General features: G+C 38.8%; 1 long non-coding RNA gene and 1 pseudogene across 1 annotated transcript; one reads left to right on the plus strand and one right to left on the minus strand.

Annotated features, from left to right (window-relative positions):
* Positions 1–32954: 32954 nt before the first annotated feature.
* On the minus strand, positions 32955–50907 carry LOC138816498 (uncharacterized). Its single transcript, XR_011368674.1, has 2 exons — positions 50582–50907; positions 32955–35761 (listed from the first exon to the last, which is right to left on the minus strand). It is a non-coding gene; the product is annotated as an uncharacterized lncRNA (long non-coding RNA).
* LOC138816757 (C-terminal-binding protein 2-like) lies at positions 43560–46468 on the plus strand (annotated as a pseudogene).
* Positions 50908–51874: the final 967 nt, after the last annotated feature.

Consider the following 51874-nt stretch of genomic DNA (forward strand, 5'->3'; position numbering starts at 1 on the left):
GAACAAATAGCTCAATGAATAAATGGGAAGATGAGTTGGCACCAATGAATTACAGATCCTAAATACTCAGGAGGCTGAGACCTGAGGATCAAATTGGAAGCAAGTCTGGACAGGAAATTACATGAGACATTCATTTCTAATTAACCACCAAAAAAGAAGTTGGAAGCAGAACTGGGGCTCAAGTGGTAGAGCACTAGCCTTGAACACAAAAGCTCAGGAAATGTGCCCAGACATGCCAAGTCCTAGGATAGACACAAAAAAGAAGGGGTAGATGAATTAACAGTGTTCTCAAAAGTACAAATTGCTAATAAGTACATGAAGAAATAGTCTACACAATTAGCCATGATGAAAATGCAAATAAAAATTACACCAAAGAGCTTCATAGCCTTTTTGTTTTTCTTTCTGTGCTGTTGTATCAGATGTCATCTCTTGGCTACAGAATAGTTCAGCCTCCATTACTCTGACTTTCATTGACATTTTGACCCAAATGACAGGTGTGTAGGCTCCAAATGCCAGGAGTAGGTTTCCTTGTGTTTCTCAGGCCTTAAATTTATCATTCTTCTACCTCACCTGCCTAATTGCTAGCATAACAGGAGTCTGTGAGCTTTGAGGATGTAGCTGTGAAGTTCATCCAGAGAGGGTTTTGCTGGATCATTCCCAGGAATTAAACAGAGATATGGTGTTAGAAACCTGATGTTAGAATCTAGATGGTACAGGGCTGGGAAGATGGCTCGGTGGTAGAGTGCTTGCCTTGCATGCATGAGGCCCTGGGTTCTATTCTTCAGCACCACATAAGCAAGAAGAAAAAAAAGCCAGAAGTGGCGCTGTGGCTCAAGTGGTTGAGCACTAGCCTTGAGCTGAAGAGCTGTGGGACTGCGCCCAGGCCCAGAGTTCAGGCCCACGACTGGACCCCCCCCAAAAAATAAAGAACCTAGATGGTACAGCAAGAGCACAGTATATCCAGAACATTGAAAATGACTATAAAAATTCCAGCAGAAACATCATCAAATGGTCAAGAGAATGCATGAACATATATGAGGTAGTCAATGTGGAAAATTCTTCAGCTAGATTCCAGATCCTCTTGTGAATAAGAAAATTCCTCTTAAAACCATGTGAATGTCAGGTGTGTGGAGATATCCTTATTAGTCATTCATCTCTAAATGTATCTGTCACTGTTTGTGGTAGAAATAAACATTGTTAATATCAGAAAAATAGGAAAAAAAACCTAAATAAATGTATGGGATATGGGAAAAATCTTATGTATCCTAAATACTTTCTGAAGCATGAGTGAAGATAAGCCATATGAATAAAAAATAATGTGAAAATGCCTCCAGAAGTCACAGTGACACTGAAATACATCTGTAAATTGACAAAGAAAGAAAACCTACATGTTTAAGTAATGTGGGGTGGGAAACCTTCACTTTTCCCAGTGTTTCTCAGTCATGAAAGGATTTACCCTGGAGGGAAACCCTATGTATATAAGCAATGTGGGAAAGCCTTTTATTACTTATTATTAATTTATTGAGTAAAATCAGACATAGATATGTGTTCTGTGGAGAGAAACTTTATTAGTGAAAGCTTTCAGTTAATTTACTAATTTTCATTAATATAAACACATTGGGGAGAAACTATTTTATTTGGCCTGATCATTTATTGAGCAATTATTAAGATTAAGATACCAGTAAATCCATGGGCTTTCTATTGATCTTGCTAGCTATGTCCTTTGCCATGCAGAAGCTCTGCAACTTTATGCAATCCCATTTATCCAACCTTTCTTTGATTTGTTGTGTTTCCGGGTCTCTATTCAAAAAATTTCGGCCTGAGCCAAGGAGACCTAGGGTTTCTCCTATTCCATCCTGTAATGTTTTCAGAGTGTCTGCTTTGACTTCAAGGTCTTTGATCCATTTGGAGTTGATTCTGGTGCAGGGTGATATATAAGGATCTAGCTTTAGTTTTCTACATGTAGTTAACCAATTTTGCCAGCACCATTTACTGAAGAGGCTGTCTTTCTTCCATTCTATTGTTTTAGCTCCCTTATCGAAGATTAGATGGCTATAGGTCTGTAGGTTCATTTCTGGGTTTTCAATTCTATTCCATTGGTCCTGAGGTCTATTCTTATGCCAGTTTTGATTACTATGGCTTTAAAGTAGAGTTTGAAATTTGGTATTGATATTCCTCCATTAGTGTTCTTTCGTTGACGAGCGTTTTTGCTATTCGGGGTCTTTTATTGTTCCATATCAATTTTTGGATTGCCTCTTCTATTTCCTTGAAGAATGAGGTTGGAATTTTGATAGGTATCGCACTGAATTTGTAGATAGCCTTGGGAAGTATTGCCATTTTCACGATGTTAATCTTTCCAATCCAGAAGCATGGGAGTTTTTGCCATTTTCTAAGTTCTGTTTTGATTTCCTTTTTCAAGATTTTAAAGTTTTCATCATAGAGGTCCTTCACTTCTTTGGTTAAGTTAATTCCTAAGTATTTTATTTTTTGTGGGGCTATTACAAATGGAGTTGCTTTCCTAATTTCAGCCACACTTTCCTCATTGTTGGCATACAGAAAAGCCATTGATTTTGGGGGGTTAATTTTATACCCTGCTACTGCCCATGGATTGGGAGAAGATCTTCACTAGCCATACAATGGACAAGGGTCTCATATCTAAAATATACCTGGAACTCAAAAAATTAAATCCCCCCAACAAGAAATCCTCAAAGAAACAACTGCCCGATAAATAAGTGGGTTAAAGACTTAAAGAGAAACTTCTCTGAAGAGGAAAGAAGGATGGCCAATAGACACATGAAGAAATGCTCAACATCCTTAGCCATAAAAGAAATGAAAATCAAAACAACATTGAGATACCACCTCACCCTAGTTAGAATGGCAAAAATCAAGAACTCCAACAACAACAGATGCTGGAGGGGATGTGGCCAGAAGGGAACCCTACTTCATTGTTGGTGGGAATGTAAACTTGTTCAACCACTTTGGAAAGCAGTATGGAGGTTCCTCAAAAGACTTCACATAGAGCTGACCCAGCAATCCCACTTTTGGGCATTTACCCAAATGTTTACAAACAAGACCACACTAAAGTTACCAGCACAACTATGTTTATTGCAGCATTATTTACCATAGCTAAGATATGGAACCAACCCAGATGCCCCTCAGTAGATGAATGGATCAAGAAAATATGGTATATATACACAATGGAATTCTCTGCCTCCATCAGAAAGAATGACATTGCCCCATTTGTTAGGAAATGGAAAGACTTGGAAAAAATTATATGAAGTGAAGTAAGCCAAGCCCAAAGAAACATAGGTCCCATGGTTTCCCTTATTTGCACTATCTAGTATATGTATGAGTCAAGCAGAAAAGGTCAGATAGTGTGATGTTAGGAAAATGAACCCTTAGATGTGTATTTTAATGTTTTTTTCTTTCATGCATTTGTTTCTAATGCATTTATAAAATTATTTCTTTGTTGCTTTGTATGTCCCTCCCCCACAGTATAACCCCTGCTTTCACTATATTTGATGTCAGCATAATTTGTGGAGATGGGAAAAAACAAGTCGTTTAAGGATACAGGTGGACCCGTTGCAACAATGAGAAGTACAAGTTGTCATGTCGAAAGCGAACTTTACAACTTGGGGGGGGGAGGATTGGGGGGGGCGAGGGGAGGCTGGGATGTGAAGGGTAAACAAAGGAGGAGGCTGCAATGCTTGATAAGAAATGTACTCATTGGGAGTTCCAGGAAGATGGCGGAGGAGAAGCTGGAATCTGAACAAGCTCTCGCATAGAAAGTAGTTTTAGAATTCCAGTGAACAGTCCTAAGCCAGAGAATCACACCAAGTGTGCCACCACAGGACAGAGAGTTAGACAAGAGAGGGGAAGCCAAGGAAACGCATCAGCTGCCGCTCCGGCGGCGGGGTCGCGGCGGCGACCACCGCCGCGGAGTCATACCTGAGACACAGAGAGTCGGGGACGAAGGAGCCAGACGCAGAGGACGAGCGGATTCTACTCAACACCAACAAGAACCGACAAGGAGCGGACATCTTCATCCTGCTGTTTGCAGACCAGAGACAACCCAGGATCCAAGACTCGGCGTGAGTACAAGCCCGACATCCTCACTCCTCAGGGAGCAGAGGAGGGAAGGCCACCCCTCCCCCCCCAGCACCGGTGATCTCCATCTTGGATACCGACAAAGCTTGGAGGAGCTGCTAGCTCCAGCTCAGGCCTTGGAATAAAATGAGGCATTTAGCAGGTCACAAGAACTTAACGCGAAGTGACCTGCCAGACTCAGCTCTATCCAGGGAAAAGTCACCCAGCTCAGGCGCCAGCCATCGGAGTGCCTTGCCTCACTGGGTAACCAGAGCCAGAGGCTGCCCCTCCCTCTAGCAGCCACCACAATCAATTGAAAAACAGAAACCCTGAGAATGGCTCCAGGCTGGGCGCTGTGAGCTTTATCACAAAATAGCCCCAGGGAAAAGCTACTGTTTGTTGAAAGGCCTCAAATCTACCCAGAACCTAGCCTCATCACCACATCCCCCTCTTTTGTGACTCTCAAAGCAGACCACCCTCCCAGAAAACTAACCTGGGAGGGGGATCTCAAAATCTTGGGTAAAGCAGAGCATTTTTCTGCCTCTTCCAACCAACCGACTTAAGAAACCAATCAAGCCACAGGACCTCAAGCTGACCAGAGACTCCAACAAGAGACTGGTTGCAGACAAAAGGGAGATACAGGATTCTTCCCACTCCTCCCCCCCCCAAAAAAAAAATCAAAAGCCTTTTTTTTCTTTTTTTTCTTTTTTTTTTTCTTCTTCTTCTTTTCTTTTTTTTTGCTTGTTTTTTGGTTTTTGTTACCTTATATATATATATATATATATATATATATATATAAATTTTTTTCCCTTCTAAAACTTTTATTAATCTTTAATTTTTGCCTCTTCTGAAAAAATAATTGTTTTCCAGTAACTTTTTTTTTCTCATCTTATAATTTTTATTTTAGGAATACATGAATGAGAGTTTTCCTTTCTTTTCTTGTCTTCTTTCTCTTTTTCTTTCTTTCTTAATTATCTTTTTGTTTTTTATCTAGCTCTACTGAACTTCTGATCTTTTCTTCTCCCTTTCCCATCCTTAAAGATTTTCACATCTCCTCTATGTCCCTCCCCTTCTCTGAACATATTCACATTCCTCTCTAAATAGACGGTCTTTTAACCTCTATAATAACATTAATTTTTACATTTCTATTCTTTTTCTGGTCTCTCTTTATTCCCCTTTCCGTCTCTTCTTTTTCTCTCTCTCTCTCTACTTGCATCCTACCCAACCCATTTCCTGCACTGTGATTAGGACATAGTTAAATCTCCCTGTGCCTCCCCACACCAATCTATTCCCATTTTTTACCCACATCTCTCCCTAATCCTAATAATTTCTGGTTTTCCAAATTCTTTTCTGCGGTTCGAAGTCCTTTAACATATAGTCGTTTGATGTTGAATAGATGTATCTGTTGAACTAGATTGTATCTGTAGACTATTGACGGTACAAATGCAAACTTTGGTTGATGGTTGCCTTAAGATAGTGTTCTAGCACAAAACTGGTGCAATCTTTATCTCAAATGGGCCGAGTAAGCCGGAAAAACACAAGAAAAATGGCAAATTCGGGTATCTCAATTCCCAACCTTGATAATCAGGGATTAGAACAGATAAAGAATAATCCAGAGGAGAGTTCCCAAATAGCTCTACAAACACTAATAGCAAACATGATAAATGAGAAGTTTGACAATGTACAAAGGACTCTGTATGAGCGTGATAGGGAGAGAGAGGAGGCATCCCAGAAGTTTATACAGGAATATCATAAGCGTGAGGAAGCTTCTCAAAAACTGATACAGGATTTGCGTGAACAACTTGAGAATACTCAAAGAGAAAGGGAGGAATGGCATGAGCAGGCAGAGAACACTCAAAGAGAACTGCAGGAATCCCACAGAAGGGAGGAAACTAATCAAAGAGTAATTCACGAATTAAGAGACCAGGTAGAGAATACACAAAGATCACTAAAGGCATTCATAGAATCCATTAACAAAGAGCTGAAGGAAGTCAGGGAGACCACAAAGGGAATGCTGAATGGAACCCAACAGAAGGAATGGGAGTCCAAAGAAACCATAACCAATCAACTAAGTGATTTGAGAACAAACACTGAACACCAAATTAAGGAAGTAAAGAAATTCATACAAGACCTAAAACAGAGCTTCAACAAAGAACTTGAAGCCATCAAAGCTGACCAATTAGAAGGAAAAGAGATAAAAAACAAAGTAGAGAGTCTTGACAGCAGGTTAGACCATGCAGAAGATCGAATCTCAGGGATTGAAGACAGCCTAGATATTATAGAGAAAGAACATACAACCATCCAAGACAAGTCTATCCAACACCTGGAAGACACCATCAGAAGGCCCAATCTAAGGATAATGGGTGTAGAGGAGCACCTAGAAACAGAAGTTAATGGTCTAGGAAATTTGTTTAACAGGATCCTAGCAGAGAACTTCCCAAATATACAAAAAGATAGGCCTATTCAGATACAAGAAGCTTTTAGAACCCCAAATAGACCAGACCAGAATAGGACATCCCACCGTCACATTATAATCCACACAGGATCAACCCAGACCAAGGAAAAGATCCTTAAAGCTGTCAAGGAGAAAAGGTTAATTACCTATAAAGGGAAACCAATTAGAATTACCTCAGATTTCTCAGCAGAGACAATCAAAGCAAGAAGAGCCTGGAATGACGTATGCCATGCCCTAAAAACAAACAACTATCAACCAAGAATACTGTACCCAGCTAAACTCTCCTTCATAACTGAAGGCCAAATAAAAACCTTCCATAGCAAAGAAAAATTGAAACAATACATCTCCACCAAACCAGCCCTACAAAAGATTCTTAAAGATGTCCTACACATAGAAAACCAACAAGAACGCAACAAAGGCCAAGAAACTGCACCCAAACTGAGAATCCAAGAACCTTAGGAAGAACCCAGCTTTCACAGCCCCCAAGAAGGTGGATAACATGGCAGGAACTCCCAAATACCTCTCAGTCCTATCTCTTAACGTTAACGGACTGAACTCTCCAATTAAGCGACATAGACTGTCTAATTGGATTAAAAAACAAGACCCTTCTATCTGCTGCCTGCAGGAGTCACATCTTGCCTGTAAAAACAAACATATTTTCAAGGTTAAAGGCTGGAACAAAATCTACCAAGCAAACGGCCCTCATAAACAGGCGGGAGTTGCAATCCTAATATCAGATAAAATAGACTTCAAATTAAAATTCGTGAGAAGAGATAAAGAAGGTCGCTACATACTAATTAAAGGATCTCTCCTTCAGGAGGATATTACAATTCTAAATATCTATTCACCAAACAATGGAGCACCCAAATTTATCAAAGAAACACTACTTTCCCTCAAATCCCATATAGATCCAAAGACATTAATTGTTGGGGATTTTAACACACCACTCTCCCCACTAGATAGATCAACTCGGCAAAAACTCAACAGAGAAACCGCAGATCTAAACAGCTGCATAGATCAACTAGACTTAACAGACATTTACCGAACATTTCACCCAGCAGCATCAGAATACACGTTCTTCTCAGCAGCACATGGAACGTTTTCTAAAATAGATCACATTTTAGGCCACAAAGCAAACTTGTCTAAATTCAGAAACATTGAAGTTATACCTTGCATTCTCTCTGACCACAAGGGAATAAAATTAGAACTCAACACCAAAAGCCACCAAAGAAAGTCCGGTATCACATGGAGGCTGAACAACACACTGCTGAATCATGAGTGGGTCATGGAAGAGATTAGAAAGGAAATTCAAATGTTCATGCTATTCAACAAAAATGAACACACAAATTACCAGCTCCTCTGGGACACAGCAAAGGCAGTACTCAGAGGCAAGTTTATAGCTCTGAGCTCCCACATCAACAAATTGGAGAGATCGGAAACTAGCAATTTAATGACACATCTAAACCTCCTTGAAAAAGAGCAGCAAGATAAACCCCAATCCAGTAGACGGAAAGAAATAATCAAAATTAAATCAGAATTAAATGAATTAGAATCCAAAAAAACTATAGAAAGAATCAACAAAACAAAGAGTTGGTTCTTCGAAAAACTTAACAAAATTGACAGACCCTTAGCAAATCTTATCAGAAAAAGAAGAGAACACAACCAAATTAATAAAGTCAGAGATGAAAATGGAAACATCACCACGGAAACAACCAAGATTCAAAACATTATTAGGGAATACTTCTCAAAACTTTATGCTAATAAGTTTGAGAACTTGACAGAAATGGACCTTTTCCTAGCAAATATTGACATGCCAAAACTAAACCAAGATGAGTTAAACCAGCTTAACAGGCCCATATCAAGCATTGAAATAGAAACAGCAATAAGAGACCTCCCAGCTAAGAAAAGTCCAGGACCAGATGGTTTTACAGCGGAATTTTACAAGGCCTTCAAAGCAGAGCTCACACCAATACTCCTCCAACTCTTCAATGAAATTGAAAGAGAAAGCTCACTACCGAACACATTCTATGAAGCCATCATAACCCTCATCCCAAAACCAGGCAGGGACTCATCAAAGAAAGAGAACTATAGACCCATTTCTTTGATGAACATTGATGCAAAACTTCTCAACAAAATTTTGGCCAATCGACTTCAACAATTCATCCAAAAAATCATACACCATGATCAAACAGGATTCATTTCAGGGATGCAAAGCTGGTTCAATATACGCAAATCAATTAATATTATTCATCACATCAACAGGAGCAAGAACAAGAACCACATGGTTATCTCAATAGATGCAGAAAAAGCATTTGACAAGATCCAACACCCCTTTATGTTGAAGGTTCTGGAAAAATTAGGAATCCATGGAACATTCCTCAATACAATAAAGGCTGTATATGACAAACCTACAGCCAGCATTATACTCAATGGTGAAAAACTAAAGCCATTCCCTCTTAACTCAGGAACAAGACAAGGATGTCCACTCTCTCCACTTCTCTTCAATCTAGTATTAGAATGCCTAGCTACAGCAATAAGACAAGATGCAGACATAAAGGGGATCCAAATAGGGAAAGAAGAAATAAAACTCTCCCTCTTTGCAGATGACATGATCTTGTATTTAAAGAATCCCATAGACTCCACTCCCAAATTACTCAAGCTGATTCAAAACTTTGGCAAAGTAGCTGGTTATAAAATTAACCCCCAAAAATCAATGGCTTTTCTATATGCCAACAATGAGAAAAGTGTGGCTGAAATTAGGAAAGCAACTCCATTTGTAATAGCCCCACAAAAAATAAAATACCTAGGAATTAACTTAACCAAAGAAGTGAAGGACCTCTATGATGAAAACTTTAAAATCTTGAAAAAGGAAATCAACACAGAACTTAAAAATGGCAAAACCTCCCATGCTCCTGGATTGGCAAGATTAACATCGTGAAAATGGCAATACTTCCCAAGGCTATCTACAAATTCAACGCGATACCTATCAAAATTCCACCCTCATTCTTCAAGGAAATAGAGGAGGCAATCCAAAAATTCATATGGAACAATAAAAGACCCCGAATAGCAAAAACGCTCCTCAACGGAAAGAACACTGATGGAGGAATATCAATACCAAATTTCAAACTCTACTATAAAGCCATAGTAATCAAAACAGCTTGGTATTGGCATAAGAACAGACCTCAGGACCAATGGAATAGAATTGAAAACCCAGAAATGAACCTACAGACCTATAGCCATCTAATCTTCGATAAGGAAGCTAAAACAATAGAATGGAAGAAAGACAGCCTCTTCAGTAAATGGTGCTGGCAAAATTGGTTAACTACATGTAGAAAACTAAAGCTAGATCCTTATATATCACCCTGCACCAGAATCAACTCCAAATGGATCAAAGACCTTGAACTCAAAGCAAACACTCTGAAAACATTACAGGATGGAATAGGAGAAACCCTAGGTCTCCTTGGCTCAGGTCGAAATTTTCTGAATAGAGACCCGGAAGCACAACAAATCAAAGAAAGGTTGGACAAATGGGATTGCATAAGATTGCAGAGCTTCTGCAGGGCAAATGACATAGCTGGCAAGATCAATAGAAAGCCCACCGATTGGGAGAAGATCTTTACTAGCCATACAACGGACAAGGGTCTCATATCTAAAATATACTTGGAACTCAAAAAATTCAACCACCCAACAACAAATCCTCAAAGAAACAACTGCCCAATAAATAAGTGGGCGAAAGACTTAAAGAGAAGCTTCTCTGAAGAAGAAAGAAGGATGGCCAATAGACACATGAAGAAATGTTCAACATCCCTAGCCATAAAAGAAATGCAAATCAAAACAACATTGAGATATCACCTCACTCCAGTTAGAACAGCAAAAATCAAGAACTCTAACAACAACAGATGCTGGAGGGGATGTGGACAGAAAGGAACCTTACTTCATTGTTGGTGGGAATGTAAACTTGTTCAACCACTTTGGAAAGCAGTATGGAGGTTCCTCAAAAGACTTCACATAGATCTCCCCTATGATCCAGCAATCCCACTTTTGGGCATTTACCCAAATGTTTACAAACAAGACCACACTAAAGCTACCAGCACAACTATGTTTATTGCAGCATTATTTACCATAGCTAAGATATGGAACCAACCCAGATGCCCCTCAGTAGATGAATGGATCAAGAAAATGTGGTATATATACACAATGGAATTCTATGCCTCCATCAGAAAGAATGACATTGCCCCATTTGTTAGGAAATGGAAAGGTTTGGAAAAAATTATATTAAGTGAAGTAAGCCAGGCCCAAAGAAGCATAGGTCCCATGGTTTCCCTTATTTGCAATATCTAGTATAGGTATGAGTCAAGCAGAAAAGGTCAGATAATGTGATGTTAGGAAAATGAACCCTTAAATATGTATTTTAATGTTTTCGTTTCTTTCATGTATGTGTTTCTAACGCATTTATAAGATTATTTCTTTGTTGCTTTGTATGTCCCTCCCCCACAGTGTAACCCCCGCTTTCACTATATTTGATGTCAGTATAACATGTGGAGGAGATGGGGACAAACAAGTCGTTTAAGGATTCAGGTGGACCTGTTGCAACAATGAGAAGTACAAAATGTCATGTCAAAACCAGCTTTACAATGTCGGTGTGGGGGGGGAGGGGGGTATAATTGGGTGGGGGGAGGGGGGAGGCAGGGAAGGGAAGTGAAGGGTAAACAAAGGAGGAGGCTGCAATGCTTGGTAAGAAATGTATGCATTATCCTGCCCATGTAATTGTAGCCCCTCTGTACAGTATGTTCTCAAATAAAATAAAATACAATTAAAAAAAAAAAGAAATGTACTCATTATCTTGCCCATGTAATTGTAACCCCTCTGTACAGTATGTTCACAAAAAATAAAAATAAAAAAAGACGAGGGCTGGGAAGGTGGCTCAGTGGTAGATCACTTGCCTTGCTTGCCTGAGGCCCTGGGTTCGATTCCCCAGCACCACATAAGCAAAAAGAAAAAAAAGCCAGAAGTGGTGCAGTGGCTCAAGTGGTAGAGCGCTAGTCTTCAGCTGAAGAGCTGAGGGACAGTGCCCATGCCCAGAGTTCAGGCCCCATGACCGGACCCCCCCCCAAAAAAAGACACCAATAAAATTGGGGTGGGAGGGGGAGATGGGAAGGGGAAACAAAGGAGGAGGTAACAATGCTTGGTAAGAAATGTATTCATTACCTTGCTCATGTAATTGTAACTCCTCTGTACGGTACTTTCACAATAAAAAATACAAAAAAGATACCAGTAAAATATGAGTATGAGATACAAAAATATCTCAACTTTACAAAAATACTATCATTAAGTAGTAGTATAAAGAAGTTGCCACTGAATAAAATAATTATGAATACATTATATCTTGATCAATGTCACCACATTCAACATTCTCACTCATCCCTTTCCCCAGTCTTCTTAATTTTGTTGGAAATTTTATACATGTAAGCTATGTATTTTTCAGGGCAGAAAAAGAAGACTCATTACATAGTGTAGACATAGTATGGAAAGAAAGCAGTTAAGTAAATATGAATTAGGTTTAATTAAGTAGAGGAAAATTGAGACAGGGGAGAAAAACATGGTTAAATATTTCCAGTTAGCTGGGCACTAGTGGCTCACACCTGTAATCCTGGATACTCAGGAGACTGAAATCTGAGAATCCCAGTTTGAAGCTAGCTCAGGCAGGAAAGTCTGTGAAACTCTAATAAACTACTGAGAAAAGAGCAGAAGTGGTGCTGTGGGTCAAGTGGTAGCCCTGAGCCAGAGAAGCTCAGGTCCTGAGTTCAAGACCCAGGACTGGCACAAACAAACAACAACAACAAAAAAAAAACATTTGCAGTTAGAGGTGTGTCCTGATTGGGCATTATCATAGTTCTGGAACTTCGAGTTCTAGAGAAGTTATTATCTCTTTTATCACTTGAGGGTAAGATGAGCCCTTCTGCTCCAACATCCCCTCATGATTATAGGTAAATACCTCACTAAAGGGGGTGGTCTTTCCTTCAAGGCTCTAATTTTCCTTTGACATAAAGATGATATTGATCAGGCCTGTTTTTCCTGGAACTCAAAGAGATTGTAAAGTGACTAAAGTGAGATGAAGACACATAAAAACTGGAGCCAGGGTTTTCAAGTTTTACTATTGCTTTTTTAAACCATTAAAATTTGTCTTAAAAGGGGGTCATGGGAGATAAAAGCAATAGAGTGGGTGAATTTGATCAGACGTCATTATATAAATGTGTGGAAAATTCCTTTATACAATATGTGCTAATAAAAAATAAATCACAAAAGACACAAAGGAAAAAATGGAAAAATGAAAAACACAATAGTCACAAAACATAATAAAATGAAAATACAAAGAAACATAGGTCCCATGGTTTCCCTTATTTGTAATATCTAATATATGTATGAGTCAAGCGGAAAAGGTCAGATAATGTGATGTCAGGAAAATGAACCCTTAGATGTGTATTTTAATGTTTTTTTCTTTCGTGCATGTGTTTCTAACGCATTTATAAGATTATCTCTTTGTTGCTTTGTATGTCCCTCCCCCACAGTATAACCCCTGCTTTCACTATATTTGATGTCAGTATAACTTGTGGAGGAGATGGGGAAAAACCAGTTGTTTAAGGATACAGGTGGACCTGTTGCAACAATGAGAAGTACAAGTTGTCATGTCCAAAACGAGCTTTACAACGTCGGTGTGGGTGGGGGGGGGGAAGGAGAAGGATTGGGATTGGGGGGGAGGGGGGAGGCTGGGAAGGGATGTGAAGGGTAAACAAAGGAGGAGGCTGCAATGCTTGGTAAGAAATGTATGCATTATCCTGCCCATGTAATTGTAACTCCTCTGTACAGTATGTTCACAAATAAAATAAAATTCAATTAAAAAAATAAAATGAAAATAATGAAATTTTACCTATCAATAATTACTTTAAAAGTAAATGAATCATCTAGGGATAAATGGCTCATACCTAGCTCTTCAGGAGGCTGAGATCTGAGAATTGTGTTTCAAAGCCAGCCCAGGCAGGAAAGTCTCTGAGACATTTATCTCCAATAACCAGCAAAAGCCAGAAGTGGAAGACTACACTTGAGTAAAAATGTTTAGAGACAGTGCCCAGGCTCTAAGTTCAAGCACCAGGACCCCAAATGCACACATTCGCGCGTGTGTGTGCGCGCGCACACACACACACATAAATGAATCTCTTGGGCAGTGTTGGTTCATACCTATAACCTAATCTACTCAGGAGGCTGAAAGTATAACTTTCATGGTTTTAAGCCAGCCAGGGAGAAAACTTTGAAGAGTTAACTTCAAAAATACCCAACAGCTGGGTGCCAATGGTTCACACCTGTAATCCTAGCTACTGAAGAGGCTGAGATCTGAGGATCGTGGTTCGAAACCAGCCTGGGCAGGAAAGTCCATGAGATTCTTATCTCAAGTAAATTACTCCGAAAAAGCCAGAAGTGGTGCTGTGGCTCAAGTGGTAGAGCACTACCCTTGAGCAAAAGAAGCACAGGGACAGCACCCAGGCCCAGAGTTCAAGCCCCGGAACAAGCACAAAATAAAATAATAAAAAGGAGGGCAGGAAGTATGGCTTAAGTGGCAGAGTATCAGTTTAACATATTCCAGACACAATCCAAGGACTTCCAAAAAAAAATGAAAAAGACAATAATCAGGCACCAGTGGCTTACATCTATAATCCTAACTACTCAGGAGACTGAGATCTGAGGATTGTGGTTCAAAGCCAACCCAGGCAAGAAAGTCAGTGAGACGCTTTTCTCTAATAAACTACTCAGAAAAAGCCAGTGGTAGAGCACTAGCCTTGAGCAAAAATAAGCTCAAAAAGACAGTTCAAGCTTCAGGACTGGCACAGAAAAAAAACACACAAAAACAATAAAACTAAACAAAAACACAAAGAGACACAAAAAGTACAGCTATCAAAGCAGAAGCATTTGTTTGGGGGAAATGGTAAAACTTTAAGAGGTAAGACCTTGTTGGAGGACATTAGTTGAGTTGGTGGAGTAGGCCTTTGAGGTTATCTTTCCATGTCTCTTCTTTTAATCCCCATGTGTTTCCCGAATACCATGAAGTGCCTTTGTTCTGTCATACCCTTCCACCAGGATGATCTGCCTTACTGTAGCACAGAAAGAATGGAGCCTGCTAACAGAAAGTCTGAAACCTTGGAAAACATAATTTTTAAAAATTCCTTCTCTTTTAAATTATTTCAAGTATTTTTTGTCAAAGCACAAGTACTAACATCCCTGAATACTGAAAATTATAAACGATTGATAAAAGACTGTATACAAATAAATGGAAAAAACATACCATGTTTATGGATTAGAAGAATTAAATCACTGAAATATCCATACTACCTAAAATAATCTACAAATACAACACAATTACAAGCAGAATGGCAATAACATTCTTTTTTTTTTTTTTTTTTTTTTTTTTTTGTCGGTCGTGGGGCTTGAACTCTGGGCCTGGGTGCTGTCCCTCAGCTCTTCAGCTCAAGGCGAGCGCTCTACCACTTGAGCTACAGCGCCACTTCCGGTTTTCTTGTGGTTTATTGGAGATAGGAGTCTCACGGTCTCTCCTGCCCGGGCTGGCTTTGAACCGCGATCCTCAGATCTCAGCCTCCTGAGTAGCTAGGATTACAGGCGTGAGCCACCAGCGCCCGGCGGCAATAACATTCTTGACAAACATGAAAAAAAAAAATTTCACATGGGACCACAAAAGACCCTGAATAACCAAAACCATCTTGAGAACTAAAACAAAGTTGGAAGATTGCACTTGCTGATTATAAATTATTATAAATGAAGAGTGACAGTGTGGTACTTATGAAAAATAGATACATCAAGAACTAGAACAGAACAGAGAATCATAAGCCCAGGAATACATGGCAATTCATTTTGGGCAAGGACAATATACAGACACCAAGAATAGAGGAGAGTCTTACATTCTTGTTGTGTTTGGATGTTTCCTTTCTGATATGCTCCACCTACCATCAGCCTCTTTCGGATATCTCAATAAACCTCAGTTGGATAAGAGTTTCCATATATGAGATATGTAGGAGATGAATCTTCCTTTAGGAAGAAGTGAAACAGAAACAATTCTATATGCCAATATCCAGCAGTACTTACAATGCAAACACACTGTGAAGAGGTTTACTTTTGGGGGGGGGTTGTTCAGCTGTCCCTCAGCTCTTCAGTTCAAGGCTAGTGCTCTACCACTTGAGCTACAGCACCACTTCCGGTTTTCTGATGGTTTATTGGAGATAAGACTAAGGACTTTCCTGTCCTGGCTGGCTTTGAACTGCAATCCTCAGCTCTCAGCCTCCTGAGGAGCTAGGATTACAGGCCTGAGTCACAGATGCCCAGCAGTTTACTTTTCTTGAGTGACTGGATAATGTGCTTGTTCCAGGGGTGTGAGAATCCTATAATTCTGCTAGGAATCCCTCACACCATGCGATTTTTTTTTTGCCATCAGATCTTATGTTCATAATTTCTTCCCTTTGGATAATTTAAGTTTTTGCTCTTGTTTTTCTAGGACCTTGAACTGAACCATCAGTTTGTTTGATAGGTATGTGTTTTTTAAAATGTAAACACAAACAAATGTAAACTTCCTTCTTGGAACTATCTTTGCAGAATGACATCTATTCTGGTGAAATGTATGTACTTTTCCATTTGATTCCATAATTTTTTAATTCTCCTAGTTCGTTCAATGAGAAGTATATTTGCCAATGTGTTCATATATAGTGTCTCTTGCTTTGAACTTTTAGTGTTATTTCATTATGATCTCATAAGATACAAGAAATTATTTGACTTTTTTCATTTTATTAAGATTTTATTTGTGAACTAAAATGTGTTACATTTGGAAAAAGTTCTATGAGCTTAAGAGAAGAACGTTTATTTCAAAACTCTTTGATGGACATTTTAGTATACTTGATCTATGGTAAGTTTAACTGAAGTTTCTTTGTTAAACTGTTGCCTGGATAATCTCCTGATAAGAATGTGGTACTTGTCCCTTGTCCTGCCTTTTAACATCCAGAAATATTTGTTTTAGGTAATTGGGCCACCAACATTTTGTGAATATATAGCTACAATAATCATATACACTTGATAAATTGTTGTCTTTTATTAGTATATAGTGTCTTGTTTTATCTCTTGTGGCTACAATAGGCTTAAAGTCTGCTTTATGAGCAAATTCCATTTGCTTACTTTATTGCATCCATCCTTCTAATTTTCAATCTGTATGTGTCTTTGCACACAGTCATATGCATTTCTTGCAGATAAACAGTTGGACCTTGTTTAACTAATGCAATAATCTAGTCTGTATTAAATATCTACTCTGATTACAAAGACCATTAATATTTAGGGTTATTATTCTGAAGTATGTGCTATTCTTAAATTTTTGATGATTCTCTCCTCCCACCAAGTTGACTTGAGTACTCTCTGCTGTTTTCTTTTTCCTCTTTATTCATGTTTATTCATTATGCTGGTTACCTGGGTTAACTATATTTGATTTTTTTCTAAATTGTATTGGTTCACTATTTATCTTATAAGCTCTCCTTTTGTGACCTTTTTCCTCATCTCTGTGTAGTAGTCCTTTAAATACCTTCTGAATTATTTGTGGTCATGAATTGTCTTATCTATGCTTAGAAGGTCTTGATTTCTTCACCAGTTGTGAAAGAGAATTTTGTAAGATACAGTAATCTTGGCTGGCAATTACATACCCTTCAGGAATTGAGGTACATACTCCATATTTTCCTGACTTCTAAGGTTTGTGCTAAGATGTCTGATATAATTCTGGGAAATTTGCCTTTGTAATTTGACACATTTTTCTGACAGCTTTCAATATTTTTCTATACTTTGGGCATTTTAAATAAAATATTACATGGAGATATTCTTTTCAGTCATATATATTTGAAGGTTTGTAATGCCTCCTATATATGGATATCCACAGTTCCTCCTAGATTTTGGAAATATTTCTGCTATTTTCACCAAATAGTTTCTCCATGGCTTCAGTTTGTAGGTAAGGTCCTTCTTATAAAACAAATGTTCTTATCATTTAACTAGATCTTGAATATTAGGGTCATGTTTGTTTCTTGCTTGCTTGCTCTATCACATTCCCTTGATTTGACCTCAGTCTCTGATATTCTTTCTTCTGATTGGTTTAGACCATTGATAATGCTTTCAATTGTGTTTTAACATTAAAATTTTTATTACCAAGGTTTTGATTTTTAAGTTTTTATATAATCTCACCTTCTTCGCTGAATTTCTCATCCAACTTAGTGAATTTCAAATCCAGGTATTGAACTGACTTCCTTATCTATTTGTATGTACTATCCTGAAGTTATTGATATTTTTTTAAAAACTAGACTTTTGAGTACTTTTTGCAGTATCCAAACCATTTCAGTATCTACTTTGGGGTCAGTTTTGGAGGAAGTATGAATTTTCATCGATGTCACTTAACCCTTTTTTGTATTTCTTATTTCTTGTTTCTACTATGTGGCTTAATGATCTTTTGAAATGGATACTTCTTTCACTTTTAAATTGTATTTTTATTATGTTTAAGTACTTGTGCAAAGAACTTACCATTCAATATGTCAGTTTATGAATACATTGCATCTCAATCAATGTCACTTGTTTCATGCCTCCCCACAGCACCCATCCCCTCAGTTTTCTTAGTTTCATAGGATATACACTAAATAGTATGACTCTGTTATCCCCATTCCTCTCTTCATTTATCTACTCCTTTGCCTTCACTGTACACACACACACACCACACACACACACACACACACACACACCTCAAGTACTAGCCTGATATTCATTTTGGTGAGTTGCTTGCTATAAGGAATTACACCATTTGAATTCTCCTTTGCATATATGATACATGACTTAATACATTTGTGTGCATGTGCATATGATCCCATATGTGTTTATTTGTATATTTATACATTATACCTACCTTCCCCACAAGAGAGAAAGAATGCATCATTCACATAAAATGGTTTTTCCAGGTCCACTCATTTCTTTGCAAATGATGTAATATCATCTTTCCTAATGAATTAGTAAAATCCATTATGTGTGCATACCATGTTTTGTTGAAGGACATCTGGGTTATTTGCATATGTAGGCTATGATGAATACTGCAGTAATGATCGTATTTGTGCAAGTGGTTTAACTATCCTGTAGCCTTTGTATGCTACCCATCTCTCCCCAAAGCCACATACCTGATTTTGTTTCAGAGTTGTGAAGACACAGTACAGTTCTGGGTGTGTTTGACACAAAATCTTTCTGTTACCAAAAACAAAATAAAAAACAAACAAACAGGAAGTGGCGCTGTGGCTCAAGTGGTAGAGTGCTCTCCTTAAGCTGAAGAGCTGAGGGACAGCGCCCAGGCGCAGAGTTCAAGTCCCACGACCAAAAAAACAAAAACAAAAACAAACAAACAAACAAACTTACAGAAACGCTTGAATGGAATATTCTTCCTATTATTTCTGGTGCTATTCAGAAATTTGTGAGCCATACCTGTATCTTTTTTCTTGTCTTTGGCAAGATTCTTTTTTTATTGTCAAGGTGATATACAGAGGGGTTAGAGTTACATAAGTAAGGTAGTAAGTACATTTCTTGTCAAACTTATTTTTCTTATTGTTCTCCTACTTTCTCTCCCCCTCACCCCCAGCTTGTACAGATCATTTCCAATATATTGTCTTGTGTAGATCACTATTGCATTGGTTCCCCCCTTGTCCTTTGTCTCACTATTCTGTTGTTCCCCTTCCCTTCCCTAATTCAAATAAATGTATATACAATGCCAGGGTACCAAAATCAAATACAGTGACAACAAGGGATATACTGGGGGAAGAACATAAAAGAGAAGTAAAAAAATCACATAGTACATTTGAAAACAACAATAAAGAAAACCCTTTTCTGTCCCTGTCTTGGAGTTCATTTTGCTAGGGTGATCTTATATGGCTATATGTACATAGCTATTGAGCTATTCTGCTCATCTGCTAAGATTATCCTAGATGTATACTAATTATTCCAAATGAGGGAAAACATGGGACCTATATTTCTTTGGATCGGGCTTACTACACTTAAAATAATTTTTCCAAGTGTTTCCATTTCCTAATAAATGGGGTGGTGCCAATCTTTCTGATGGAAGCATAGAATTCCATTGAGGGTGTATAAATATGTGTGTATATATATATATATATATATATATATATATATATATATATATATATATATATATATCTCACATTTTCTTGATCCATTCATCTACTGAGGGGCATCTGGGTGGGTTCCATATCTTAGCTATGGTGAATAATGCTGCAAAAAATATAGTTGGGCATCTGGGTTGGTTCCACATCTTACCTATGGTGAATAATGCTGCAATAAACACACCTTTTTTAGTTTTTTTTTTACATTTTTATTAAGAAAATACTGTACAGAGGGGTTACAATTACATGAGCAAGGTAATGAGTACATTTCTTATCAAGCATTGTTGCCTCCTCATTTGTTTCCCCTTCCCAATTCCCCCTCCAACCCCCACCCCCCATTCCCACCCCCTCGCCAAAGTTGTAAATTTTGTTTTGTAACATAACATCTTGGATATCTCATTGTTGCAATGGGTCCATCTGTATCCCTATTTAAACATTTTGTTTTTTCCCTTCCCCTCCACAAAGTATACCAACATCAAAAACAGTGAAAACGGGTTATACCGTGGGGAAGGGACATACAAGGCAACAATGAAATCATCTTATAAATATGTTAGAAACAATAGCAAGAAAGAAAAACCATTTGGATCCTTATCTTGGTGTTCATTTCACCTTACATCAACTTATCTGACCATTTCTGCTTGTCTCAGACATATACTAGTTATTGCAAATAAGGGAAACCATGGGACCTATGTTTCTTTAGGCCTGGCTTACTTCACTTAATATAATTTTTTCCAAGTCTTTCCATTTCCTAACGAATGGGGCAATGCCATTCTTTCTGTTGGAGGCATAGAATTCCATTCTGTATATATACCACATTTTCTTGATCCATTCATCTACTGAGGGGCATCTAGGTTGGTTCCATATCTTAGCTATGGTAAATAATGCTGCAATAAACATAGTTGTGCTGGTAGCTTTAGTATGGTCTTGTTTGTGATCATTCGGGTAAATGCCCAAAAGTGGGATTGCTGGATCATAGGGGAGCTTTATGTGGAGTCTTTTGAGCAACCTCCATACTACTTTCCAAAGTGCTTGAACAAGTTTACACTTCCACCAACAATGCAGTAAGGTTCCCTTCTGTCCACATCCCCTCCAGCATCTGTTGTTGTTAGAGTTCTTGATTATAGCCATTCTAACTGGGATGAGGTGGAATCTCAATGTTGTTTTGATTTGCATTTCTTTTATGGCTAGGAAGGTTCAGCATTTCTTCATGTGTCTATTGGCCATCCTTCTTTCCTCTTCAGAGAAGTTTCTCTGTAAATCTTTAGCTTACTTATTTATTGGGCAGTTGTTTCTTTGAGGATGTGCTTTTGAGGGATTTAAGTTTTTGAGTTCCAGGTGTATTAGATATGAGACCTTTGTCCGTTGTATGGCTAGTGAAGATCTTCTCCCAATATGTGGGCTTTCTATTGATCTTTGCCATGCAGAAGCTCTGCAATTTCACGCAATCCCATTTGGCAAACCTTTCTTTAATTTGTTGTGTTTCTGGGTCTCTCTTAAGAAAATTTCGCCTTGTGCCAAGGAGCCCTAGAGTTTTTCCTATTCCTTCCTGTAATGTTTTCAGGGTGTCTGCTTTTACTTTGAGGTCTTTGATCCATTTGGAGTTGATTCTGGTACATGGTGATATATAAGGATCTACCTTTAGTTTTCTATAAGTGGTTAACCAATTTTGCCAGCACAATTTACTGAAGAGGCTGTCTTTCTTCCATTCTATTTTTTTAGTTCCCTTATCAAAGATTAGATGGCTATAGGTCTGTGGGTTCATTTCTGGGTTTTCAATTCTATTCCATTGGTCCTGAGGTCTGTTCTTGTGCCAGTACCAAGCTGTTTTAATTACTATGGCTTTGTAGTAGAGTTTGATATTTGGTATTGATATTCCTCCAGCACTGTTCTTTCTTTTAAGGATTGTTTTGCTATTCAGGGTCTTTTATTGTTCCATATGAATTTTTGGATTGCCTCTTCTATTTCCTTGAAGAATGAGGCTGGAATATTGATAGATATCGCATTGAATTTGTAGATAGCCTTGGGAACTATTGCCATTTTCATGATGTTGATCCTTCCAATCCAGGAGCATGAGAGGTTTTTCCACTTTCTAAGTTCTGTTTTGATTTCCTTTTTCAGGTTTTTAAAGTTTTCATCATAGAGGTCCTTCACTTCTTTGGTTAGGTTAATTCCTAGGTATTTTATTTTTTGTGTGGCTATTACAAAAGGAGTTGCTTTCCTGATTTCAGCTGTGCTCTTCTCTTTATTGCCATACACAAAAGCCACTGATTTTTAAGGGTTTTTTACACTCTGCTAATTTGCCAAAGTTTCACATCAGCTTGAGTAACTTGAGGTGAAGTCCATGGGGTTCTTACATACAAGATCATGTCATCTGCAAAGAGGGAGAGTTTTACTTCAACTTTCCCTATTTGGATCTCCTTTATGTTTGCATCTTGTCTTATTGCTCTGGGTAGGCATTCAAATACTAAATTGAAGAGGACTACAGAGAGTGAACATCCTTGTCTTATTCCTGAGTTTAGATATGATTTTAGCTTTTCGCCATCAAGTGTAATGCTGGCTGTAGATTTGTGATACACAGTCTTTATTATATTGAGGAATGTTTCATGGATTCCTAGTTTTTCTAGAGCTTTCATCATCAAGGGGTGTTGGAACTTGTCAAATGCTTTTTCTGAATCTATTGAGATAATCATGTGGTTCTTATCCTTGTTCTTGTTGATGTGATGAATTACATTAATTGATTTGTGTATATTGAACCAGATTTGCATCCCTGAAATGAATCCTGTTTTATCATGGTGTGTGATTTTTTTTTGGTGAGTTGTTGAAGTCAATTGGCCAAAATTTTGTTAAGAAGGTTTGCATTGAAGTTCATCAAAGAAAAGGGTCTTTAGTTCTCTTTATTTGATTGGTCCCTGTCTGCTTTTGGGATGAGGGCTATGATGGCTTCATAGAAAGAGTTGGGTAGTGAACTTTCAATTTCATTTAAGAGTTGGAGGAGTATTGGTGTGAGTTCTGTTTTGAAGGCCTTGTAGAATTCTGTTCTGAACCTATCTGGTCCTGGGATTTTCTTGGGTAGGAGGTCTCTATTGCTGTTTCTACTTTGATGCTAGATATGGGTTTGTTAAGTTGATTTCAATCATTATGGTCTAGTTTGGGCATATCAATATTTGCTAGAAATTCATCCATTTCTTCCAGATTCTCAAACTTATTAGCACAAAGTTTGAGAAGCATTGTCTTACAATGTCTGAATCTTGGTTGTTTCTGTGGTGATGTTCCCTTCTCATGTCTGAGTTTGTTTATTTGGGTGTGTTCTATTCTTTTTCTGATAAGATTTGCTAAAGGCCTGTCAATTTTGTTAATTTTTTTGAAGAATCAATTCTTTGTTTTGCTGATTCTTCTATGGATTTTTTTGAACTCTCATTCATCTAATTCTGATTTAATTTTAATTATTTGTTTCCATCTACTGGATTGGGATTGGCTTACTGCTCTTTTTCTAAATTTTTGGCTTCGGATCTCTCCAATTTGTTGATGTAGGGACTGAGAATTATAAATTTTCCTGAGTACTGTCTTTGCTGTGTCCCACAGGAGATGATAATTTTTATATTCACTTTTTTGTAAATATCACAAAAATTTGAATTTCCTTTCTAATCTCTTCCATGACCCACTTGTGGTTCAACAGTGTGTTGTTCAGCCTCCATGTGTTACAGGGATTTCTTTGGTGGCTTTTGGTGTTGAATTTCTAATTTTATTCCCTTGTGGTCTGAGAAAATGCAGGGCATAATTTCAGTATTTCTGAATTTGTACAAATTTGCTTTGTGACCTAAAATGTGGTCGTTTTTGGAGAATGTTTTGTGTGTTGCTGAGAAGAATGTGTATTCTGATGCTGCTGGGTGAAATATTTTGTAGATATTTGTTATGTCTGGTTGGTCTATGCAATTGTTTTGATCCGAGGTTTCTCTGTTGTGTTTTTGCTGGATTAATCTATGTAATGGGGCTAGTGGTGTGTTAAAGTCCCCAACAATTAATGTCTTTGGATCTATGTGTGATTATAGGAAAAGTAGTGTTTCTTGGATAAATCTCGGTGTTCCAGTATTTGGGGAATAGTTGTTTAGAATTGTTACATCCTGAAGTAGAGTTCCTTCTATTAGTATGCAATGACCTTCTGTATCTCTTCTCACTAATTTTAATTTGAAGTCTATTTTATCTGCTATTAGGATTGCAACTCTGGCCTGTTTATGGGGGCCATTTGCTTTGTAGATTTTATTCCAGAATATGTTCACTTTGGGGGTCAAGTTGTGTCTCCTGAAGGCAGTAGATAGAAAGATGTTGCTTTGTTGTTGCTGTTGTTGTTGTTGTTGTTTTGTCAGTCATGGGGCTTGAACTCCGAGCCTGGGTGCGGTCCCTGAGCTCTTCAGCTCAAGGCTAATGCTCTATCACTTGCACCACAGTGCCACTTCCGGCTTTTTCTGTTTATGTGGTGCTGAGAAATCGAACCCAGGGCCTCATGCATGTGAGGCAAGAACTCTGTCACCAACCCACCTTCCCAGCCCAGATCTTGCTTTTTGATCCAACTAAACAAGCTATGTCACTTAATTGGAGAGTTAATTCCATTAATATTGAGAATTAGGACTGACGGGTCTTTGGTAGTTCCTGCTATGTTATCTACCTTCTTGGGGGCTGTGCCCACTGGGTTCTTCCTAAGATTCTTGGATTCTCTGTTTGGGGGCCGTTTCTTGGCCTTTATTGTGCTCTTGTTGGTTTTCTATGTCTAGGACATCTTTAAGTATCTTTTGTAGGGCTGGTTTGGTGGATATACAGTGTTTCAATTTTTCTCTGCTGTGGAAGGTTTTTATATGTCCTTCCCTTATGAAGGAGTGTTTATCTGTGTATAGTATTCTTGATTGATAGTTGTTTGTCTTTAGAGCATGACATACACCATTCCTGTCTCTTCTTGCTTTTATTGTCTCTGCCGAGAAATCTGAAGTTTTCCTGATTGGTTTCCCTTTATGGGTAATTGACTTTTTCTCTCTGACAGCTTTAAGGATCCTTTCCTTGGTCTGAATTGATTTTGCAAGGATTGCAATGTGACAGTGGGATGTCCTGTTGTGGTCTGGTCTATTTGGGGTTCTAAAGGCTTCTTGTATCTGAATGGGCCTATCTTTTTGTATGTTTGGGAAGTTCTCTGCTAGGAGTCTGGTAAATAAATTTCCTAGACCTTTTGTTTCTGTCTGTAGGCACTCCTCTACACTCATTAGTCTTAAACAAGGCCTTCTGCTGGTATCTTCTATCTGTTGAATAGATCTATCATATTTCTTGGACTTGTATTGAATACTTGTCTGCTCTTTCTCTATAATGCCTAGGCTATCTTCAATCCCAGAGATTTGATCTTCTTCATGAACTAACCTACTGTCAAGACTTTCTACTTTTTTATTTCCTTTCCTTCTAATTTGTCAGATCTGATGGCTTCAAATTCTTCGTTGGACTTTTGTTTTAGATCTTGTATGGGTTTTTTTTTAACCTCCTTGATTTGGTTTTCAGTGTTCATTCTCAAATACCTTAGTTGATTGGCTGTGTCATTGGACTCCCTTACTTTCTGTTGGGTTTCATTCAGCATTCCCATTTTAGCCTCCATGGATTCCTCCAGCTTTCTGTTTGTGGATTCCGTGAATCCCTCTATTAATCTTTGTTTATTCTCATCCCGCTCACGCAATTCCTCTATTAATCTTTGATTAGCCTCACCTCAGTCATGGAATTCCTCTATTAATCTATTAATCTTTGGTTAGCTTCATCATGCTCATGCATTGTCCTATCATGTTCACACAAAGCCCTTTGCAGGCTTTCAATCTTTTCATTCACCATGTTTACCAGGAGTGTTTGTAGAACATTTTGGGACTTTCCTCTGGATTATTCATTGCCAGCCCTGTTGCCTGATGATCATGAGTGGGAGATGAGGTTGCTTGACTTGCCATTTTTCTTGTCTCTACAGCTTGTTTTGCCCATTTGGATATGAAAACAAAACCAATTCTGTTTTAAGGCAAGCATCAACCAGAACCCTGTAGTTTTATACATTTTTTGATAGTGAAACTGAGTACAGATATAACCTAGTTCAACAACAAACTACTAGGGATCAATGGACTAAGAAAACCAAAGGAGTCAGGAGACCAGAAATTAATTGGTACAGGGAGAACTGTGAGGAGAAAATAACATTAGAGCAATGAAAGGAGAGAGAGAAAGAGAGGGAGGATAACTAAGACCTAAATTCACAGAGCAGAAAAAGAGAGAAGGAAAGGAGAACAAAAGAAAAAGTAAAAATGAAAAATAAAAAAATTTAAATGAGAAACTTTCAAAACTATATAAGTTAATCAAATTAAAAAACTATGTAAGTATAATGAAATAGTATTACAATGAAAGGAACTAAGGTTGGGAAATTGTGAATTAAGTAATCTATCTAATCTAAATTAAGTTTGCACACAATGAAGGATAAAGTCTAATAATCAAAGATGGGTATGTATCTGAACAAAGCAGCAATTAAGTAGAGCAAAGAAAGAAAAAGGACCAAAAGGGAAAAGGGGAAAAAGAGGAAACAAAATGAAAAAAAAGCAAAAAATTAAAATTAAAAAATTAAGAAAAAAGAATTCTTTGACTTATTTGGTGGATCTTGTGTCGCCTCTGTGTCCATATTCTGTCTCTTGCTTGTATCTCTGATTTGCTTGTGGTGTCTGGTTTTCCTGTAGCTTAGTAGTTTCTTAAGTGTGTTTGAGCAGGCAGAACAAAGCTCTGCCTTAGTGGCCGCAAGTACTTTGTGACCCTCCTCCCAGACTAGTTCAGTGGGAGGATCACAAAAAAGGGAGATAGCTTGGAGTTGCTGTGAGGGAGCTTGAATGTGAGTGGGTTTGTGGTTTGTCAGCAATCAGTAGCTTTTCCCTGAGGGGCTAGCTTGTAACACACTCTTGTGGCCAAGCCTGGAGCCACTCTCAGGACTTATGCCATTTGCAGTTCCTAATTGTTTCTTTTACACTTCTGCAGCTGGGAGAGCTGCCTGTGCGGCAGAATGGCAGGGCATCCTCTAACTCTGTTTACCCAGTGAAGTCACCCTGCCCTGAGCAGAGCTCCCCAACCTGGGAAGGGCAACCTTTCCCTGGGTGGAGCTGAACCTGGTCAGGTTCTTTTGACCTGTTCAAAAATGGCTGGTCAGTGCATGCTTGTAAGACCTGAGTTATCTGCTAGCTTCTCTGACTTAGGCTTTACCAGTATCAAAGATGGCATTCTTCTGTAGTGGTAGGGGAGGGGGCTACCTTCCAAACACTCTTCTGTGAAAGAGTGAGGATGTCTTGTGGGGTAGTCATGCCTTTCCTTTGGTTTTAGGGCCATCCATCGTCTGTGTTGGTCTCTGGTCAGCAGGATGATTTCCACTCCTTGTTGGTTCATGCTGGAAGTAAGTAGAAGCTGCTGTCACTCTGTCTCTGGTGCCTTTGTCCCAGGCTCTGTTGATATGGCGGGAGCGGCACCTGCCACTGCTGCTGCTGCCCTGGCCCCCAGCGAGTGCTCAAATCTGTTTCCTTAGAGAAGCTGCTTGAATTTTTTCCTCTCTGGCCAAACTCTTTGTACTATTATGGCATATTTGGTGTGACTCTCTAGCCTTGGATTTTTCACTGGAACTCTAAAACTAGTGTCTATGACAGCGCTTGGTCAGTTCCTAGTTGCTCCTTTGCCATCTTCCTCCATCTCTGGGGTGTACTTTAAAAAAAAATCAATTTCATCCTTCTATTTTCAATCTTTGCTACTGTATGAGTTTCTTGCAGACATCAAGCCATTGGTTCTTGACTTTTCAATCTAATCACCATCTTCTAATTGAAGAGTTAAAGATAATTTACACCTAGTGTTAGAATTCAAAGATGTGTACTATTTCCTACTATTTTTGTTTGCTGGGGTATAGTTGTTTTTTTTTAATATTGGGTTTCCTGTTCTTTCTTATCTGTCTTAGAGTTTTGCTAGTTTATTGAATTAATATTCTTTACTACTTTCCATTTGTTTTTCTAATTTTCTAGTTTTGTGATGACACTGATTATGATCTAATAAAAAAGAGAATGGGACCAGGTGGTGGCAGCTCACACCTGTAACCCTAGCTACTCAGGAGGCTGAGACCTGAGGATCACAGTTCAAAGTCAGCCTGGGCAGGAAAGTCCATGAGACTCTTATCTCCAATAAACCACTCAGAAAACCAGAAGTGGTGCTGTGGCTCAAGTGGTAGAATGCTCACCTTGAGCTGAAGAACTGAGGGACAGTTCCCAGGCCCAAAGTTCAAGCCCTATGACTGACAAAAAGAAAAAAAAAAGAATGGTTAAGGAAAAAAGAAAGAAGTAGACAGAAAAGGAAGGAAAATAATACGAGATAAAGATATGAGGAAAATTTGTTAGCAAAAATAAAACAAATGTAAAACAAAATAATCAAATGGGGGATTGCAAAATGTTCTCCATACTGAGTAGGTTGAGATGCTGCAATATTTATTTTCAAGGCTTCTGGTTTTACTTTGCAAGCCAGCGAGACATGGCTGTTTGTTATGTTCTTTCACAATTCTAATCAGAAAGCTCAAATCACATGGTACAATATTGAGTCGGAGCGCTGACCTACATTACCTGTTTACATGATCTAAGACGATGACTGAGGGGAGTTTGTATTCAATACCAATGACCTCTATATGTATTTATGAGGATGCTAGAAACTGTAGGAGCTAGCTATATATGAACTATTCTTGACATCATTATGACAAAAATAAAACATTTATAAATATTGATGTTTCAAAGTGGGCAACGGAATGCATAAATTAGGTATCTCTACCTATGCAATATATGAATCTAGGAGTTTTTTTTTTCCCATGGCAAACGTTTACATAAAGTGAAATAGATCTTTGGGACTGGTTTTATTTTTTAGAAATACTGGGGCTTGAACTCAAGGCTTTGTATTTGCTTGGTAGTTATATTTAACATGAGAATAATAAAATAATAATGTTTATTATATTGTATAGCTAATCGTTTTAACTTCTTATATTCTATACTTACTTTATTGGGAGTTACTGGGATGGTTGGGAAGTATGCCTTCATATTTCTCTAGAAACTTTAAATGAAGGTATTTGAATTCTCTGTATTAGATTCCTAGCACCCAAGCCATTGATGCAAAACCCATAGACTAGCACTTAATACAGATCATGGTTCAATGCCAGCTTGGGCTGGAAAGTCTGTGAGACTCTTATCTACAATAAGCCACCAGAAAACCAGAAGTGGCACAGTGGCTCAAGTGATAGAGTGCTACTCTTGAGTTGAAGCACTCAGGGACAGAGCCCAGGCCCAGAGTTCAAGCCCCACAACCAACAACAACAACAACAAAAAAAAACCTGAGCCAGGCATTGATGGTTCACATCTGTAATCCTGGCTACTCAGGATGCTCAGATCTGAGAGTCATGGTTTAAAGCCAGACTGGGCAGTAAAGCCTGTGAATTTTTTTTTCCAGTTAACCACCAAAAAATCCAGAAGTGGATCTGTGCCTCAAGTGGTACAGTGCTTGCTCTGAGCAAAAAGAATTCAGAAATAGTGCTAGGAACAGTACAGAAGGCAAGAAAGAAGGAAGGGAGGGAGGGAGAGAGAGAGGGAAGGAGAGAAGGAGGGAAGAAGGGAAGGAGGGAGGGAGGGAAAGAGGGAGGGAAGGAGAGAGGGAAGGAAAGAAGGAAGGAGAGAGAAAGGAAAAGAAAAAAGTCTGAACGATACTCCATTCTTAATATTGACATAATATTTCACATCTAAGCTACTATGAATCATGCTTACTATGGTGGATATGGAAGTTCAAATGTCTCTTCAAGATCTGACTGTAATTTTTTTGAAAAATTTCTAACAAGAATTACTTGACCATTAACAGTTTTTCTATTTTTAACTTTTTGATGAAGAACCTCCCTATTATTTACAAATTGGCATTCTCACCAACAATGTACCAGGGGATCCAATTCTACACAGCAATACTTACATGTGTTTCTTCTAAATAATAGCTAACTTAGCCAGGTGCTGGTGGAGCACTTCTGTAATCCTACCTACTCAGGAGGCTGAAATCTGAGAATCAAGGTGCTCAGACAACCTCAGAAAGGCAAATCTGAAGGGCTCTTGTAGCCAATGAATCAGCCAAAAGTTGGAAACAGAGCTGTGGCTCAAGTGGCAGAGCACCAGCGTTGAGTAAAAAAGTCAAGCAAGAGCACAAGGCCCTGTGTTCAAGCCCCTGTAGTGACACAACAAATACACAAATATCATCCTAATAGGCATGACACCTATTTCTGCTCAAATGTTTTATTATTTTTCATTGCATTTTATTCTTATTGTAGAGGTCATGTATACAGGAGTTGCAGTTATATAAGCCAGGTAATGAGTACACTTTTTTTCTTTTCTTTTTCTTTTTTTGTTGGCCATGGGGCTTAAACTCTGGGCCTGGACACTGTCCCTCAGCTCTTCAGCTCAAGGCTAGCCCTCTACCATTTGAGCTACAGCACCACTTCTGGTTTTCTGGTGGCTTATTGGATCTAAGAGTCTTATGGACTTTTCTGTCCAGGCTGGCTCTGAACCACGATCCTCAGATCTCAGCTTCCTGAGTAGCTAGGATTCTAAGCGTGAGCCACCAGTACCCGGTGAGTACACATCTTTTTGAGCCACATCCTTCCTTCCGTTGCTTTCTCCTGGTATTTCCCTCCTATCACCACCACAAGTTGTATAGTTCACTTTGGACATAGTGTCTTGTAAGTACCACTGCTTTATTTGTTCACCTTTTGTCCCACATTTTCTTTGCCTCCCTTTACCCTTCCAAAGACAAATAAACGAATAAACAAGACAAAAGGAAAAGGCAACAATAGCAGCAGCAACAACAACAAAAACCTCTTGTTTCCATTTCTTGGAGTTCGTTTTGGAAAAATATTTTATATAATCATATGTACATAGGAATTGAACAATTTTTATCTGCTTCTATGAATATCCTCTTTTGATTTTGCAGTGTGAATGTCTAGAGCCCTGTATAATTTATCATGTCCCAGTACATATACGTATAGATGTGCATATATGTATATATACATATATATGCAAACATATACATACATATGTATGTATACACATGTATATATGTGCTGGGACATGACAAATTATATGTATATGTGTATAAAAATATATAGCTTTATACATATTTATACACAATATATACATATTTTATACAAATTTTTTGAGGGGGGGGTCCAGTCATGGGGGATGAACTCTGGGCCTGGGTGCTGTCCCTCAGCTCTTCAGCTCAAGGCTAGCGCTCTACCACTTGAGCCACAGCGCCACTTCCGGCTTTTTTCTTTTTGCTTATGTGGTGCTGAGGAATTGAACCCAGGGCCTCATGTATGCAAGGCAAGCGCTCTACCACTGAGCCACCTTCCCAGCCCCTATATATATGTATATATACATAATATACATATTTTCCCCTTTACCATCAGTGTGTTTACTTGCAGATTTATTGACATATTCTAGTTACCACAATCCATGGTTTTTGCATCTGGCTTACCTCACTTCATTAATTTTTTTTCAAAATCTTAAAAGATTTTGAAAAAAATTAATGAAGTAATCCAGGCCTAAAGAAACATAGGTCCCATGGTTTCCCTTATTTGCAATTACTAGTATATGTTTGAGACAAGCAGGACAGTCAGATAAGTTGATATTAGGCAAAATGAACCCCAAGGATTCAAATGTTTTTCTCTTGCTCTTGCGATTGTTTCTAACACATTCATAAGCTGATTTCTTTGTTGCTTTGTATGTCCCTCGCCCGTGACATAACCCCCGTTTTAACGTGTTTGATGTTGGTATACTTTGTGGAGGGGAAGGGAAAAAACAAATTGTTTAAATAGGGATACAGGTGGACCCATTGCAACAATGAGATATACAAGATGTTATGTTGAAAAACGAACTTTACAACTTTGGCCGGGGTGTTGGGGTGTGTGTGAGGGGGGGGGGTGGGGGGGGGAAGATGGGAAGGGATGGGAAGGGGAAACAAAGGAGGAGGCAACAATGCTTGATAAGAAGTGTACTCATTACTTTGCCCATGTAATTGTAACACCTCTGTACGGTATTTTCACAATAAAAAAAATAGTTGTAAAATGAAAAGAAAAAACATCTTTCCATTTTCTTAAGAATGATACAATATCATTCTTTCTGATGGAAGAGTATAATCCCATTGTGTATATATACCACATTTTCTTGGTCCATTCATCTACTGAAGGCATCTGGGTTGATTCATATCCTGACTATGCTAAACAATGCTGCTGCAATAAAAATACTTGTGCTGGTAGCTTTAGTATAGTCTTGTTTGTGTTCTATAAAAAACCTCTATACCACTTTCCAGAGTGTTTGAACAAGTTTATATTCCCAACAACAGTGTAGAAGAGTTCTCTTTTGGCCACATCCCCACCAGCCTTTGTTATTGTTAGTTTTCTTGATAATGGCCATTCTAACTGGGGCCAGAGGGAAACTCAATGTTGTTTTGATTTGTATTTCTTTTATGGCCAGAGATTTTGAACATTTCTTCATATGTCTATTAGCCATTCTTCTTCCTCTGAGAAGTTTCTCTTGAAATCTTTATCCCATCGATTACTTGGGTTGTTGATTCTTTGAGGGTTTATTTTGGGGGAGTTAAAATTTTTAGCTCTACGGTTTAGATATGAGTCCTTTGTCTGATGCAAAGCTGGTGAACATCTTACATTCTGTAGGTTTTCTATTTCTTGTTATGTTCTTTGCCATGTAGAAACTCTTCAGTTTGATGAAATTCCATTTATCCAGTGTTTCTCTGTTCTGCTGGATCTTTACACTACTTTGGAAGTTTTGACCCATGCAAGGAGCCCTAGTGTTTCTCCTACCCTTTCCTCTAATATTTTCATGGTATTCAAGTCTTTGATCAGCTTTGAATTTATTCTGATGCAGGGTGATAGACAAAGACCTAGCTTTAGTTGTCTGCATGTGGATAGCCAATTTGCCAACACCATTTGTTGAAGAAGCTGTCTTTCTTCCATCCTTTGTTTTTGGCTCCCTTATCCAATATTAGGTGGCTTCATGTCAGTGGGCTCATTCCTGGGTCTTCTGTTCCATTCTGGTCCTCAGGCCTATTCCTGTGCCAGGTTCAAGCTGTTGTTTTTTTTTTTTTTTTATGACTATAGCTTTGTAACAGTGTAAAGTTTGGTACTGATGTTCCTCCAATACTGTTCTTCCTGCTAAGTAGTGTTTTTGCTATACAGGGTCTTTTCTTATTCCATCTGAAATTTTATATTTCTTTCTGGATTTCTTTGAAAGAAGTTGTTGGGATTTTGATGGTTATTGCCTTGATTTTGTAAATTGCTCTGGGCAGTATTGACATTTCTATGATGTTAATTCTTCCAATTCAGGAGCATGGGAGGTTTTTCCATTTTCTTAAATCTGCTTCAATTTCTTTTTTGATTTTTAAAGTTTTCACAATAGAGGTCCTTCACATCTTTTGTTACATTAGTTGCTAGGTATTTTACTTTTTTGAGGCCATTACAAATGGAATTGCTTTCCTAATTTCAGTCTCAGTTGTCTCATTGTTGGCATGCAGAAAAGCTACTGATTTTTCTAGGCTGATTTCAAACCCAAATACTTGGCCAAAGTTTGGAATCAGCTCAAGTAACATGATGAAGGAATCAATACAGTTCTTTAAATACAGGATCATGTCATCTGCAAAAAGGGATAGTTTTACTTCTTTCCCTACTTGGATCCCCTTTATGCTTTTCTCTTGCTTTAATGCTCTTCCTAGAAATTCCAGTACTATGTTGAAAAGGAATAGAGAGAGTGGATATCCTTGTCTGATTCCTGATTTTAGAGGAAATGGCTTCAATTTTTACCACTGAGTATAATGCTGGCTGTAGGTTTGTCATATACAGCCTTTATTATATTGAGGAATGTCCCATAGATTCTTAGATTCTCCATAGCTTTTATCATAAAGGGATGTTGAATCTTGTCAAATGTTTTTTCTGAATATATTGAGATCATCATGTGGTTCTTGTCCTTACATCTGTTGATGTGTTGAATTATACTTATTGACTTACATATATTGAACCAGCTTTGCATTCCTTGAATAAATCATGTTTTATCATAGTGTATAATTTTTTTTGTTTAGTTGTTGAATTTGGTTGGCCAGAATTTTATTGAGAAGTTTTGCATTGATGTTCATCAAAACTGAGTTTATAGTTCTTTCTTGGCTGGATCAGCATCTGCTTTGGGGATGAATGCTATGCTGGCTTTAGAGAATGAGTTTGGTAGTGATCTTTCCCTATTTCATTGAAATTTTTGAGGAGTATAGGAGTTACATTCTCCTTTGAAAGCCTTATAGAATTTGGCTGTAAATCCATCAGATCCTGGGCTTTTCTTAGAGGGGAGGTCATATACTGCCATTTCTATTTCATTACTTGTTATAGGTCTAATTAGTTGGTCTAAATGTTGTTGGTTCAGTTTATGTGTATCAATGTTCTCAAGGAATGCTTCCATTTGTCCCAGATTCTCCGATTTGTTGGCATAAAGGTTGGCAAAATATTCCCTTATAGTATGCTGAATCTTGCTTGTTTCTGTTGTGAAATTCCCATTTTCACCAATAATTTTGAGTGTGTTCTCCCCTTTTATAAGTCAGATTTGCTAAGGGTCTCTCACTTTTAATTTTTCCAAAGAGTCAACTCCTTTTTTTTATTCTATGTTTTCTTTAGTCTCTAATTCATTTATTTCTGACTTAATTTTTATTATTTGTTTCCATCTACTGGTTGGGGTTTGGTTTATTTGTTTCTCAAGGACCTTGAGGTGCATAGTTAATGTGTTGATTTGAGCTTTCTCCAATTTGTTGATATATATAGGCACTCAGAGCTATAAATTTTCTTCTGAGTACTGCCCTTGCTGGTATTTTGTGTACATTTTTACTAAATTCCAAAAGCATTTGAATTTCCTTTCTAATCTCTTCAGTGACCCACTGGTCATTCAGCAATGTGCTGTTCAGTCTCTATGAGTTAGAGTATTTTCTGCAATAGCTTTTGTTGTTGAACTCTAATTTTATTCCATTGTGGTCTGACAGGATGCAAGGAATAATTAAAAATTTTTTAAATTTTCACAGATTTGCTTTGTGACCTAAAACATGGATCTGTCATAGAGAATGTTGCATGGGCTTCTGAAAAGAATGTACATTCTGATACTGCTAGGTGAAATATTCTGAAGATATGTTAAGTAGTTAGTCAATGCAATTATTTAGGTCTGAGGTTTTGTTGCTGAGGGTTTGTCTGGAGGATCTATCTAGAGGTGACAGTGATGTGCTGAAGTGGCCAACAATCAATGTGTTTAGATATGTCCACTTTTTTATCAAGTAGTATTTGTTTGGTGAAGTTGGATGCTCCAGCATTTGTACTCTCAACTACTCAGGATGGTGAGATCTGAGGAATGCAGTTCAAGACCAGCCCAGGAAGGAAAGCCTGTGAGACTCATCTCCAGTTAACCAGCAAAAAGCTGTAAATGGAGGCATGGCTCAATGATAGCTAGTCTTGAGCAGAAAAGCCAAGCAAGAACATAAATCCCTAAGTTGAAGCCCTAGAACACACACACACACACACACACACACACACACACACACACACACACACACACACACACACACACACACACACACACACACACACACACAGAGGTAAAGTCTAGGACAAAGTAGACAGGTTGCTGGGGACAGTGATGATGCTTAAAGGGATTTATGTAGTATTTATGGGATCCCAGTTAGGGAACTTAAGGTTGATTTTATTTTTAAAAAAGCAAAACTGTTCTTTACTTACTCTCTATCTTACCATGTTTTTGTTGTTACACTAAGCACTGTGATGCCTTCTGCCATTATGTGACACAGAAGAGACTTCACAGAACTCTTGACATGCTGTATAGAACTTCTTCTGTGTCCAAAACTGTAAGCAAAACAAATGAATCTTCTTTATATATCACCTAGCCTTAGATATTGTCATATAGTAACAGAAAATGGACTAGCATAATCTCATTCTCATGAACTCAGAAGACAGTGGGGGTTAAGTTCCACCTAAAGCTTTTTCATAGAGTCTATAGAAAAGTCCCAACTTAACTAGAACATCTTGAGTCCTGATTAGATTGGCGGCATCTGCTCCTTATTGTATGTAAACAAAATGGACACAACAAGGCTTGAACTCTGGAATGACTGCATAGAGTGCTGCTGAAAGTGAAACAGATGGAAATTGCTATTAGAACAATCATTTAAAGTTTTATGGAATACTCTGGATGGTGGGAGTATAGTTTGTGTAAGTTGTTTTTTTTTTTTCTTTTTGTGGCTTTTCAGGGAGGAAAGGGAAGGAGTAAGGGTGAATAATGTAATTATGGTGTTCTGTTTACACTATGTGAAAAATGAGCTATGTGACTTATGGGCAGGGATAGGAGGGGAAAACTGGGAGAAAGTGAAGGGGTGACATTGTCCAAATTGTACAAAATACCTGGATTGTGAAGCGGCAATTCCTCTGTATAACACCTTAATAATAAAAATACAATTTTATTTAAAAAAAAAACATTTAAAAGCCAGGCACTGGTGATTCACACCTGTAATCTTAGCTACTCAGGAGGCTGAGATCTGAGGATTCTGCCTGGGCAGAAAAGTCTGTGAGACTCTCATCTCCAATAAACTACTCAGAAAAAGCCAGAAGTGGCACTGTGGCTCAAAAGTGGTACCTTTGAGAAAAAGGAGTGTAGGGACAGCACTTAGACCCTGAGTTCAAGCCCTAGGACCAGCAAACAACATTTCTACAAGTAGTTCTAAGGAAAAATAGTAAGTAGGAAAACATCTACTCAAGAAAATATATAAATATTATATTAGAAAGGGCTACTCTATGGAAAATGAACCAAGACAACTCCTCTATGATCTCTCAGCTCAATGAGGTAGAAAGTCTACTGTTTGTTTCTGCACAAGAACACAGGACTTCTTGCTTTAGGTACCAAGTGGACAGCCTAAAAGAAATGCCTGTTCAAGAACACAAACATATGAGTGTATATTCTGTGTGTGGATATATACATATGTATATTCTAACTATGGGACTCTTTTGAAAAATGAGGAAAGAGGGAGAGGGGGAAAGAAAGATGAAAAGTGAATAATTAGGAGGTGGCACTGTGTCTTAAGTGGTAGAGCACTAGCCTTGAGGTGAAGAGCGCAGGGACAACGCCCAAGCCCAGAGTTCAAGCCCCACAACCAACCAAAAAAAAAAAAGGTGAATAATATTACAATGCAACTGTGTATGAAGATAACATAAGGAATCTCAATAGAAATCTGTTGATCAACAGGAGTTGGGAAAAAAAGAAACCACTTGAAAGGGTTATTTTGATCAAAATGTATTATATGCACATCTGAAGTACCCTTGGTACAATTAACACATGCTAGCACAAAATGACAAAGAAGTAAACTGGGCTCTATTATAGGGGAGTGGGGGGAGTACTAGCTGGGGGCAAAGAATGGAGCACACAAACAAGCATTTTGCAACAATATAGTTTAATATAAGAGAGCTGCAATTCATGCAGCAAACAGACAACTGGAAAGGGAGTGTCTTGCAATTCTGAGCTTGTTCACTGGAACCATTTTGGGGAATGACTATGAGAGAGGTCTTATAGTCCAAGTTTTCCATTGGGGAAGAGAGTCCCTGCATGATTATATATCCAAGCCACTGAAGCATCCCTTTTCCACAGGCTGAGAAACACTCCCAAATCATTGCAAGCCCAGGAAATGGGTTGTAACTTAAATGTAAATCTGAGGCACAGGTCTATGTGGTTGGGGTGTGAGCCAAGCAGAAGAGAAATGTAGGGGGTCATTACTTCAAGGAACAGCAGCCCAACCTCTGGGAAAGGAGTAAAACCAGCTGTGTGTGCTATGAGGAAGGGGCCAGCTAGGATACAGGCAAGGGAGGGAGGAAATTGGAAGAGAGAAAAGGAAGGAGTGACACTGTTCAAAAAGAAATGTACTGGAAGTGGCACTGTGGTTCAAGTGGTAGAGCACTAGCCTTGAACTGAAGACCTTAGGGACAGTGCCCAGGCCCAGAGTTCAAGACCCACGACCAAAAAAAGGAAAAAATAGTGAAAAAGAAATGTACTCATCACCTGACTTATGAAACTGTAACCCTTTTTTTTAAAGAGGGATACATGGACAGAGAATGCGTAGTGGCAGAGTATCTCTGTCCAAGGGGGGCATCTAAATTGCTAGTCCTCAGACTAAGATTGTAGGAGAAGCTTGAGAGCAAGTCCACACTTGCTGTTACTGAGTACACAGAACACTGGCAAGAATTCAGCCCAGTCGCAACCAATACCACACATATATACCCAGAAGGGAAAAGCTGAGCCAGGCTTAGGCTAAGAAACAATACTTTCTGGTCTAATCTGTTCAGAGAACATTATTCAATACTTCTAGTCTCTACACTGGGTAAAATGGTATGTTAAATGAAAGGGGAGGGGCAGGAATCTCCATCCTCCATCTCAAAAGAAAAAAAATTAAATGTTTTATTTGTATGTTTTATTGTGTTTTCCTATTATTTCCTCACACCTCATCTGTTTGCTTTCTCATTTCTTCTTACTCCAATCTCCTTGTTATTACTTATTAATACTTTTACCTTTACTAATTTTTTTTCTTTTTTTGTCTGTCATGGGCTTGAACTCTGGTCCTGGGCTCTGTCCCTGCGCTCTTCAGCTCAAGGTGAACACTCTACCACTTGAGCCACAGTACCACTTCACCTTTACTAATTTTTAAGTACTTAGTTTATCCTGTGATTATTCTAGCACCTTTCTTTTCTATTCTGTGAAGTAGTTTCTTTTTCTTTTTTACTATAGGAAATATTTGGTTAGTTTTGAAATTCTAGTTGCTAATGTGGTCTGCTTTCTGTCTAGGGTTTAAGAACTGAGCAAATCCAAGCCAGGAAGTGGAAATAATAATAGAGGAAACCACTAAAATCAAAATTTAGTTCTCAGAAAACATACAAATAAGCAAACCTTCATTCAGCTAAATGAATTTTTTTTGGTTGGTTGTTAGGCTTGAACTCTGAGCCTCGGAGTTGTCCCTCAGCTCTTGAGCTCGAGGCGAGCACTCTACCACTTGAGCCTCAGCACCACTTCTGGTTTTCTGCTTGTTTATGGGAGATAAGAATCTCACGGACTTTCCTGCCTGGGCTGGCTTTGAACTGAGATCCTCAGATCTTAGCCTCCTGAGTAGCTAAGATTACAGGCATGAGCAACCAACACCTGGCTCAGCTAAATGAATTTTAAAAAGTAAAGAAGACTCACATTTTTCATACTCAATAATGAAAATATAACTATTATAATATTATAGAAACTCCCTCTTGTTAGAAGGTGATATATTCTAAGGTAACTAGTAGAAGTTCTAAAACTGTGGAGAGTTCCTAGATTAGATATATGAGGGTTGGAGGAAGAGGTGAGAAATGAGGTAAAGATGCAAAATTTCTATAATTCGGTAAATCAGGCTTAGATAAAAATTAATGCCACTAAAATTGGTTAATCATTTGTATAAAACTAAAGCTAGATCCTTATATATCACCCTGCATCAGAATCAACTCCAAATGGATCAAAGACATTGGAGTCAAAGCAGACACCCTGAAAACATTACAGGATGGAATAGGAGAAACTCTAGGGCTCCTTGGCATAGGCCAAAATTTTAGACTCAGAAGCACAACAAATCAAAGAAAGGTTGGACAAATGGGATTGCATGAAGCTGCAGAGCTTCTGCATGGAAAAAGACATAGCTAGCAAGATCAATAGAAAGCTCAGGGATTGGGAGAAGATCTTCACTAGCCATACAATGGATAAGGGTCTCATATCTAAAATATACCAGGAACTCAAAAAATTAAATCTCCCCAACAACAAATCCTCAAAGAAACAACAGCCCGATAAATAAGTGGGCTAAAGACTTAAAGACTTCTCTGAAGAGGAAATAAGAATGGCCAATAGACACATGAAGAAATGCTTAACCTCTCTAGCCATAAAAGAAATGCAAATCAAAACAACATTGGGATTCCACCTCACCCCAGTTAGAATGGTTATAATCAAGAAATCTAATAACAACAGATGCTGGAGGGTATATGGCCAGAAGGGAACCCTACTGCATTGTTGGTAGGAATGTAAACTTGTTCAACTACTTTGGAAAGTAGTATGGAGGTTACTCAAACGAGTACACATAGAGCTCCCCTATGACCCAGCAATCCCACTTCTGGGTATTACCCAAACGATCACAAACAAGGCTACCAGCACAAGTATGTTTACTGCAGCATTATTCACCATGGTTAAGATATGGAACCAACCCAGATGCCCCTCAGTAGATGAATGGATCAAGAAAATGTGGTACATATATACAATGGAATTCTATGCCTCTATCAGAAAGAATGACATTACCCCATTTGTTAGGAAATGGAAAGAACTGGAGAAAATTATATTAAGTGAAGTAAGCCATGCCCAAAGAAACATAGGTCCCGTGGTTTTCCTTATTTGCAATAACTAGTATATGTCTAGGACAAGTAGAAAAGGTAAAAAGCTATGCATATATAACCAGATAAAGTTAAGCGAAATGAACCCCATGATAGGGACAAAAGTGGTTTTTTCTTTCTTGCTATTGTTTCTAACATATTTATAAGGTACTATGTGATTTTTTTATTTCTTTGTATGTTCCTCCCCCATGGTATAACCCCTGTTTTCACTGTATTTGGTGTTGGTATAATTTGGGGAGGGGAAGGGAAAAAACAAAATGTTTAAACAGGGATACAGGTTGACCCATTGTAACAATGAGATGTACAAGACACAGTTTAGGCTGGGGTAGGGGGAGAAGGGGGAACGTAGTTGTGGAATGGGAGAGAAGGGATGGTAGGGGAAAAACAAAGGAGGAGGCAACAATGCTTGATAAGAAATGTACTCATTACCTTGCTCTTGTAACTGTAACCCCTATGTACATTATTTTCACAATAGAAAACATATAAAAATTAATGACACTGAGTGTATTTACTAAAAAAAAAAGATCCTAGGATTAGAAGAGGTGAGTTAGAATGATGGAAGGGGTAACATTGATCAAGATGCATTATACTTATAAATTGACATGGTGAATTGAAACTCCTTTGCACAACTACTTAAAGATAATAACATTAGGGCTGGGAAGGTGGCTCAGTGGTAGAGTGCTTGCCTTGCATGCATGAGGCCCTGGGTTCGATTCCTCATAAGCAGAAAAAACCAGAAGTGGCACTTGGCTCAAGTGGTAGAGTGGTAGCCATTGAGCTGAAGAGCTCAGGGACAGAGCCTCAGCCCAGAGTTCAGGCCCACGACTGACAAAAAAAAAAAAAAAAAAAAAAAGATAATAACATTAGAATAATAAAAAAAGAAGTAAGTTTCTAGAAACAGAAAAGCAAATAAATCCAAAGTCAACAGAAGAAAAAAAAACAGAAATGACAAGAAGTATTTACTGGACTATTATAAAACATTACATGGGTTGCTAGGCACTGGTTGCTCACCCTATAATTCTAGCTACTCAGGTTGCTGAGATGTAAGTATCATGGTTCAAAGCTAGCTGAGGCAGGAAAGTCTTGGGAGACTTCAATTAATCAGAAAAAAGCCAAAAGTGGAGCTGTGGCTCAAGTGGTAGAGCACTAGTCTTTGAGCCAAAAAGCCAAGTGAGAGAACAAGGTCCTGAGTTCAACCCTCATACTGGCACAAAAACAAAAAACAACAACAAAGATAATGTAAATAGATACATAAATCTACATGCTAGAACCAACAAAGAATATATAATAAATGTTTAACTCAAGGAAATAATATAATCCACTAGAAAATGTCAAGACATAAGCAGTTATTGCTAGGGATAAGATACAAATGAAAAACAACCATCTGAAAAAGTCTTAGCATCTTTAACTATGAGGAAAATACCAGCTTAAAACAAAATTTAACTACTACTTAAAACACTAAAATTAAAACTAGTGATGTCATCAAAGGTATCTATGTGTATACAGAGTCTTAGTGGGAATGTAAAATGGCACAACACACTATACTGGAAAGCAGGAATTTCTGGGTTTCTTCTAACCTAAGACAAACCCTTTTTTTTTTCTTTTTGATTATGGTCCTGGGGTTTGAATTAAAGGCCTAGAGTACAAGCTAAAGGCTTGTACTCTACCACTTAAGCTGCAGCTCCACTTCCAGCGTTTTGGTGTTTAATTGGAGATACGAGTCACACAGACTTTCCTGGCTGGCTTTGACCTTGATCCTCAGATCTCAGCCTCCCGAGCAGGATTACAGGCATGGGCCATTGATACCCAGCTTGATAGATCTTTTTAATTATGAAAGAAACAAGACTGTTGAAGAAAAGTCATATCCAACAACTTTAAAAATTGATCATAACTGCTAACAAGTTACTATCATGTTCTCTAAAAATGTACATTTTAAAAAGTGTATATGAGCCAGGTGCTGGTGGCTCACACATGTAATCCTAGCTACAGATAAGACAGAGGCCTAAAGATTGTGGTTTACAAAGCCAACCCAGGCAGAAGAGTCTGTGAGACTATTATATCCAATTAACTAACAAAACACAAACAAAAAGAAGTGGAGATGTCCCTCACATGGTAGACTACTGGCTGAGTGAGAGACTAAGCAAGATGGTGAGTGAGTTCAAGGCCCACTATGGGCACATACACATACAAAGGATATATTTGTATGTTTACACAGGATGGGCTCCTAGTTCACATGCTTTTCTTTCAGTTTCCTCAGTCACTATTCCAAGTAGTCCACAGTATAGATGGTTCACAAGGTGTTTATAAACAATCACACTCACCCTTGTTTAGGTCAGTATTGCATATGGATATCATTGCCAGGCTCCCCTCTTTCTCCCTTTGATCTGGTCTGCTTTGAGCTGCCCTATTGGGAACATGTTCCAGCCTATCACATTCCCTTTCTCTTAATAAAATGGATCTCTGGATTCCTAAGTCATAGAAGCAAGCTTGGAATATAACTATCAGAGAGGCTCAGTGTCATAGCCCTACTAATACTGTAGGTGAGGATGCTAAAGCCAGAGATATTTTCCTGAAGAACATTCTAGACTTAAAGGTACTGCCCTACAGAAGCAACTTCTCAGAGGATTATCTGCTGCTGCCCTCTATTGGCAAAATATAGTATTGTGCCCAAAAAGTCTTCAAAGGCTGAGAACTGGTTCTTTGTGGTTGGTCCATTAGCAGTTGTGAATTCCCAAGAACTTTGAAAGGATGTTAAATTGTCTCATGACTAGAGAATGCTTAACAGATTAGCCCCAGTGTAGATCCAGTGATTTATGCTTCAAGTGGGACCACTGCTATTTTGCCTGGAGCAAAAGATGATTCTTTGTGTAGATGCAAGATATTGGACATAGTATAAAGTTATGTGGCACTGAAATGGTCATGTTAACTCAGCCACCAGTAATATACATCTCAGAGGCTTTGTTAATCCTATGGTTTCAGCACACACACCCCACCCTTCCCAGTTGTCATCACAACATTAATAGTGGCAGTCCAGAAATACTTAAGACTATTCACTGCCTAATTTTCAGTTCTGATGGAGGGTTGGGGTGTCTGGCAGAGGGCCCTAAGCCTCCAGTAAATCCCAAACTGACATCTGGGTTCAGAAATCCATACCTCAAGTTCAAACACTTAAGAAACCTCCATTCTAATAGGATGCTGATCCTACAGCTAAGAGATGCTGCCAACTAGTGAATGGATGCTGAAGAAGTTGAGATCAACACCTGAATCTGCAGGAAAACAAAACCAAGCCAACGAGGGGCAAGAAAAGCTGAGTCCTAGAACATAACCAAATATCTGAGCTTTGTTTTCTTCCATGCAGAATGGTGCAGGTGGTGAAATGAAGGAAAGGTAGGCAAGAAGGGGAGCTACTGGTCAGTGATACAAAGTTTCAGTGAAGAGGAGGCATTCCACTTTGAGAATTTCTAGTAAAACTGAATGCACTGACCATATGACTCAGAAATTACTGAGTAACCCCTCTGTACAGTATGTTCACAATAAAATATATAAAAAAATACTATTTGAGGAATTTATTACAGGAAAAGGAAATTATTTATTCCCACCAAAGCCTGAGCAATGTTAACAGTAGTTGCTGGGCATTCACGATTCATGCCTATACTAGCTACTCAGAAGGCTGAGATCTATGAACCGCAATTTGAAGCCAGCCAGGACAGGAAATCCCACGAGAGTCTTATCTCCAACCAACCAGAGAAAATCTGGAAGTGTAGCTATGGCTAAAGTGGTAGAGCAGTAGACGTGAGCAAAAAAGCTCAAGGGACAGTGCCCAGACCCCGAGTTCAAGCCCTAGAAACAAACTGAAAACAACCCAAATATCCATTACATCTGTAATGATGAATATCAATAATCAATAAAAAGAGTAATTATTGATGAACATGAACAATATGATAGGTCAAAAGGAATTATGGTTGAGGGAAAAAGTCAATCTGTTTGACTCTATAGTCAAATTGAATTCCTGAAATGACAAAACTATGAAGGAGAAAAGAATTAGTATTTTCTAGGGCTTAGAGAGAAGATATGAAGGACTATGAAAATTAGCATGATAAATTTCCTTTGTGATTATGTAATCTTGTGATGGTGGTCATACATGAGATGAAAAGAATGAAATGAAAAGGAATTATATATGCACCAATCAATGAATATAAAAAATATTATAAAACAAAAGTGTATAGTCTGGAAAACAGTTTGTACCAATGGCAATTTCCTAATTCCAATACTTTACCAGGCTCTTCATGAGAGAAAAAACTAAGTAAGGGCTCAGGACTTAAGTTCAAGCCCCAGTATTAGCACAAAAAAAGGAAGGAAGACCTCAAATTTCAATCTTTTTGTCTTTACCTTGTATCTGGAATTTCATTCCTGGCCTGATATTATTTTTTTAAAAATAAAAAAAATGAAAACTCTTGCCAGGTTTGGTGGGGCACATCTGCAATCGCTGTACTCAAGAGGCTGAGATAGGAGGTTTGCCAGTTGAGGACATTATAGACTACAGAGTGAGTTCAAGACCAACCTGGGCTATATAGCTGGAAAGACCATGAAAACATAAAAAATAAAATTTAAAAAACACACTCCAGAAGCCTTATTTCCAATCTCCAATGCAAAACAGCAACAAAAAGAAATGAAAAAATCAAACAAAAAACCTTGCAGATATTGAACACTAAGACATTTTATTCAGGAGTAAACTTTGGTTGTCTATGCCTTCCAATGCTGGGAGAGGTTTTTCCAGATTAGGGTTTGTTTTTATTTAACATTATGTACATGCTAGGATGTGGTTCTCCCACAGCAATGAAAACTCTTGTACGTGCAATTGAATTTTGTTTAAAGATTGCAAATTCTGACAGAAGTTTGGAAGACCAATCATGTCAACAGATTAACGGAGTTCCAGTTAGTCTGTGTGAGAAGTGTGGCAAGGGTGTTATCTGTTAACTTCAGACATGTGAATGTAACTACAAACCTCACCAGGACTCTGGAGTCTTGTAAGGACAGCAGCAGCCAGGAGAAAGAGATGGCTGCCAAAGATTGTCAATGTGGGAAGAAGCTCTACGAACACACATAAAAACATACGGCTGCAAGCAGTGATTGGCCGATGGCCCTTTTCTCCCCTGCAGCTGCCAGAAAAAGACTAAGACGAACAGAAAGGGAGCAGGGCCTAGACTCACCAGGCGCTTAGTGGCACCTTGCCACTCTTTCATTCTTTTGTCCAGATGGGTAGGGATGGAAAGGATTATTCAGAGTACACACCGGAAAATTGAGAAAAACTGATAGGTTAGATCATGATTCTTCTTGAATTCAAAACCCAAGGCTCTGCAAGGAGCAGATGTGTGAGGTGGCCTTGGGAGTAGCCCAGATCCATGGGGACACACTGGGTCTCATCGGCTTTAGTCACATAGGGCAGGCAATTGCTGTTTGAGCTAAGGCTTTTGGACTCAGCATACTATTTTATAACCCCTACTTGCAGGACAGGATAGAGGGATCTGTGGGCGTGTAGAGTGTCTACACCCTACTGGACCTGCTGTGTCAGATTGGCTGTGTTTTCCTGTGCTGCAATTTCAATGACCAAAATGATCAGCTCATCAATGTCTTTGCTATCAATCAGATGAGGCAGGGGTGTTCCTGGTGGAAGAAAGCCTTAGCCCAGGCACTCAAGGAGGGTAGGATACAAGAGGCAGCTTTGGATGAATTCTGCATGAATCAGAGTTCTTTCACTTTGCTCAAAGATGCACCAAATCTCATCTGTACTCCATACACCACCTGGTACGGTGAGCAAGCCACACTAGAGATGAGGGAGGGAGGCAGCCGGCATAGAGATCAGCAGCACAATCACAGGTTGCATCCTTTCCAGAAAGCTTAAGAAACAGTGTCAACCAACAATTCTTTGTCACATCAGCTCCTTGGTCAGTAATGGACCAGCAAGCAATTCATCCAGAGCTCAATGGTGCCACATACAGGTATCTGCTGGGTATCATGGGTGTGCCTCACAGTCTCCCCACTGGGGCCCACCCCTCCCAGGTGCCCCCTCCCAACCAGCCCACAAAACATGGAGGCAATAGAGAACACCCCAATGAGCAATAGCAGACAATGCTGAGAAGTAACCATTCAGATAAACTGGTGACCAAGAGACAGTGCAAATGGATGACCTGAGAGAAAAGGAGTATGATGGTCTTTTCAAAAGAACCCTGGACATAGGCATCATTGACATGGCAGTGTTAAAGCTACAGGAGCTAGAAAACAAGATCTTGTCTGCTCCAGAAGCGCTGAAAGGTGAGGACATGATTTATTAACAACCAGCTTCTGTTATTATGTGTCAATTATTTCATCTGTGCATCCAATCACAAAGAGTAAATAGAGCTTTTTTCTCATCAGTCCCCTGGGCATAGCAGTTCTAGAGCAACTTGCTCTAGAATATGGCACAAGAATTCCAAACATCAAAATAAGAATATTGAGAGGAGGGCTGGAAAGGTGGCTCAGTGGTAGAGTGCTTGCTTTGCATGCATGAGGCCCTGGGTTTGATTCCTCAGCACCACATAAACAAAAAGAAAAAAGCCGGAAGTGGCGCTGTGGCTCAAGTGGTAGAGCACTAGCCTTGAGCTGAAGAGCTGAGGGACAGCGCCCAGGCCCCACAACTGACCAAAAAAAAAAAGAAGAAAAACATTGAGAAATCCCCCACCTTGACTCTAGCCCCTTGAGTTTCCAGGGGCTTCTTACCTCTTTTTGCTAGTAGGAAGATTGAGTTACTATGAAATGGGGAGAAACAGCCTGCCTACATCAGACATTGGCACACACAGGAATGAAACCAACGGAGTTGTGCACAGAAGTGTCTCCCATTTGACCTGCACTCTGAGCTGGCAAGTTGGTTCTAAGTTCAGGAATACCCTCTGATGATGCAAAAACAAAATTATTAAGTTTCACAAGCTGTTTGTACTCAAGTATACTTTTCTCCGTTTCAGATCTTTAGCTATTTTATTGGGTGGAAAGTCTCGAGCCTTAAGAGTTCAAGAAGAATAATGTCTCATTTGCTTATATCTCAGAAAACACTTTTTATGGTAAACTGTCAGATTGCCTATGAACAATACCACGTTTTTAGACATTGATAAATTCTTTTCTTCATAGATTTTATACAAAAACACCAGATGTGTTATTAGATGTGACTGATTTTCATAAATCTTGTTAGATTTGTATCAACTAGTTACATGTTCTATTCATAGCCTTTCGTGAATCATTACCTTTTTGTTTAAAAAAGATGGCTTATTTTGAGCCTTGTATGACAAAAGAAAAACCATAAACTGTTCCAAACAGGAAAATAATAGCTATTAGAAGTATGTTTTGTTTTATTTTGAGTTAGTTACTGTATTTACTTATTGAAAAATGGACATTTAGCATTCCTTGTAGTTTTCAATAAAAACTAATTAAAATTTGCTTTAAAAAAATCAAGGCTCTGTTCTCTATAGTGATAGTTTCCTTATACATGAAGTCCTCTGTGTGTGTGTGCGTGCGCGCATGCATGTGTGCACGCGCGCACGCACACACTGGTACCAGGGCTTGAACTCAGGGCCTCGGTGTTGTTCCTGAGCTTTTTCCATTCAAGACAGATGCTCTATCACTTGACCCACAGCTCTACTTCTTTTTGATGGTTAACTGGAGATAAAGAGTCTCATATATTTCTTCTGCCTGTGCTGACTTTGAGCCACAATCTCAACCTTCGGAGTAGCTAGAATTACAGGTGTGAGCCACCAGGATTCAGCACCAAATCTTTGTAAACAGTCCTTCTGTTTGAAGAATTGACTATAAAACCAACCTGTAGGAAAATTGTGTTCTGGTAGCAGCTCTGATAGCAAATGACCTCAATTAACCCCAGGGTGTGGCTGGACCTCAATCGTAAGAACAAACATGACATGAACATTTACTCTGGTAACAGCAGGTGGTGCTGGCTACATGTTATTTTTCTTCTGCAAAATTGAAAGCGCCTTTGTTGGGGCTATTTTTTTAATAAGGTTGGTTTTATTTTTTGGTAATAGCAACAACAACCAACCATGACTTTGTTGACTGTTCTCTGGGTTAGCTTCCAACAATTAAAAAAAAGTCCTTCATCTCTTCAAATCTTTTTTTTCTGGACTCCTTTCTCACCTTTACCTTGTACTTCTCAATCACAGGACAGAAAGACATTTGATTTTACTTTCACATCTTAGATGTGAATTCTTGTCTTATCAATTCATCAATTCATTCCTGTGTTTTCTTATATCAAATTCAGTTCTAGAATTGCTTCCGTAATTTCCATGGCTCTGCTAAAATCTTATTTTTTTCATATATGGTTCTCCCTAAAACAAACAGACAAACAAAAAGCCCAGAAGTAGGTACGGTGCTTGTGGATCACGCCTGTAAACTTAGCTACTCAGGAGGCAGAGATCTAAGGATCCCGGTTCAAAGACAGCCCAGGCTAGGAAGTCCTACTCTTTACCTCCAACTAACCACCAAAACATCAGGAATTGGAGCTGTTGCCCACATGGTAGAATGCTAGCCTTCAGCAAAAGAGCTGAGGGACAATATCCAGGCTCTGAGTTCAAGCCCCAGAACTAGAAAAACAAAAACAAACAAACAAACAAAAAAACAGTCTAGATCTTTCAGCATTTGCTATCAGCTACCAGTCTCCATTAATTTGTTTTTTGTTTTTTTTTTGGGTCCGGTCGTGGGGCCTGAACTCTGGGCCTGGGTGCTGTCCCTCAGCTCTTCAGCTCAAGGCTAGCGCTCTACCACTTGAGCCACAGCGCCACTTCCGGCTTTTTTCTTTTTGCTTATGTGGTGCTGAGGAATTGAACCCAGGGCCTCATGCATGCAAGGCAAGCACTCTACCACTGAGCCACCTTCCCAGCCCCTCTCCATTAATTTATACATTTAAGAATCTCAGAATCTGTTTCTATCCAATGTTTCTGGCTCAAAAAATTTTCTGCTCCTTTTCCTGAGTGCTACACTTGTGATTCAGGTGATAGAGCACTTGCCCAGCAATCATGAAGCCATGAGTCCAAACCCCAGTATTGCCAAGTAGTAAAATTATAATTATAAAAATTTTAATTTACAAGGTGTTTTCTATGAAAGGATAGTACATAAGAAAATGTAACCTCCAGAAAATAACATGCCCTTTCTTTTGCCAGGTTCCTAGAGTGGGAAGACAAATCAATCTGACCAGCAGCTGAAGAGCTGGGCTTCACTTGAGCTATCATTTCATTCATTTCCCCTCAAATATTATGGGTGGCTAGACAGAATCTCTTCCCAGTAGGAATTGGGATCCAGACATTGGTGAGATTCTAGTGGAAATTTTGTGCTTTTCAGCAGAGCTACTGGCTTTCTAAATAACTTTCTCTCTGCACTTTATCACAGTAGCATGCTTTAAGGCTATCTGGAATCTTCCAATAATCTCACTGTGTCCTTGACTTGCTGTTCAGCTAAAGAATTCTCTCAGCCAAGTTATTGTATTGTGTTGGGGAAAGTGGTGGGGGTATTGGTACTGCCTAGGACCTGGGCACTATTCCTGAACTTTTTTGCTCAAAGCTCTCTATCACTTCTGGGTTTTAGTGGTTAATAGGAGATAAGTCTGCAGACTTCCCTGCCTGGGCTAGCTTTGAGCTGTCATCCTCAGATCTCAGCCCCTGAGTAGCTAGGGTTAGAGGTATGAGCCACTGGCACCCAGCTACAGTACCATGACTTTTGAAGAGTAGAATTGCTCTTACTGTTAAGACCAATTATACCTTGTACTTGTCCTTTGTTTTAGGTCTGTTTGACATTCTTTCCTTCCTAGTATGAGTATACCCTTTATAAAATCAGCAGTTTGAAACTAGACAAGAGGTACATTGTGAGATTTAACATGCTAGGTATTTGCTGAGTGAATCTGTAGCAAACACTGCAGGAAGGATACATTTACTGAGTAACCACTATCTAGGAATCCATCCTAGAAATACACTAGAGCATCACAGTAACTCAAAAATAAATATATATTAGGTTCCTAAGTTATAGTTGATCTCAAGTTTTATTTTCTAAATTTGGCCATTAATAAATTATTGTAGGTACCTTCCACCCCGATTCTGCTAGATTTTTTACTCTTGTTGTCGTTACCACCCAATGGGTACAATCCGCAAGGGACCCTTCTTGTTACTCAAAATCTGAATATAAAAATAACAAGCATATGCAATTTACCTTTTATAATTCAGTCACATGATTACATCTAGGAGGCTAGGAGATAAACTGTTGCTGTGTACTGAAAACAAAAAGGAAGATTTTGACCATCAGTTCACAGTACTTGAAAACTTTATTATGTTAAGAGCTCATATTCTGAGAGCTGATTTTTAAATTTGTCTTTTGCCAGTCCTGGGACTTAAACTCTGGGCCTGGGCACTGTCCTTGAGCTTTTGTGCTCAAGGCTAGTGTTGTACCATTTGAGCAATGGCTCTACTTCCATCTTTTCTTGTAGTTTAATGGAAATAAGAATCTCATGGACGGGGCTGGGAAGGTGGCTCAGTGGTAGAGCGCTTGCCTTGCATGCTCGAGGCCCTGGGTTCGATTCCTCTGCCCCACATAAGCAAAAAGAAAAAAGCCGGAAGTGGCGCTGTGGCTCAAGTGGTAGAGCGCTAGCCTTGAGCTGAAGAGCTGAGGGACAGCGCCCAAGCCCAGAGTTCAGGCTCCACGACCGGACTCCCCTCCCCCCAAAAAAAGAATCTCATGGACTTTCCTCACAGTCTGGCTTCAAACTGTGCTTCTCAGATCTCAGCTTCCTGAGTAGCTAGGATTACAGGTGTGAGCCACCAGCACTTGGGTGAGAGCTGAATATTTGACACTAAAAATAGTGATTGAATAAGCTGTTCATTAGCCATTCACCCTTTATATGGTCAAAATAAGGTTGTTTCTGAGGGACAGCATGGTTGTATCTCAAGTTTAGGGATAAGCCCACATTCCAAATATCTGAGTTATAATTCCTTTTTTAAATGCACTAATACGGGGCTGGGAAGGTGGCTCGGTGGTACAGTGTTTGCCTTGCATGTGTGAGGCCCTGGATTCGATTCCTCAGCACCACAAAAGCAGAAAAAGCAGGAAGTGGCACTGTGGCTCAAGTGGTATAGCGCTAGCCTTGAGCTGAAGAGCTGAGGGTCAGCACCCAGGCCTACAGTTCAGGCCCCACAACCGACCAAAAAACAAAACAAAAAAAATCATTAATGTTTTCAGCCTATCTTACGGCTGAAAGTAAAAATAATGGGATTTTTTTTTTACTTAAAGTTTCTTTGGGGCCATGTACACATGTATAGTGGCTTACACCTGTAACTGCTGCTTAGGTCAGCCCAGGGAAAAAAGTTACCAGGACTCTATCTCATTCCAAAAGGCAGGAATAGTGGTATACATCTGTGACTCCAGCTACACAGGAAGATCACAATCTGAGACCTGCCTCGACAAAAATAGGAGACTTACACCTACACTCCTAGGCACTTAGGAAGCTAA

Source organism: Dipodomys merriami, unplaced genomic scaffold (genome assembly GCF_024711535.1).
Source record: "Dipodomys merriami isolate MVZ:Mamm:240054 unplaced genomic scaffold, mDipMer1.0.p SCAF_7, whole genome shotgun sequence".
Lineage (NCBI taxonomy): Eukaryota > Metazoa > Chordata > Mammalia > Rodentia > Heteromyidae > Dipodomys > Dipodomys merriami.